Consider the following 72,089-nt stretch of genomic DNA (forward strand, 5'->3'; position numbering starts at 1 on the left):
AACAGAAATCCCTAAGAGGAAGTCAGAGAAAGCTACAAAGAGACGATTCGACAGCTGGCTGGCTTTGAAATTTGAACTTTTTGGTAAATCTTAAGTGGGGGTATTATCGGACCAGTATTGTAGAAGGGCAAGTAAAAGACAGGTTAGAGAAAGGAGTTGTAAAGAGTTGTTAGTTAATATTTTATTTTAGACTTTATTCTTTAAGTTCTTAAAATTTTTTGTACTTTAAATAGTGACTTTTGGAATAGTTCTTTGCCTCTCAAATTTTAACAGATTACAGCACGGGTTAAATCATTTCTGTGTTGCAGGTTTAAATTAGCAGAGGGGTGTTTTCCCTGTGTTGTAACATATGACATAAATTTTCGTTGCATGCGTGTTCTCGTTATATTAAATGAGCAAAGGTTTCAGTTTTTTGTTGCCTTTGTATTGCCACCTAGTGATTCAGTGAGATGGTCTTTCAAAGCCTTAAAGTCAGGGGCACTTCTCTCATTGACAGAGATGTAGGTTCTTGACAGCATTCGTTTCCAATGCAGACCTCTCATCTGGCAAAGGTAGTGGCCATCGTCTTCTACATCATGTACCATGAGTGTATCAGCATATTCCAATGTCAGCACTTACAGCCTCCCCTTACATTTGCATATTCTTAAAGCCATACCTTGCCAGGAAACAATAAAACCAGCCGTGGCACGTATCGAAAGATTTTTGTTTCTCGCTGGGACTTATAGTAGAGCTCTCTCTTGTGTTTTTTTTAAAACATTTTTATAAAAACTGATAGCCTTCTGTTGGACAAGGGCAAGGCTGATCGGCATGTTTTCCTCTTGAAGACCATCAAGCCAAGTTGGATTTGGATGCGAGCATAAGAGGTACAGTTAGTAAGTTTGCAGATGACACCAAAATTGGAAGTGTAGTGGATAGCGAAGAGGGTTACCTCAGATTACAACAGGATCTGGACCAGATGGGCCAATGGACTGAGAAGTGGTGGTGGAGTTTAATTCAGATAAATACGAGGTGCAGCATTTTGGTAAAGCAAATCTTAGCAGGACTTCTACACTTAATGGTAAGATCCTAGGGAGTGTTGCTGAACAAAAAGACCTTGGAGTGCAGGTTCATAGCTCCTTGAAATTGGAGTCGCAGGTAGATAAGATAGTGAAGAAGGCATTTGGTATGCTTTCCTTTATTGGTCAGAGTATTGAGTACAGGAGTTGGGAGGTCATGTTGTAGCTGTACAGGACATTGGTTAGGCCACTATTGGAATATTGCGTGCAATTCTGGTCTCCTTCCTATTGGAAAGATGTTTTTTTTACAATTGCAACATTTAAGAGGCATTTGGATGAGTATATCAATATGAAGAGTTTGGAGGGATATGGGGCGGGTGCTGGCAGGTGGGACTAGATTGGGTTGGGATATCTGGTCGGTGTGGACAGGTTGGAGCGAAGGGTCTGTTTCCATGCTGTACATCTGTATGACTCTAAGTTGCCAGCCTATATTCCATTGTGTCCATTGTTTCATTGCTATGTTACCTTTTGCATTCAGTGCCATGTCGCATGTTTGATTTTTCTCACTGTTCTTATCACTGTTTTGTCAGATAGAACAAGTGATCTGTGGCTACAATGCAAGATGGTGAGTGATGTGGACAGCAAGATCACCACTTTTACTTTGCATAATTATGTCTAATTTCACAGAGTCACATTTTTACATTGAAATCTCAACATAAGCAGCAATGTTTGCACTTGTCATGCATTTTCAATCATGGCTGCACAATTACATTACTCAACATGATAAAACTTAAGAGCAATCTCATGACACACTTTCACGGAGAACTACAAACACAGAACATCAACAGGGAACATGGTGCAGAGGCTGCTGGGCAAGAGTTACTGCGATGTTGCATCAGCACGTAAGATCTGCCGAAAGCATTCGGCAATATACCAAAATAACGATGCAGAAACAAAAAGCTGAAAGAATGTTAAAAATTGTTCCTTTGTAAAATAAGAATGTATGTGCAAAGAGAATATTGGTGCAATGAGTAGCGTGAATGCCCCTTTACATTTCATAATAAATTCATGATGGAGAAGTAAATAGTGGGTTACGTTGATAGATTTAGATGAGGAAAGTTAGGAAGATGCTCAAGTGGAACATAGACACTGGTATTGGCTGGTTTGCTTCTGTGCTGTATACCCAATGCAAGGCAAGAAAACAACCCCCATCCAGATTTTAGAGGGGGAATATCTACATTATCTTGTCTCAAATACATCAGTGAAGCAAGCATCAAAAACACCTCAATATGAGTCGACAGAATACATGTTCTAACCAATACTTTGAAAGTGAAGCTAGTAATTTAGTAAGCTGAAAGTTAAAAGAAAACATCCCAACAAAGTCCACTTGTCACCCTCCTGGTTATGATCTAATCATTCTGTGGAGCTTTAAGAAAGCCTTAATTCACAGCTGGGGGTGCTGGAAACAGCACTGCAATGAATTACTGCTGTCAACTTTAGTAAAGGCCTTCACAACTTAATCAGGAATGTTCATATGATTGCAAGGTTTACAAAATTCCAAAAAAAGTTTAAAAGATTCATCAAATGCTCTGTTTATCCACACATTTTTAAAATGAAAATCTTATGTTTAGAAATTATGGAAATCTATCAAGGTTATCACTATTAAAAAATACAAAGTTAAAACACAAAGAATTACAGTACATGTTTTTGAACACATATCGAGCTAGCATATGACTTTTGCAAAAAAAATGCCATGGATTTAAATGCAATTATAATGGCATAAAAGCAAATTATTTCAGATAATTTGCCAATGCATTTCAATTAAAATGCAAAAGTTTTTAAATCTGCACCTACATGTTTTGCAACTTACTTTCAGGGAAATCTCTATCTAAAATGTTCCATTTAAAAAGACCAAAATATTGGCTGAAGTGTTAGAGCAAATTGGTTCTGGGCAAGGCCAGCCAAACTCAGCAAATGTTTTGAGGAAATGACTTTCTCAGACATGACTCATTTTATCTAATCATGCTACATTTGAATTTTTGATTTAGGGATACGAGAAGCCTCAAAACTACAGAACAAAGCATATTTGAAGATTGTAATACTGTGACAATAACACCATGCAGGTAAAATGCACAGCAATTTAAACACCATTGGTGATTTTATTTTAAGTAGTCATTTGGTACTCTAGAATTTCAGTGTTGCTGAAAAATAGACATTTTTCTCTAAGTTTTTCATCTTGCACATGTCAGGACAAATCACAACAAATATTAAGAGGAAAACAATATTTAAACTGTATGAAGAGAGTGCCAGTTGGTTGGCAAGTGAACTGATTAGTAAGGCATTGCCATGGAGAATACATTCATTAATAATGATTAATAGTTAACTGCTAAGGTTTGTTTAATTTTTAAACCAGACAGGTTGTCTCTGATTTCACAGGACAATGCCTTGACTAACAAATCAGAGAATTGTGGTCACCTAGTTTGTTCTGTTGAAATAGGTACAGTTTATGTACATGTTCTTTCCATCTGCAAACAGCATGGTTTTAAGCATTAACATACACAGCTTCTGCCGGTGAGAGCCTACTTGATAATGCATCACCATTCCTCACAAACTGAAAATGTTAATTTCCATCAACTTTAGCATTTCTTGTGAATTGATCTGATGAATACATGACAAAAATGTTTAGAAATGTGTTCAGCAATTGTCACATTTTATTTCTGTTCACCCAATATATTCTTCTATGCTACCTTCCCCCAATCTTGTATCATGTTCATCCTTGATCACTTCTCTTATTTTTCCTGGTTATTTTGAATAAATTAATCCTATTTTCCACAAATTCCAACATACATGTTTAAAGTTCTACTTAACCACTTTGTGCTGCTCATTTGAACTCTATTTTGGTGGTGACACTTCAAAACTGAAACCTAACTTTTGGGTTTTTTTTAACCAATAGATTGAGAATCTAGAAGTCAATAGATCAGACATGCCGATAAGTTTACATTTGATACATTTCTGAATATTTAATCAGAAAGCAATTCCGTATGATGAGTCCTCAACCTTTCAGCCAAGAACATGATTGTACTCTGACAAGATGTCATTTGAGTTAATCTTGATGGTTAATGTAAAACTCTGTTAGAATCTAAACTGCATTTGAGAAACTAATTAGTTATCAGCAATCCTCTCATTATCATGGATCTGGAGGGAACAAGCTGTAAAAGATATAGATCATTGTTTTTAAGAGTCACCATGTTCAGCAGTTGATTGATATTAGAGCCAATCTATATAAAAAAAAAACCCTGCCAATTAGAAAGTGGAGTGGACAGGGAGATCTTGAGCAGATGTGATTGAAAACCTAATATCAGGTGTATGAATGGAAGAGGCAATATTGCATGGTGGTGAAAGCAAGGAATACATGTTTAAATAATTTAATACTGGTATTGATATTGTTATCAACACTGAAGTAATTAAAATTATCAATTCAATTATGTAAATTTGGATGGATGAACAGACGTGATACTCAAAACACTGTGGAATGCTTATTTTATGTGAAGGACTACAGGGAACCTTTGGGACAGAAACATTTTTTGGGTTCTTCCCTGGGAGTTTCCCTTAAACACAATTGTTAAAGTTTGCCAGCAACACAATATATTTAATCAGTTGCTATGCTGTCATCTTTGTGTCTAGCCAAATTAGAAATCAGCCCTTTTTAAAGATAAATGATTCATCATTTCAACATATTACACATTAAGTGTATGTCAGTCCAGCTAATTATTGGCCCAACAATCTACTCAAGTGTGGCTTCTCAGGCCCTATGAGCCCGCTCTGCCATTCAATAAGATCATAACTGATCTGATTTTAACTTAACTCTATACTCTTGCTTATCACCAATATTCCTTTATCCCCTTGGTAATCAAGAGTCTATTTACATTTACCTTAAACAAAAAAAATATTCTGCATTCACTGCCTTTTGAAGAAGGGAATTCCAAAGAGTCTCAACACTGAGAAACAGGCACCCCCTTGTAAAACTATGACCCCATTTATAGATAGTTCCACAAGAAACAGGCTTCCAATATCCACCCAGTTGGGTTTCTTCAAGATCTTACATGTTTCAATGAAGTCACCTTAAACTCTAAGCTCCAGAGGGTACAGACCTAGACTTTCCTCAAGGCAATCCGCTCATTACAAGTGTTAGTCTTGTAAACCTTCTCTGAACTACTTCCAATAGACTGACATTCTTCTGTAAGTAGAGTGATCAGTATTGTACAGCAGACATGGTCTGACCAATACCATGTTAACCTTGTGATTCATGCACAGGACACCCAGATCTCTCTGTATTTCAGAGCTTGACAATGATTCACCATTTAGATAGGTTTTCTTTATCCTTTCAGCAAAAATTGATAACTTCACATTTCCACATTGTACACCATTTGGGTTTTTTTGTAAGCTTTGTATCCCTTTGAAAGCTCCTTACACCCTCATCTCAACTCACTATCCTACCCATTTGTGTCATCAGTAAATTTATCTACCATATCTTCAATTCCATGGGCGGCATGGTGGCACAGTGGTTAGCACTGCTGCCTCACAGCGCCAAAGACCCGGGTTCAATTCCCGCCTCAGGCGACTGACTGTGTGGAGTTTGCACGTTCTCCCCGTGTCTGCGTGGGTTTCCTCCGGGTGCTCCGGTTTCTTCCTACAGTCCAAAGATGTGCAGGTCAGGTGAATTGGCCATGCTAAATTGCCCGTAGTGTTAGGTAAGGGGTGGGTGTAGGGGTATGGGTGGGTTACGCTTCGGCGGGTCGGTGTGGACTTGTTGGGCCGAAGGGCCTGTTTCCACACTGTAAGTAATCTAATCTAATCTAATCCTTCATCTAAATCGATTACATAAAATTGTAAAGAGTTGAGGCCTCAGCACTGAACCTTGTTGCACACCATTCATGACATCTTGCCAGGCTGAAAAAGACCTACATATTTCTACTGTGCATTTGGTTAGCAAGCCAATATGCTCTCTATTATCAAAAATGTTATCTCCTACATCATGAGCTTTTATTTTCCACAACAGCCTTATCAAATGCCTTCTAGGAATCTAAATACATTTCATGATTCTCCTTTATTAGAGTCTGATACTTGTTCAAAGACCTGCAATAAATTAGTTAATATTTGAGGGCAGTACAGTGGCTCAGTGGTCAGCACTGCTGCCTCACAGCGCTAAGGACCTGGGTTCGATTCTGGCCTCGGGCAGCTGTGTGGAGTTTGCACATTTTCCCGGTGTTTGCTCCGGTGTCCTCCCAGATTCCAAAAAGATGTGCAGATTAGGTGAATTGGCTATGCTAAATTGCCTATAATGTTGGGTGCTCTAGTCAGGGGGGAAGTGAGTCTGGGTGGGTTACTCTTCAGAGGATTGGTGTGGACCTGTTGGGCCGAAGGGCCTGTTTCCACACTGTAGGGAATCTAATTTAATCATGATTTCCTTTTGACAAGATCACATTGGCTCTGGTGGATTGCCTTGAACTTATCCAAATGCCTTGTAAAATGTCCTTAATAAAAGCTTCTAAAATTTTCTTTATGACAAATATTTAGCTAACTAGCCTGTAGTTCCTGCTTTTACCTCCCTCCCTTTTTTGAATAGAAGAGTTACATCAGCAATTTTCCAATTTAAAGAAACCTTCCATAAATCTTTTTGGGAAACTAGAACTATTTCACTGGCTACTTCTTTTAATACCCTGGGATGAAATCCATCAGTACCCAGAGACTTGGCAACTCATGGTTCCAATAAGTTACTCAGTACCACTTCCTTGGTAATTGTAATTTTCTTGAATTGCTCTGTCTCTCTTTCAATTCCCAATTAATAGCTATATCTGGAATCCTATTTCTATTCTCTTTCATGAAGACTAATGCAAAATATCCATTCAATTCATCTGCCATCTCTATCACGTATTACTAATTCCGCAGACTCATTTTCTACAAGATAAACATTTATTTTGTTAACTTTAATTTTTTAAATATCTGAAGAAACTTTTCATATCTTCTTATTGGTTGGTCAAAACCTTGATGATAGAAAAGGCTTCAACCAATTAATAGACACTCTTAATAAAACTTAAGAGTGCACATCAGCTCTTGTCCTGAAATTTGGTTTGACCCTGCTGCCTTCAAAAATTCTCTAATACTAGATGTTACTCACTTTTTCTTCCTCCAAAAAGAACTCTGCCCACTGTGCCCAGAAAAGTCTTACAAGGATGTTGGCAGGGTTGGAGGGTTTGAGCAATAGGTAAAGAATGGGCGGCACGGTGGCACAGTGGTTAGCACTGCTGCCTCACAGCACCAGAGACCCGGGTTCAATTCCCGCCTCAGGCGACTGACTGTGTGGAGTTTGCACGTTCTCCCCGTGTCTGCATAGGTTTCCTCCGGGTGCTCCGGTTTCTTCCCACAGTTCAAAGATGTGCAGGCCAGGTGAATTGGCCATGCTAAATTGCCCGTAGTGTTAGGTAAGGGGTAAATGTAGGGGTATGGGTGGGTTGCGCTTCGGCGGGGCGGTGTGGACTTGTTGGGTCGAAGGGCCTGTTTCCACACTAAGTAATCTACAAATGAATAGGCTGGGGTTGTTTTCCCTGGAGTGTTGGAAGCTGAGGTTTATAAAATCATGAGGGGCATGGATAAGATAAATAGACAAGGTCTTTTCTCTGGGGTGGGTGAGTCCAGATCTAGAGCGCAGTGGTTTAGGGTGAAGGGGGAAAATTTAATAGGGACCCAAGGGGCCACTCTTTCAGGCAGAGGATGGCACGGGTATGGAAGGAACTGCCAGAGGAAGTGATGAAGGCTGGGACAATTCCAACATTTAGAAGGCATCTGGATGGCTACACAAATAGGAAGGATTGAGAAGATTTGGGCCAAATGTTGGTAAATGCAACTCGGTCAGTTTAGGATATCTGGTCATCATGGATGAGTTGGACTGAAGGTCTGTTTCTGTGCTCTGACTCTAAGTGACTGCCTTTACTGATAAAGGCTGATTTGAGCGACACACAGCCCCTGGCATAAGAGTGCTCAATTCTAGATATGAAGCGAGTCTGCCTTTGACGTCAAGGCAGCACTTGTCAGAATGCGGTTTCAAGGAGCTCAGCATAAGGTCAATTGAAATCTCTTCACTGGAATCATATCAATCAATATTTGTAGTTGTCGGAGTCAATCATATCAGTACCAGCACACTGCTACACAAATTTCTCAGGAAGTGTCACACGTTCAACCATCTTCAGCTGCTTTATCATAAAACAGTTAGAAGTGGGATGTTAACTAGTGATTGAAAGTGGTTTAGTAACATTCACGATTTCTCCAATACTGAAATACTTCATTTGAATAGGAGAAACCCCAGGACATTTGTGCAATAGGTGCCAGGCAATTACCATTCTGGCCCTGCTGAACTTTCAATGGTTCTATCACCAAATTCATCATCAACATACTGGGGGGACCATGGACTAGAAATGAAACTGAACCAGCCATATAAATAATGTGGTTACAATAGGACAACAAAGGTTGAGGGTTCTGCAGCAACTCACCTCCTTACCAACCTGTCTATCATCTACAAGCCAGGAATGTAATACAATAGGTGGTGTCATCCTGGTGAAGCCACCAAACCAAGTGAATGATCCATCTCAACCCCCATCCGTGGTCCCCAACATCTCAGATACAATTATTCAGGTAATTTGATTCACTTCACATGATATCAAGAAATGGTTGGAAGCACTGGATACTGCAAAGTCTATGGGCCTTGACAGTATTGGCTAATAGTACTGAAGATTTGTGCTCCGGAACTTGCCACGCACCTAACCAAGCTCTTTCAGTACAATTATAGCATGTGCAGGTGTGGAAAGTTATCCTAGTATGTCCTGTACACAAAAAAGCATGACTAATCCAATGTGGCCAATTACTATCCCATCAGTCTAATCTTGATTATCAATACAAAAGATATCAACAGTGCTATAAAGCAGTACCTGCTCAGCAATAATCCTCTGATGTCTAATTAGGGTTCTGCCAAGGCACTCAGCTCTTGACCTCATTACAGCCTTGGTTCAAACACAGACAAAAGAGCGGAATTCGAGGGGACGTGAAAGTGACAGCCCTTGACATCAAGGAACCATAACAAGACTAAAATCAATAGGAATTGTAGGCAAACACTCCTCTGGTTGGAGTCATACCTGGCACATAGAAAGACGGTTGTGGCTGTTGGTCAGTCATCTCAGCTCCAGGACATCATGGCAGGGGTTCCTCAAGCCAAACCAGCTTCAGCTGCTTCATCAATGACCTTCCCTCCTTCAGAAAGTCAGCAGCAGGGATATTTGCCAATGACTGCACATTGATTCAGCACCATTCACAAGGACTCAAAAGATACTCAAACCGTCCTTGTTCAAATACATGATCTGGACAACAGCCAGTCTTGGGCTGATTAGTAACATGTAACATTTGCACTATACAAGTGGCAGGCAATGACCATCACCATAAGAGACAGCCTAACCACTGGCCTTTGACATTCAATGGTGTTAACCACTACTGAATCCCCCATCATCTTGGGGGCTACCACTGACCAGAAACTGGACTCACCATATGAACATAATGGTGATGAGAGGTCAGACATGAGGAACTGTATAAAAACAGAAAGAATTGCAGATGCTATAAATCAGAAACAAAAACAGAAGTTGCTAGAAAAGCTCAGCAGTTCTGGTAGCACCTGTGAGAAATCAAAGTTAACATTTCAGTGATTTGGAAGTGGCAGTGTTGGACTGGGGTGTATAGAGTAAAAAATCACAACACTAGGTGATAGTCCAACAGGTTTATTTGGAAGCACCAACGTTCGGAGCGCTGCTCCTTCATCAGATGGTTGTGAAGTATAAGATCGCAGGAAACAATTTATAGCAGAAGTTTAGTGTGATGTAACAAATTAGATATTGAAAAAGACTTGGGTTGTTTAAGTCTTTTATTTTTTAGAATGGGCATGTTGGTTTCAGTTTTTACATATGTAAATTCCAGAACTAACAAAGTTACATTCTCAAGTGAACTTTAACAATAGGTGCCATGTTGACCTAGATTATGCATTGAAGGTTGAGGTGCCCTGGATGAGGCTGTCTGTGCCCCAATGTTCAGACTGATTCTAACCTTAAAAAAGGGATTTACAGATTCTTACGTGGATTCATTCAGTTTTTGAGCAAAATAAAATGTAATTCTGCAAGTACAAATTCACCCCATAAACTTGCGTGCATGTGCACGTGAGTGTGCGCGGGCAGGGAGATATGAGTTTCTGCGAGTGTGTGTATGCTTGCTTGTGAGCGAGAGTGTAAAGGGGTATAAGTATGAGAAGGTGCGTGTCAGAGTGGGTGCGTATGTGTGAGCATATGAGAGACAGTCTGCATCTGTGTGGTGCAGTAGGGTCACCTGTAGTGTGACATGAACCAAAGGTGCCAGCTGAGGCCATCCCAATGGGTATCGAACTTGGCTGTCAGCCTCTGCTCGGCCACTTGGCGTTGTTGCCTGTCCCAAAGTCTGCCAGTCAGCATAGGGATCCATAAAGAGGCAACAAAAAGAGTCAACGTGGACCCCACTGGAGGGCCGCTGCCCAAGACTTGACATGTATGCTCAAACCATCAGGAAATATATAAATGCCAGATTCATCAGCTGCACCCACAAGGTAGAGCAGATCATCCGATCACAACGCAATGCCATCCATGCTCTCAAAACCAATCATAATGTTGTCATCAAACCAGCAGATAAAGGAGGAGCCATAGGTCATTCAGAATAGAAAAAAGGTTACCGCAAAGAAGTGTACCGACAACTGAACAACCAGGAACACTACAGGCAACTACCGGCCAATCTGACCAAAAAGCACACCCATAAACACGTTGATCAGGACTTTGGATCCAGTTCTTCAGAGTTCCCTATGCGCCCTCATCCCACATACCTCTCGCATTAGGCAACTTATACTGCCTTCCGAAGATGCACAAAGCCAACACAAAAGGACATTCCATCATTCATGTATTGGGACCCTGTGTGAGAACCTCTCTGGCTATGTCGAAGGCATCTTGAAACCCATTGTATGGGGGACTCCCAGCTTGTCACGACACTAAGATTTCTTACAGAAACTCAGCACCCATGGACCAGTCGAACCGGGAACATTCCTTGTCATAATGGACGTTTCAGCACCTTACACCAGCATCCCTCACAATGACAGCCACTACTCAATACCAACAACTGCCAATCTCAGAGCACCGTCCTACAACTCATCTGCTTTATCCTCGGCCACATTTTCACCTTTGACAACCAGTTCTTCATTCAGACACACGGAACAGCCATGGGGACCAAATTTGCACCCCAGTATGCCAACATCGTCATGCACATGCAACAAGACTTCTCTACACAGGACCTCTAATCAACACTATACACCGGATATATTGACATATACAGGATCTCTTCAGATGAGGAACGTGACAGGCACTCAGAAGTACTCAAGAATGCCTTCGTAAGAACAAGGTACAATGCTTAACTCATCGTCCGCCAGTTCAGACATGCCACAGCGAGAAACCGTAATGACCTTCTCAGGAGACAGACACGAGCTGCAACCAACAGGATACCCTTCGTTGCCCAGTACTTCCCAGGAGCCAAAAAACGCCATTTTCTTCACAGCCTGCAACACATTAGCAATGAGGATGAGCACCTTGCCTAGACCTTCCCCACTCCTCCATTTATCAACTTTAAACAATCACCAAACCTCAAACAGATCATTGCTCACAGCAAACTGCCTGACTTTCAGGACAACACCATATAACCTTGTCACGGCAGACAGAGTCCTCTATAGACCCCCTCATTCACAAGCTCTCTCTCATACTCCCACACACACCCTCTCAGACTTGTATGCCTTTACACTCTTACTCTCTCACACACACACACACAAGTCTGTGGCGTGAATTTGTGCTTGCAGAATTACATTTGATTTTGCTCAAAAACTGAATGAATCCATGTAAGATTCCTTAAATATCTTTTTTAGATTAAAAGGAATCTGAACATTGGGGCACAAACAGACTCACACTATCAATGCATTATCTGGGCCAACATGGCACATACTGTTGAAGTTACATTCTCAAGTGAACTTTAAGTTAGCTCTGGAATTTACATATGAACAAACAGAAACCAACACGTTCATTCTAAAAGATGAGAGACAAACAGTCCAGGTCTTTTTCAATATATAATTTCAGTTAGATCACATTGTAAACTTTTGTTATAAATTGTGTCCTACAATCTTACACTACACAATCACCCAAAGGAACAGCGCTCTGAAAGCTAGCACTTCCAAATAAACCTATTGGACTGTAACCTATTGTGATCTGTAATATTTCCGTGACCCTTCCCAGTTCCTCAAGCATCCATTGCCTCTACCATCAATGCTTAATTGCAGTAGTGTGTACTATCTACACGATGCACTGCAGAAATTCACCAAAGATCCTTAAACAGTTGGAAGGACAAGGGCAACAGGTACACCATCTCCTACAAGTTCCCCTTCAAAAGGCTTGCCATCCTGTTCTAGAAACATATCACCATTCCTTCACTGATGCTAGATCAAAATGCTGAAATTCACTCCTCTAGGGCATTCATTATTGGTCCCTACAGCACAGGGACGACAGCAGTTCAAGGCAACAGTTCACTTTCACCTTCTCAAAGGCAGCTAGACACAAGCAATAAATGTAGGCCAGCCAGCAACGCTTATATCCCATGAGTGAATTGAGAAAATACGTTCCATTTGCCTGAATGAGTGCAGCTCCAGCAGCATGCCAGATCAAAGAATTCACTTGACTGACACCCCATTACGCACTCATTCCCTCCACATCAACACGTACTATATACAAGATGCATTGCAGCAATACACACCCCCTCCTAAACCAATGCCTTCTACCACCAGGGCAAAAGCAGAACAACCCTCAATTTGTACATTTCTCCCCAACTAATCCCACATGAAAGACTCTGAACATTAAATCGCCATTTGTGCGATTTTGGAGCAAAATCTGGAAATTTTCTAGCAAAAGTATAAATACACCTACACCAAATGCTTCAACAGTTCAAGGCAATGGCTCACAGTCACCTTCAAGGCAAAGACCAGATGAACAATAAATGTTAACCATGACACCACTGCTCTCATCCCATTAAAGATTAGAAAGAAATCTTGATATTTTACATATTTTTCAATAAAGTAGCATATGATTATAGTATATATTTAAATGGGCTGCAGGAAAGATGGTTTATGAATACAACTTTTTATAGGGGTCAGAGGACAAATTGAGAAGGTTTTGTAAATGGAAAACTTAGTTTTATAAATAGATGCATACAACAAAAATATGAACATTATGGTAAACCTGTAAAAATGTTTTTATTTCAGATTTCCAGAAAAATATTAGAAATTCAGCTCATGTAGCCAGGCAGTAAACAGATGTAAAATAAAGTGTATAATTGTTACCTATACTGCACACAAGGTTTTAAAAATTACCATTAGTGGCTCTGACATACATCTCATCAATATCTCAAAATACAATCAATGTTCTAATGGTATCATGCCCTGGAAAGTCAAAGTCACCTTAAGGTCTCAAATAAAGTGGGGATATGACTGAAAATAAATTTCAAATATGTTAACAAATTATTTTGTCATGACCTGGTCTAAAACTAGACAATTTTTATGAAATCCTTTGAATTAAAATTGCAGTAAATAGAAAAAAGGACGAACTGATTTGGTTGCTGCAAAAAAAAAAAGCTTTGCAGTACCAAATAAGAAATTGGGAGATATGGTGCCCAGTATTGGTGAAAGAATTGGTTTAAATTATAGTGCAAGTATTTTGTAAATTTTCATTATAGATATGCACAAAGGAAAATTTAAATGGAAAATGTAGATAAAATAGGAACAATTTAAAAAAAAATTTGTGGATGTAGACAGATCTTTTGAAATACATTGAAGAAAACTGACGAGTTAGAATGCATACAATCTAGCTAACCTGGAAGAAAAATAAGGTATCAAAGTTGGAAACGTGGGTGACCACTGAATCACCACCTCCCCAAAAAACTCAATTAACTCCTTCCATTAATTTCAACCTTCATCACATCCAAAGAAATCCTGATGTGCGCTGAAGTAGAACCAAGCATCACTGTAGGTTTCCTAACTTTTCTGGCATTAACTGATCTATATTGTGGCCATGAAGGATCAACTCTGCATATGCAGTAGCCAGGAGGAAAAGATCACAATGGGGCATGGTTTCATATAGTAGGAATGTTTTAGCCTGGCTGTTAATGCACACTCTTGAAATTAAGTGTGATTACAGACAATTAAAAAAGCTCAAGCTCAAAGCTGAATTGGTCAACAGGAAGCAGCAAGCTTGTTGAGAAGAGGAACATTATATCTGGCAAAGTTTAAATCGGTAGAATGTCTCCCCGCCCCACCACGTCCTGATCAAATATATAAAGTTCATGCAAAGTTCAAAGTCGAGACCTTAGGAATGACATGCTATTATGAAAGACAACCATTTACATTTTACTTTGAATCAGCTAATGGTAAAATAAATCTTAACATTCCTGTTACAGGGTCAATGATTTGTGTATCTGCTTCGGTTCAAAAATCAATAAATAAGAGAAGAGTTTTCTTTTTAATAATTAACTTTTATTGCTTGACCTGTCGTCATTAGGACACTCTATAACAAAAGGATTATTTTAGCACATACATCTGATCTTATACAGTCATTGGGAACAATACAAAAAATGGTCCTTGGATAATCTACATATTATCACGCTGTATTCTCACTTTGCAACTTTTGTAGGTAAGCTAGTGAGGATCACTCTGATCCCCACATAAGATAGCTAAGGCAAACTACATCAAACCGTGGTCGTTTGTACATACAGTTCTGATTGCACACAATAGTTAAAGCTTCAACTGCATCAGATTATTCAAACTCATCAGCTGCTTTATAATAAAAGTTAGGTAAATAAAAACCTTAAGAATGTGCAGCAAGCCAAAGACAATCTGCTAGATGCTAGGGTTGTTGCAGTTGGACTCTGCGAAGAGTTTCAAAATTGCTGGAATATGGTGTCAATGTCACTCATACTGGTAATCAACAGTATTGGTAAGCTCAATCCTGGAATGACATTCATCTGCTTTGTTAAATTTTCCCAATTAATCAAGATAAAAAAATTAAATATAAAGCAACAGGTTTCAACTACGCAACATACCAATATATTTGGAAGGATACCTCCCATAAGCAGCTGATTTAAATTTTGCCTATGCTAGGAATATCAAACCAAATTAGGCTAATAAATTTCAGCCTTACTCTCAACTCAACTTCCAAGCAAGTTGAAATTGATGAAACAGGAATTAACTCATTAGAAAAGGAATTCCAATCAATAATCAAACATTAAAGGTTACTCATATAAGTTCAATTTATAGTTTTCTATTAAACAAAAAGGTCAATAGATGTAACTCACTGTCACAACAAGAATTGGGCATGACATTCATGACTGCCATACTATGATTACTCAAGAGACATTACTTAGATCCCAAAGGAAAATCCACCTCCTTCCCCCCTACAACAGAATGGAACTGGCCCATGCAAACTTCTACTCAAGTGAAAGTTATCATGCCCTCAACACACTAGTCTTTCTTTATTCATAGATTTTTACGCTACATCTTCACACTACACAGCGTCGTAAAGGTAACTGCATGGATAAACTGAAAAACATGCAAGTTACATCTAATCATTTCTACTGTGCACACTGCACAGATAGCTGAAATGACTTTGCAATTTTGCATCAGGTTATCTCACTTATAGCAATATTTGTGCCTAATAAAAACTTGGTTTAATAAGAAAACTCAATAACAAAGGAAAACCTACAAATAGCCTATGCCCAACCCAACTCTCCAAGCAATTTAGTTTTAGCTTGCTGTACAATTCAAACACTTATTCTAATCTAAAATCATTGTATATAGAATAATGGATATAATTTCATCTAATTACAGCTGTGTGGAATTTGTAAAATGTGCGAAATGAGCACACGTAATACAAAGCTGTGAAATACTGAAATGTCATTAAGACTCAGCAATGTTCAAAGTCTCAAAGTAAAATTGCATGTCATGCCATACTGAAAAGCTGTTGTAGTACATTTCAGAATGCCAGTGTTTCAGCTAGTTAGGGATAACACATCCAGTTTTTGGTTTCTGCATTTTACTAGTGTGTCTGGGTGTACACTTGTATAATTTCGGCTGAGCTCTGGTGTATGCCAATAATGGAACAACAGTGCCAGCTACTGTGAATAGCAAAGAAGTGCAACTATAATTAAACACAAAATAACATGGGTACTAAAGCACTGCACCAACTTAAATGTCAGCCATTAATCTTCATTTAAATAGAAACCACATTGCACCATCCCAGTCTAGCACAAGACAGCTACTTAATACCCAAACATGTCCAGAGCTATTAATAAGCTCCAAATAGCAGTGGATAGTTTATAGACTGGGTCAGGACTGCAGAAGAGTTAGGGATACCATCGCCCAACATTGCGCTGCCAGTGCTGGTCAAGTACAAATGCACACAGTACCTGCACCAGTACCTGTGAAGACAGTACTGGTTTGTTACTAAAAAGGAATGTTTACTCTTTTGTTCTTGGAATGAAATTACATTTGCTTAATACATAAAAGTTTAATTTTGTAACCCTTTCACTAGCTCTGTCTCAACAAGAAATTGAAAGCCAATTGTATATAAAATTAGAGTGTAAATCAATCTGCAAATATTGTAGTCCAAACTAACTAGCTATCATGGTCACTAGCAGGATCACTAACAAAATTACAGATTAAAAAGTTACTTGTTAAAATTTGATGGGGTATCAACATATTACATACATTTCCAAAAACAAGATTTCTAACTTTATCATTGTATGATTGAGATTGCTTGCAGTTGATGTTTTGAATTATTGCTCTGGCAATAGCAACAATTGAGTGCTTGCTGCCCTACTTAAGGAAAAGCAATACATTTAGTAATTTCAAAAACAACAGATCAGTAAAATCTGTACCACTTAGTTGCCAGTATGTGTAAAATCACCAGAAGCAAACAAAGCCTTTCAATTCAATTTTTTACCTGGTACAGAGCAGACCAATACATCTAGCTTTGTTAATCCATCCCTACAGAATTCAATGCTGTATCAATCTCAATTTAGGCTGCAGACGTTTCTACAGTTTATGCCAATAAAACTCCATCACTGTCCAGCAAGAAGCATGTTTCAAGTGTAGCACGACTGGTTTAATTTCCCTATTGGAGATGGAATGGCACAGTACGCTTCTGTGCAGTGTTCCAGCACTATTGGCAAAGCTCATACACTAGAAAAGCAAACAAGTCAAACAGAATTGGTGACTTTCTGGCTGCATATCAAATACACCCAAGACTAATAGAATTTAGCTTCTGTTGTCAGGAAGAGAGGCTAAAAAGAAAAGACTGTGGTAGTTCTTAGCTGTTGAAAGTGCACAATGATATGGGCTGAGAACCTGATATGCCTATTATTGCAAGATTTCTGCAATATGTATAAATCTCGACCATTACCACGGCCTGCATCCATAAGAATAAGATGTCAAAAGCATTTGATCGCCAAAACAAAAAGGTGATCCGATTAACCAAACCAACAGTGACTGAGTTATAATGATGTTGCGTTTTTAAAGAAAAATTGTATTGTATATAAAGTGATTATAAATGTACATTAATTTTTTTTGCAAGCAAAGATTTTGCTACAACTGCTGCACAAAGATAGGCAGGCACCATTAAATATTTGGGAGATTACTGGGAAAAAAATCAAGCTTTTTTTGTAAAAACGTCTGAATGAAACTTAATGTGCAACTGGGAGTGATGTAAATAGACTTGGCAAAAATCACACAGGCCTATAAGATCCTCATAATGCAAGACCTAAAGCTACACAAAAGAAAACAATGTTTTTAATTTGCTTCATAGCAAAAAAGTTAAAATGTATTTGTTTTTAAAAAGTAAGATGAAGAAAAAAATCTAATCTCAATTTAGATGCTTTTCCTCACGCATTGTTTTGCCAAGTGCAAATGCTACATAGAAATATATTTTGAGCATGTTTTTATTTAAGCGTTTTCTGCCTTGACCACACTAAAAAACAAACATGTTGTCTCAAGAAGTCCCAAAAATAATTGAAACTCTCCAGCCTAAAACCCAAGATTTTCCAGGAGTACAATTTTGAGATTCAAGGCTCATGAACACACTATAACGTACCTTGAAACAGAGCAAGTTAAAGGGCTCAAAATCCTCTGCTCATACTACCAAACAGAAGCTTAATTATCTGGGTATCAATCACACTGTTCAGTTAAAACAGCAAAGTTTTAATCTTCATAAATAAAAATCAATGGGAAGAGTTCCACACAAGCATCAAACAAAAAAAATCTTAAATGAAGCTATATTGACTGAAGAAAGCTGATGCAGTGTGAGAAAGACGCAAAGCAAATGTGACATTGAATGCTACAAAGGGAATGCCTTCTCTGACAATTAGGAAGCTGTGGGACTGGTGGTGGTCTTGCCACAGGAAACGGCATTTTAGACAAATGAGGCAGTTCGCTCTGGCAGATGCTGCAGCAGCAGAGAAGATTTCAGACAGACAGCGATACAAAGCTGTTGTACTGCTGGATGTTTCGTTTGAGTATGTCAGAGCAGGGACCCAGGACACGTTCAAATCGAGGTCTGTCCAGTTTCACGCACTTCAACGGACCACGCGCTACCACAGTGGCAGCACGAGGACGATTCATCAGAAGAGCAATCTCACCTAAGAGATAAAGAAAAAGATTTCAAATCCATCTGTAGTCTTGAGAAACTGATACCATGAAACAAAATGAAGCCCATGCTCTTGTTGACCTAGGTGAATTTACCATGCTTTATGATATCTGAGCTTTTTAGGCCAAATTTGATTTGAATTGTTAGTCATTAGACAATCTAAGCTGATGTCTAACTACAATTACTCAGTATCCTATTATTCAATCCTATCTAATAGCAATACTCTCATGTTCTATGTAGCTCAGCAGCTCTATGGTAGACAAAAATCCATCTAAAACTTGCATTTTTTTAAACTTCAAATATTAGAAACGCTTACAGTATTAAACTTTAAAATTTAAGCTTTGACAAACTCACCAAAATAGTCTGATGGCCCCAATCTTCCAACTTCAACAAACTCTTCATTTTCTGACCTGCGCTGTAAAACAGCTGCAGTACCCTAAAACACAAATTTCAAAGTATATTTGAAGCATTAATATTGGAGGACAGGGAAAAAAATCTGTGGCTGTAGGAGCTGCTTTTATTTTTGAATTCTATCTTTTTTTGAGGTATCTTCAATGTTGGAGCTAATTTCCTCAAATTCTAGAAGCAGTAATTATTGTTTTATAAGCTGTTGCAAAACTTTGGGTAAAAAAAATCAAAAACATCAGCACTTTAAAAGGAGGAAAAAGAGACAAAGACAGTAACCACATGGGAAGTGAATCAAATGGAGAAATAAACTTGGAGAGCAGTCTGACCCAGCAGTGAACCTATACAGCTGACTGCCTCTGCTGTTTGGTTTCTGAACATGACAGTTGGTCTAAGAAAATAAACAAGCAACAAAATTCACAGTTGACCTTGGAGAAACTTGTGTGGAGAAACTCACAGCAGGGGAGCAGCTACCTGCCCAGCTTTTAAAAATGTAACCTTCAAAGTTTGTGAAAAGATTTGTAGCTCTGGTGCTCGTTCTTGTGGCTCTGTTCGCTTCTGTGATCTTTCCTCCGGCATTTGTAGTGGTTTGAATCTGCCGCTTCCGGTTGTCAGTTCCAGCTGTCCATTGCAGTGGCCAGTATATTGGGTCCAGGTCGATGTGCTTATTGAATCGAATCTGTGGATGAGTGCCAATCAATAAGCACATCGACCTGGACCCAATATAACAGCCACTGCAACGGACAGCTGGAACTGACAACCGGAAGCGGCAGATTCAAACCACTACAAATGCCGGAGGAAAGATCACAGAAGCGCTTCACAGGAAGCTCCCAAGCACTGAGGATGTCACCTAGACAGGGGACAAAACGTCTGCAACACAAATTCCCAGCTCGGCGAACAGAACCACAACAAAAATGTAACCTTGGTGGGTTTTTTTTTGTAAAGCTCCAAGTGAGTAGAGTGGGTTCTTGTTTGATTAAATGTTTTTATTGAGATCTCTCCCTTGGTTGAACTTTAAAGTATAAGCATAGGCACTAAATTAGCTTGGAGCAGTGTTTTGACAGCAATAAGATGCCACAATTTTCTGGGTCTGTGGCTTGTTAAGACGCAAAGATGGCCTGTAACAGAGTGATGTGCTCTTCCTGTCAGATGCGGGAGATTAAGGATAATTTCAATGTTGCTGATTATGCTTGCAGAAAGTGTTTGGTTGAGAATCCTATTGGATCACATGGATCAGCAGGAGTCAATTTACAGGAACTGGGGTGTGATGGATGGCAGTTGCAGGAAGGGAGAAAAAGCACAGATAGGTAAATAGGCTACCTCCAGTAAAGGCAGAAGAGAAAGGCAGGTAGTGCAGGAGTTTCCTGTGGCCATCCCCATCTCAAATAAGTATGCTGTTTGGGAAAACATAGAGGTGATGGATTCTCTGGGGAATGTAGCACTGGCAGCCAGGTTTCTGGTACCGAGACTACTTCCAATGTAAAAAGGGGGATGTCGGGTTCCAAGTGATCAATTGTGACATGGAACAATCTAGTCAGAGGCACAAACAAGCATTCCTGCCATCAAAAGTGAGACATCAGAATAGTGTGTTGCCTCGCTGGTGCCAGAATCAAAGGATATCTCAGAGTGCAGAATATTCTCCAAGGGGAGAGGGACGAGGAAGTCATTGCACACATTGGAACTCACAACATAGGAAGAGAAAAGGTCAAAATTCTGCCGAGCTGATACAGAAAGTTAGGCAGGAATTTAAAAAGGAGGTCCTCAAGGGTAGTAATATTTGGATTACTCCCAGTGTCACAAGCTAGTGACGGTAGGAATAGAGGATAGAGCACATGAATGCTTGGCTGACAAGCTCATGGGAGGGGAGAAGGAATCACATTTTTGATTCACTGGAATCTCTTCTGGGGTATAAGTGACCTGTATTAAGAGGACGGATTGCTCCAGATTTGGAAGGGACTAATATACTGGTGGGGAGATTTGCTAGAGCTGCTCAGATGGATTTAAGATGGAGGAAGAATCCAGGAAGATGGTGAGACTGGTGCAGTTGGGAAAGTGAAGTCAAACAGTCAGCACAGACAGGATCAAAGCAGAGAATGGGGTAGAACTAATAAATTAAACTGCATTTATTTCAATGCAAGAGGCTGAACATAAAAGGCAGATCAACTCACGGAATGACTGGGAACGTGGGACTGGGAAATCAGTGATTAGAGAGGCATGGTTCAGGGATGACCAGAACTGGCAGCTTAATATTCCAGGATACAGATGCTGTACAAAAGGGGAGGAGGGGGCAGAACAGGAAGGGGAGCAGCGTTTTTGATGAGGGATAACATTTCAGCTGTACTTAGGAAGGATATTCCTGGGAATATGTTATTTGGGTGGAACTGAGAAATAAGAAAGGGAAGCAGTCAGAAGGCAGAGCAGAAGTGAGCGTAAGAGTACCATAGCTTGGGGATCGCAGCCTAGTCAGTGGGAAGCTGTCGGAAGGCAGAGCAGAAGTACAAGAGTACCAGAGTTTGAGGGTACTCTAGCTGTGAAAAAAACTGGAGTGACATCACAGGGAGGCAGTGACCTGACTGGCTGGTGGGAAATCTGCACTAAATTCAAAAAAGAACCAATAAATTTAATTAACTCAAAAATTCTGAATTAATAAAGTTATTAAGCATAAATGGCAGGACAGGTAAGATGCTGCAGCTGTATGATGTGGGAGCAGGCTGATCCCATTGCAAACTGCAGTGACCACATCTGCAGTAAGTGTCGATTTGCTGGAAGAACTCCGGCTCACAACTGATGAGCTTCAAACACTGCAACACATCCCGGAGGGGCACAGTTGCCTGGACACTTTGTTTCAGAAGGCAGTCACACCATGTAGATTAAGTACTTGAAATTTGGTCAGTGGCCAGGGACAACAGGGTGCGACTGCAAACAAGGCAGGTAGAGGGATTCTGCAGTCAGGATAAGGGAAAGGGCTGCAGGGAGGATGAGCCAACTAAACACTACACCATGGTACAGGAGGGGCCATTCAAGAGGAGGTAGCAAAAAGACAAATGGTTGTTGCAAAGGATTCTATATTTGGAGAATAGACAGTATCCTTTGTAAACAGGATTAAGAGTCTCTCGTGGTGCATTGCTTGCCTGGTGCCAGGGTAAGAGTTATCTCTGGCTTCAAAGGATATTGAAGAGGGAGGGGGAGGATCCAGTTTTTATTGTGGTCCACGCCAGAACAAACAACATAGGCAAGACTAAGAAAGAGGACCTGTTCAGGGATTATCAGGAGCTAGGAATAAGATTAAAGGAAAGGTCCTCAAGAGTTACAATCTCCAGATTACTGCCCGAGCCACATGCAAATGGGCATAGGGATAAGAAAATAAGGGAAGTAAACACATGGCTAATAGTGCTGTGGGAAAGAAGGGTTCCTTTTCATGGGGCACTGGCATCAGTATTGGAACAGGAGGGATTTGTACTGCTGGGACACAGTCTCCATCAGAACCAAGCTGGGACCAACGTTCCAGTGAAAAGGGTAAATAGGCTGGTGAACAGGACTTTTAACTAGAAAGTGGGGAAGGAGGGAAGGGTAAAACATTCCCCAATGTGAAACAAAGCAGCAGATTAACATCTGTCGGGGTGGATTCAACTGCATGGAAAAATATGAAAGAAAGGACAGGGAAGGAGAATTCAAAAGATTATTAAAACCTCCAGTACAGACACAACAGGAGTGTATGAAAAGTGTCAGCAATCGACTTCAAGCACACTGGACAAATGAAGGACAATGAGAAGAGGGATACTTAATACAGAAGCTGTTATGTCTGAATACATGCAGTAGAAGGTAAATGAGCTTGTGGTGCAGATCGAAATTGGCAGATATGACATGGTGGGCATCAGAGACATGGCTGCAAGGGCTTGGAAGCTGAATATCCAACTATATACATCCTATCGAAAAGATAAGCAGGTGGGCAGACAGGGTGGGGTTGCCTTACCAGTATGAAATTAAATCAGTAGTAAGAAAGGAAGTAGGATCAGATGGGCGTAGAATGTGTGGACAGAATTAAGGAACCACAAAGGTTTTAAAAACACCATAGCTAGTTATGTAAAGGCCTCCAAACAGTAGCCAGGGGTTGGGGTACAAGATACACCAGGAGATAGAAAGGGTGTGTAAGACAGGCAAAGTTATAGTGATCATGGGAGATTTAAATATGCAGGTGGACTGGTTAGTAGTGAATTGTAAGAAAAGGAATTTGTGGAATGTCTACGAGATGGCTTTTTGCAGCAGCTTGTGGTGGAGCCCACTAGGGAACTGGCAATACTGGATTTAGTGTCGTGCAATGAGGCAGACTTGATAAGGGAGCTTAAGGTGAAGGAATCCTTAGGAGACAGTGAACAACATGATTGAATTTACTCTGCAACTGGAGAGGGAGAAGATAGAATCAGAGGTAGTGTCATTACTGCTGAATAAAGGCAACGACAGGGTCGTGAGGGAGGAGCCAGGCAGAATTGACTGGGAGAGGAGCCTCGCAGAAAAGACTGTGGAACAGCAATGGCAGGTGTTTCTGGGAGGAATTCAGGAGACACAGCAAAAATTCATACCCAGGAAAAAGCAGCATGATACAGGGAGGACGAGGCAACCATGGCTGACTCGGGAAGTCAGGGATAGCATAAAAGCAAAAAGAAAGCATATAATGTGATGAAGGGCAGTGAGAAACCAGAGGATTCAGAAGCTTACAAAGACCAGTGGGCAATAGAAAGAGAAAGAAGGAGGGAGAAGACTAAATGAGGGTAAGCTAGCCAGTTTCGTTCAATATATAAAAGACAAGAGAGCCGAAAGTGGACATTGGGCCACTGGAAAGTGACGAAGGAGAGATAGTAATGAAAGAAGAAGAAAATGGCTTAGGAACTGAATAATTACTTTGCATCAGGAAGATGGTAATATCCCAAAATTCAAGACAGTAGGGGGGAAGAACAGAGTATGGTGGCCATCACCAACGAGAAGGTGCTAGAAAAACTGAAAGGTCTGAAAGTAGATAAATCACCTGGACCAGATGGACTACACCTCAGAGTCCTAAAGGAGATAGCTAAAGAGACTGGGAGGCATTAGAAGTGATCTTTCAGGAATCACTGGAGTCAGGGAGGGTCCCAGAGGACTGGAAAATTGCTAACGTGGCATCCCTGTTTAAAAAGGGAGTAAGACAAAAGATGGAAAATTACAGGCCAATTCGCCTAACCTCATTCATGGGTTAGATTTTGGAGTCCATTGTGAAAGATGAGATTTTTATATACTTGGAAGTGTCTAGTAAAATAGGGTAAAGTCTGCATGGTTTCATCAAGGAGGCCATGCCTGAAATCTGCTAGAATTCTTTGAGGTAATGAGCAGGTTTGACCAAGAGCCAATGGATGCTGTCTACACTGACTTCAAGAAGGCCTTTGACAAAATGCTGCACAGGAGGCTGCTTACTAAGATAAGGGCCCATGGTGTTAGAGACAAGGTGTTAGCATGGATAAAAGCTTGGCTGTCTGGCAGAAAGTAGTTAGGAAGGCAAATGCAAAGTGGGCATTTATTTTGAGGGGACTGGAATATAAAAGCAGGGATGTATTTCTGAGACTCCATAAGACTCTGATTGGACCACATCTGATCAGTTTTGGGCCACATGTCACAGGAAGGATGTACTGGCCCTGGAGCAGGTACAAAGGAGGTTCACTAGAATGGTCCCAGAAATGAAAAGATTAACATATGAGGAATGTTTGAGGACTCTGGGTCTATACTCTATGGAGGTTAGAAGGATGAGGGGTGATCTAACTGAAGCATACAGAATACTGAATAGGCTGGACGGAGTACATGTTGGGAAGATGTTTCTATTGGTAGGACAGACAAAGGCACAGCTTCAGAGTAATGGGAAGACCTTTTAGAATGGAGATAAGGAGAAACTTCATCCAGAGGGTGGCTAATCTATGGAATTCACTGCCACAGAAGGCTGTGAAGGCCAAGTCATTGAGTATATATAAGACAGAGATACATAGGTTCTTGATTGTAAAGAAAATCAAAGGTTACAGGGAGAAAATGGGAGAATGGGGTTGAGAAACTTATCAGCCATAACTGAATAGCGGAGCAGACTCTGGGCTGAATGGCATAATTTCTGCTCTTATGTCTTATGACATCTGGTTGGTATGGACAAGTTGGACCAAAAGGTCTGTTGCCATGCAGTACAGCTCTATGTCTCTATCACTCAAGGTTCTGAATATTCCAAATCTCTACCACTCAGCTTTGACTTTGGGAATTAGAACAACTCCTAAAATTATTGCTCAAAAAGTCTAACAATAGTGCACTGTATTCTCATTGACTGTGTGTTACTAACAAGTGACAATAATCATACTCAGTGGCTCAGTTGGTCACGTTTACCTTTTATTCTCAAGATCCTGGGTTCAAGTCCCATTCCAATTAATCTATTGAATTCTTTACAGCAGAGGGCCATTGAGGCTGGGTCATTAAGTATATTCAAGGCTGAGACAAACAGATTTTTCATCAAGGGAATCAAGTGTTATGAGGAAAGGACAGAAAAGGGAGTTGAGGATTATCAAAACAGCCGTGATCTCAATGAATGCTGAACAAACTACTTTTCTTCTGGTAATATTACCTGAAACCATCTTGCAGAACTTGCAATTCCAGTCACCATACTATATGAAGGCAGGATGTAAATGCATTGGAAGGGGTACAAAGGAAATTCAACAGGATTCAATGAAGACAGGCAGGATAAACTTGGGTTCTTTCTTTTGGAGCAGAGAAGGTTGAGGGGAACCTGACAGAGGTGCACAAAATTATGAGGGGCATTGACAGAAAGCAGCTGTTCACCTTAGTTGAAGGGTTAAATACAAGAAGCACATTAAACAACCAGTCATTCAATAGTTCATGCTCAAATTAGTTATTTTCTAAAATTTTAATTATCCCTACCTCCAAAATAATGAAAAATTCATCGCCTGGTTCTCCTTGCACAACAATCTTCTGTCCATCTTCAAACTGTACTGGTTCCAATGCATCAGCCACAGTCAAACGCTCCCATTTATCCAGAGATTCTAAAAGGGAAAATTTCCCTTTATATTCTGAACAGCATTAATTTAATAGCCTTTTTTCCCCCCTCAACAAGCACACAATTTTTCAACAAAATGATCTTTATGGACTTCAGTAAGGCGTTCGACAGGGTTCCCCATGGGAGACTGATTAGCAACGTTAGATCTCATGGAATACAGGGAGAACTAGCCATTTGGATACAGAACTGGTTCGAAGGTAGAAGACAGAGGGTGGTGGTGGAGGGTTGTTTTTCAGACTGGAGGCCTGTGACCAGTGGAGTGCCCCAAGGATTGGTGCTGGGCCCTCTACTTTTTGTAATTTACATAAATGATTTGGATGCGAGCATAAGAGGTACAGTTAGTAAGTTTGCAGATGACACCAAAATTGGAGGTGTAGTGGACAGCGAAGAGGGTTACCTCAGATTACAACAGGATCTGGACCACATGGGCCAATGGGCTGAGAAGTGACAGATGGAGTTTAATTCAGATAAATGCGAGGTGCTGCATTTTGGGAAAGCAAATCTTAGCAGAACTTATACACTTAATGGTTAGGTCCTAGGGAGCGTTGCTGAACAAAGAGACCTTGGAGTGCAGGTTCATAGCTCCTTGAAAGTGGAGTAATAGGTAGATAGGGTAGTGAAGGCGGTATTTGGTATGCTTTCCATTATTGGTCAGAGCATTGAGTACAGGAGTTGGGAGGTCATGTTGCAGCTATACAGGACATTGGTTAGACCACTGTTGGAATACTGCGTGCAGTTCTGGTCTCCTTCCTATCGGAAACATATTGTGAAACTTGAAAGGGTTCAGAAAAGACTTAAAAGGATGTTGCCAGGGTTGGAGGATCTGAGCTACAGGGAGAGGCTGAACAAGCTGAGGCTGTTTTCCCTGGAGTGTCGGAGGCTGAGGGGTGACCTTATAGAGGTTTACAAAATTATGAAGGGCATGGATGGGATAAATAGACAATCTTTTCCCTGGGGTCAGGGAGTCCAGAACTAGAGGGCATAGGTTTAGGGTGAGAGAGGGGAAAGATATAAAGACGACCTAAGGGGCAACTTTTTCACGCAGAAGGTGGTACGTGTATGGAATGAGCTGCCAGAGGATGTGGTGGAGGCTGGTACAATTGCAACATTTAAGAGGCATTTGGATGAGTATATCAATAGGAAGGAAGGATTTGGAGGGATATGGGCTGGGTGCTGGCAGGTGGGACTAGATTGGGTTGGGATATCTGGTCGACATGGACGGGTTGGACCGAAGGGTCTGTTTCCATGCTGTACATCTCTAGGACTATGAATACATTTTGCATTAAAAACTGACAAATTTGTGATATTATAATGTCCTCCACAGAATATTTAAAAGTATTTATGGAATTATTGCCTTGCCTAATATTAGAATATATTATATGCCCTGGCACATTTTGCTAATTTTCTGTCAAACAGTTACTAATGCAGTATGCTTCATTTTAGAGTCTGAATTGATCAAAGTGGGCATAAAACGGAAGTCTTAAATTGCACAATATAAGTAGCAGGATAAGTAATCCAGTTAGAAGAGAGTTTGTCTTAAAAGTGGTTGAAAAATAGTTTATGGCACCTTTTTGAACAGAAATATTTTCAGCGTGGAAGCGAAGAATTTAATCAAGTCTATAAATTGTATGTCTGTTCTAATTATGCGTTGTGTAAGCATACAACATATACACATTGTTTGCCACATTTATCCAGAACATACATGGCTACGCTAAAATGTTATTTATTGGTTGTGAAGTACTTTGGGACTTGAATATTACAAAGGGATTGTGTAAACAATTTATTTCTTCAAACTGCTTTAAAATTGCGTGTTGGTCAAGATTTTTGCAGAGGGAAAAAGAACATACTTACCTAAAATGGAGACCTTACTAAGGAACTCCTCATACATCTTTCTCTTTCTCAAGGTACTTCCCTATAAAAGGAAACATTTCAGTAATCTGGCATGTTAACAAAACTCAACTTTCCAGCAATTTTACTCAGTTAAATATTTTAAATTAAAATTTTTCAACAAGTTGATATACGAAAAATATTCTTAAAGACTATTTTCATTTTAAGAGGTAAACATGAACACTATATATTGCATTTCACCTCTGACACATGCATAAATAATGCTCAGTTATCAATAACACTATAAAAGCTTAGTGCTGAATATTCTTAATTTGTACATATTGTTGGGACAATTTTGTGACATGTTGCTAAAGACTCTTAACACTGGTATTTAAGTGCCAAATATTGTCACGTAGCTTGAAGAAACAGCAAGTGGAGTTATAGAAAGGGCACACATGGTCTTGACTCTAATGTTAAGGGTAAGCAAAAGTTGAGGCTTCAATGCTGGTTGGCTAGCAAAATGATCTCAGCACAGGATTTATGATTAAGCATGCAAATTAAAGGTTAGACTGTGGGAAAAGCTATTAACACTTTTCCCACTGATCGAAAGTTGCAAATATTTGGCTACAAGTTTTAGTTGTGGTAACACAAGTGCACACATTGGTTAAGTGTTGCAGAGATTACCTGCAAAGGAAATATAAAAATAGTGGTTCATCACTGAGGACTATGCACAAGCCGAGGAATAGCATGTCACAGAACACTAGCGATCAGTAAGTGTGCCTCAGCAAACGTTTATGAGCAAGTAGCAGAATACTTGCCAGGAGATTAGCATTTGTGTTGGACATCACCTATTGATGGGGATTTCTCCCTGTCTGAGGGGTTGCCATAAAAATTCAATAGTGACTAAATTAAATGTCACAGATCGACAATTAAGATAAAGTTCAAAAATAGAGATGAGTATTAGAATCCAATATTAGGACTAAAAAGTAATAAGAGTAAACAGTCTTTGCTTGACACTCAGTAGCAGGCTGTTGCAAAGTGTGCAGCTACTGTAGTCTAGCTAGTCTAGAAGTTGAGGGTTGGAAAGAAGTTTAAGATTCAGTACAGCTTAAGCTGCAAAAAAGGTTTGTATAGATTACGTTGACTTGACTAAAATCTCCAAAAGCATCATGAGTCAAGGACTATATTCATGAATTAATCTCAGGCCACATTTCAAAATGTGGCCTGAGATTAAAACAAGTTTATAAGTAACTTTTGTGCTCTTCAATTCCATTTCCCTAAAACTAAAACTTTGCAAATACCCCCTCCTCAATAATAGGAACTCAGCACAAGTGTGAAAGATAAAGCTTAAGCATTTGCAAAATTCAGCCAGAAGTCCCAAGTGAATGATCAACCTCCGCTCCCTCTAGACATCACCAGCATTACGGACGACAGTCTGCCACCAATCAATTCACTCCAAGTGACATCAAGAAATGAATAAATGGATACTGGATACCTCAAAGGCTATGGGTCCAGACAGTGGTACTGAAGAGCCTGCTAGCCATATGTTTTAGGACAGCTACAACACTGGCAATATCTGACAATGTGGAAAACTGCTCAGGTATGTCCAGAACATAAATTAAAAAAAAGGACAAATCCAATTTAGTCTATTACCACATATCTCAAATCATCAGTAAAGGAATGAAAGCAGTATTAACAGTGCTATCAAATAGCACAGCAACAATTGTCTCATTGTCAACCAGTTTGGGTTCTGTCAAGGCCAATCAACTCCAAGCCTCATGACAGCCTTGGTTCAAACATGCACAAAAGAGCCGAATTTCACAAGTGAGGTGAGTTGACTGTCCTTGACATCAAGGTTGCATTTTACAGTGCGATCTCAAAATGCCCTAGCAAAATTAGTGTCCATGAAAATTAAAGTGATATTCGCCACTGGTTGGAGACACATCTAACCCAAAAAATTACAATTATGATTGTTGGAGGGGAGTCATCTCAGTTTCAGGACATCTGAAGTTCATCATGGTACAATCCTAGGATCAACAATCTGCTATTAGCGTGGGAGTTCCAGGATTCTGACCAAGTGACAGTAAATGAATGGCAATGAAGTTCAATAAGTCAGAATGGTGTCTAGCTTAGAAAGGAACTTGCAGTTAGCAATTTTTCCACATTCTGCTGCCCTGGTTCTCCTGGATGGTACAGGTCACAGATTTGGAAACTGCTGTCCAAGGAGCCTGGCCAAGTTGCCAGAGTGTTTTGGTAGCTACACTTTGTATGGCTGGTCAGAGTTCAGTTTCTGGTCAATAATAACACCATAAGATTTTGAAGGGGGAGTCAATAATGGCAATGCTGTTCTATGTCAAGGGGAGATGACTGCATTCTCTCTCACATGAGATGGGACTTGCAGCAAATGTTACTTTCCACTTACAAGCTCAAGTCTGGACGTTCTCATGATGCCATGCTTGCAATAAAGAGCAGCTTGATGGCAAACATCGAATAAGAAAGAGGTGGCAAACATTTGAAGTAGAAAAAGTCAAGATCATGGAAAGACAGCATCATTAATTTTGGATTGCTCCAGATTTGTGGGGTGATGATGGTATAGTGACTTTGTTGCTGGACTTGTAAAGTTTTGGGGACCTGGGTTTGAACCATACCATAGCAAACAGTGGAATCTGAATTTAATAAAAACAATCTGGAAATAACAATTTACATGACAATCATGAAGCCATTACTGACTGTTTTAAAAACTCACCTGGTTCATTAACATTCTGTAAGAAAGGATAACTGCAGGCCTTACCTCATTTGGTTTACAATAAACTCTAGAACTATAACCGATGTAATGGGCTCGCAACTGCCCTGTGAACAGGAAGTAAACCATCCAGACATAAACTAGACTAGAAATGACATCAGAAACTCAGCCATATTGACTTTCAAAATCCTCCTGACTAACATCTGGGGGCTAGTACCAAAATTAGGAGAGCTACCTCATTGAATAGTCTAGCAACAGTCTGGCAGAGTCATATCATGGAATCATATCATGCACACAATGTCTCACCAGCAGGACAGGCCAAGAAGGGGTAATACAATAGTGGTACACAGTCAGGAGGGAGTTGCCCTGGGAATCCTCAACATTGACTTAACATTTCATGAAGTCTCACAGCATCTTCTGCAGATTACCAGCTACCATGGGGATATGCTACATGTGGTAGATTTTGAACAAATCTAGCAATTCAATCGCAAAAGGCTTTGGGCCACCAGTAGCAGAACTCTACTCCAAAACAATCTGGCTTATATGCCAGGAGGCTGTACTATACTACCCTGGTTCTATGAGGAACAGAAGAGGGCAAGCCAGAAGCAGCTCAAGGTATATCTAAACATGCGACACCAATCCTGGCAAAACTACAAATTAGCACCACGTGCATGGTAAATAGCATTATCAACAAGCGATAAAACAGGGCTAGGTGGTTTGACAACCTACAGCTCAGATCAAAACCCTGGAATCACATCCAGTCATAAACAGTAGTGGACAATTAAACAACTTACTGGATGTGGCAGCTTTACAAGTAACCAACCCTCAACGATGGGTGAGGCCATTCTATTAATGTAAAAGATAAGGCTGAAGTATTTGCAATAATCAGCCAGAGCTGTCTAGTGGATTATCAATCTTGGCTTCCCCCGGAGCTTCCCAGCATAACAGATTCTAGTCTTCAACCAAACATTCACTCCATGAAATATCAAGGCAGCATTGAATTCTGCAAAGGTATAGGGCCCTGACAACATTCTAGCAGCAGAACAGAAAAATTATACTCCGAACTGTTACACCTCTAGCCAAGCTGTTCCAGTACAGCAACAACATTGGCATCTACTCAATACTATGGAACACTGCCCAGATAGAGTCATAGAGACGTACAGCATGGAAAGAGACTCTTTGGTCCAACTTGTCCATCATGACTAGATATCCTAAACTAATCTAGTCCTGATTTAGAAATGCCGGTGTTGGACTGGGGTGTACAAAGTTAAAAATCACAATACCAGGCCACAAAGACCCACATGCACACATATACATATAAGTTTGTGGGGTGAATTTGTACTTGCAGAGTTACATTGTACTTTGCTCAAAAACTGCATGAATTCATGTAAAACTCTGTTAACTCACTTTAGATTAGAATCAGTCTAAACATTATGGCACAGAGAATACAGGGGCTAACACCTTCAACATATTGTCTGGCTAACACCAATTGTTACAGTTAACTTGAGAATGTAAACTTTTTTAAAAAAAGTTTTGTGATTTACTCATGAAAGAAGTGAAACTATCAGTATTCCAACAGATGAAAGACTCAACAAACAATCAAGGTATTTTTCAATGTATAATTTCAGTTACATCACACTGTAAACTTTTGCTATAAATTCTGTGTCTGACAATCGTGTCCTCTACAACCACTTGAAGGAGGAGCGGTGCTCCGAAAGCTAGTGCTTCCAATTAAACCTGTTGGACTATAACCTAGCATTGTGTGATTTTTAAACTTTGTACACCCCAGTCTAACACCGGCATCTCCAAAGCATGATGGATGGAGGTCATCAGTGCTATCAAACAGCATTTGCTTAGCAATAACTGGCTGGCTGACCGTAAATTTGGTTACACCAGGGTTACTGAGTTCCTGAGCTCATTACCACCTTAGTTCAAGCATTAACAAAAAAAAAAGGTGAACTCCATGTGGGGGGGGGGGGGGGGGTTGGGGGAAAGAGGAGAGAAGGGGGGAAACAGGGCATGACATCAAGGCCACATTTAACATCAAGTTGGTCTTACAAAACTAGAGTCAAGGGCATCAGAAGGAAGGCTCTTTGCAGGTTAAATGCATAATTAACACACAGAAATATGGTTTTGGTTGTTAGATGTCAGTCATCTCTGCATTACTTCCCCAGAGTAGTGCCCTAGGCCCAATTGCTTTTAGCTGCTTCAATGGCCTTCCCTCCAATGCAAGGTCAAAAGTGGGAAAGAGTTTGCTGATGATTGCAGAATGTTCAGCACAATTCATGAGACTGCTTTAGTATCTGCAGACTATGTCCAAATGCAGCAATAATATCCAGATTTGGACTGAAAGTGACCAGTAACATTCATACCACACAAGTGTTGGGCAAAGAATATCTCCAAAGACAGCCAACCTAAACATCACTATTTGACATTCAATGACAATAACATTATTGAATCACTAACATTATCCTGGACATTACTGTAGATCCAGTACAGTTCCTGGTCTGTCATATAAATACTTTGGCTTACAAGAGCAGGTCAGAAATTAGGAATCCAAGTGAATCACCTTCTGATCCCTCAGACTGATGTACAAGGCCCAGATCAGGTGTGTGATGGAATATACCAGACTTCTATCAGACCCATGACTTGTCTAGATGAGTGAAGGTCCAACAATCAGCTGGACACCATCCAGAACTAAACAGTCTGCTTGACTGGCATTAGTCACAAAAGATTCATTCCTTCCATCACCAACAGTTGCAGAAATAAGTACCATCTACAAGACGCACTGCAGAAATTCACTAAAGTTCCCTCGACTGCAACTTACAAATCCACAACTAATTTCATCTCCAGAGGTAATAGCTACATGGAAATACCAGCACCTTCCAGGCCCTCTTCAGGCAATTCACCATCCAGACTTGGAAATACATTGATGTTATTTCAAGGTCACTGGGCCAAAATCCTGGAATGCATTCCCAACATCAAATGCACGGCAGCCTCAAGAACATCTAGAGATTGTCAACTGGTGCTGGCCCAACAAGTGAAACCCACACTGAAGAATAATATAAAGCCTTTCTTCCAATTTGAGATAGATCCATACAAAAAAAAAAGCAGCTTCTAAAATATCTACAAATGCAGCTAGTAGTCACCAATTTTGTTGCAATTATCAAACCCCAATGATAAGCATATGTTGATTAGAAAATATTTTGGAAAATAATAATTAAATTCAAAAATGTTGATTTACAGTAAGCAAAGCAATATTGTATGCGCTGATCACTGTCTTACCATTAAAATTCTCCTATAACTATCCCGGTCAATACCCCACAATTTCACATTGGTCTTTGCTCTGACAGTTGCTGCTCTTGGGGTTCCATAAATCAGTGCAAGTTCTCCAAAACTGCCACCTTCCCCAATGCTGGTCACCCATTCATTGTTAACGTAAACCTAAAGCAAAAGGATTCAACAAATATTAAAAATTAGAATCCAACCAGTTTCAACTGTCACTCAACATTTGAAATTTATTTAATTATAGGGTATTATGAACACAGCAAATGATAGATGAAAATTAAGCTGTTTAGATCTATTCGGCATATAGAAATATTTTGAAGCATTATAATGGAAATAGCATTCAGATGTTCAACGCACTTTTCTCTCAACTTATTAAAATGACAAGTTTTATTAAAATCTGAGCATAGAACTTAGTTCGTTGAAAAATTTACACTGGGTTTGCATTCCTATAAAATTGGAGAGGCAGTAAATAATGTTGCCTTTACAGCTCGAAACCGATTTTCTTCGATATTAGCATGGTAACAAATTTGTGACATCCCAGAAGCAATAGGTTACTAAAGAAATAGAAACACTACCTTTAGTAAAAAGAAAATTCTCATTTGCAACATACACAGCCTTCCTACTAGTACCACACTTAGGATCAACTGACATAAGTGATTCAGCAATTATGGCAATTCCCCCAAGAATTAAGTACCAAATTTTCTAACTTTGGCAGGGTGCCACTGTGTCCATCAGTTCCTAATCTCTTAGATCTTACTCAGCCAGAAAAGTCTACTTACTAAACTATAGGAGAAAATTGCAAACTTTAATGTTAACCTGTCTGACAAACAGTGGACACTTCTGAGTACTGTGTTGCTATAAGCGTTGTAATGAAGTTGTACATGACTAAACGTCTCAAATCCTGTGGTATTGATACTATGAGAAAACTTCCAGATTTATATACCACAGCTTGATATAGATGTGCAGCCTGATGTTAGGCTTACCACACAAGGACTGTTATTACATGAGGGCATGTATAATACATTGCCATAAAACCTGTATCCAAAATTAAAAATTCCAGCTTGTACCAAGTTCCAAAAATTAACAGAAAGCAAGATGTGCCAGTCAAACAATGCAATGGATGAACCTCTGCACACCTAGTTTGAAATAGTAGGGCCAAACTAAAAGATTCCACTGTTTTATATTGATTCATTCAAAACTTACATCCATCTCTCCTTGATCAATGACATAGAAGTTGTCCCCTTCATCACCTAAGGGAACAAAAATATATAATCAAAATTTCTGCATAGTATAACAGTTCAATGAAAATGTAACGCTATACAAGTATTTTTAAAAGCACTTCCTCCTCACCCCAAAGAACATTACTTACCCTCAACACTGCTCCCATCTCACCACCCTCTCCCCAAGAACTGATCTAGTTTAAAGTCTCTCAATTTCCTTCATTAAATAGAAGTTTGATTGCAAACTCCAAAAGCTATCAATATACCAGTAGATTCCTGGCTCTGAACTCATTTCATTCACTAAGAATTTAAATCTCTAATATGCATCTTGTCTCTCAAGTAACTGTGGTTTCTACATGAACTAGTGTAAAACACTGGAGGCCATACAATCCATGCTTTTGTCAGCTCTTTGAAAGAACAGTCCTATACGTGCTTTTTTTTTCCAAAGACCTGAAAAATTTTCCCTCAGCAAGTACTTATACAATTTAAGCATGAAAGGTGTTATGGCATTTGCTGCTTCCAGCATTTCAGGCAGTGTATCCCAGAGCTTAACAATTAATCCTGTATTTTATTTTTGTCAAGGGTGTGGTCCTGGAAAAGCACAGGTCAAGCAGCATCCAAGGAGCAGGAGAATCAATGTTTTGGGCATAAGCCCTTCATCAGGAATGAGCCTTGTGAGCCCGGAGGCTGAGAGATAAGTGGAAGTGGGGTGCGGTTGGTGGGGACGTAGCTGTGAGTGCTATAGGTAGATGAAGGTGGGAGAGAAGTTGATGAGGTTGGAGAGGAGGGTGGAGCAGATAGACGGGAAAGGTGATGGACAGGTCAAGAGAGCAGTACTGAGTTGGAGACTTGAAACTGGGATAATGACAGAGGAAGGGGAGGAGGGGGGCGGGGAAGAGAGAGGAGGAGGAAAAAGGTGAAATCCACTGATCCTGCTTGGTTACAGGATCCCAAGGCAGAATATGAGGCATTCTTCCTCCAGGTGTCAGGTAGTAAGGGTTTGACGATGGCGACAGCCCAGGAAGTGCACGCCCTTGGTTGAGTGGATGGGGGAAGTTAAAGTTTTCAGCTACGGGCAGTGTGATTGGTTGGTACAGGTATCTCCAATGCTCTCAAACCATCCACAAGTTGGCGTCCTGTCTCCCTGACATAGAGGAGACCATATTAGGTGCAAACGATAAAGATGACATTGGTGGAGATACAGGTAAATTCCTGTCAGATGTGGAAGGATCCTTTGGGACCTTGGACGAAGGTGTGGGCACAGGTAGTGCGCTACCTGTGGTGGCAGGAGAAGGTGCGGCGTGGATCTGATGAGGGAATCGCAGAGGAAATGGTCTCTCTGAAACAATGACGGGGTGGGGAAGGAAATATCTCTCTGGTGGTGCCTGTTTCATACCAAAATAACCTTTTGCACATTAATCCAAATGCAGTTCCAATGCAGTCCTGCATAGTGCATTACTCGACCCCTTGGTGTTCATAGTACGTCAATAATTTGGATTTAAATGGGAGGTAGAATTGCATGTTAGACACCTATAAAAAGGAGAGGATTTTCAATGGTAAGTGACATACTTGAAGGGCTTTAGGTTGCTAAGGTAGTTGCAGAGGACACAAAAATTGGCCACATAGCCGATAATGAGGGAGAAAGCTGTAATCTACAGGAAGATATTAATGGACTAGTCAGGTGGGGAGAACACTGGTAAAGGAAGTTTTATAAAGGAAATTGAGAGATAGTGCATTTGAAAAAAGACTGAAAAGGTAAGTGAAAACACAGTAACCGGTGGATATTGAGACAGGTAGAGGAACAACGGGACCTTGTTCTGCATGTACACTGATGGTGAATGGACAGGTAGATAAGGCGGTCAAAAAAGGCATTTGAAATACTTTTTTTTGGTTGAGTTACACAATTTCACAATGGAAACATTATGCTGGAACTGTATAAAATTATACAGTTAGAGTACTGCATGCAATTCTGATCACTGCAACAAGAAAAACGTGACTGCATTAGAGAGGGTACAGCTGCTAAGACTGGAGAATTTTAGTTAGGAGAACAGGGTGGGGGTTGTTTTCTTTGAAGCAGAAGACAAAGAGGTATCGAACTGAAGTGCAGTCGAACTGACGTGCATTAAATGAGAAAGGGCTGAGATAGGGTAGACAGAATGGTGTTATTTTCCTTAGTTGGGGGGTCCTTAAAGCCATGTCACCTGATTAAGAGGTAGGAGATTTAGACAGAATGTGGTGAAGTTCTTTCACCAATGTAGCAGTCAGGATGTCAGATATTTGCCCGAAAAAGGTGGTAGGACAAACCCCCCAAAAAATCAAGTTGTTAGATATATACTTGAAAGTGCCATAATTCACAAGTGGAGTGACTATGAAGGCTACTTCACGGAGAGTCAAATGCCCTCCCTGTAAATCCCATGATTCAATCCGGTTCACTCTTGCTGGCTATGGTTACCAAGTAGAATAATGTTAATTTTCCAAGAAATGCATTTTTCCTACTTCCCATTATTATACAATTGCTACATTGCTCTTCATATCAAAAATGTTATTTTGAGCAAACATATACAAGATAATCAGTGTTACAGATAATCATGATGGCACCCAGTCAGGGAGAGACATGAAGCAAAACTGAGCTGTTGCATCAATCTACAGAACTTGGGAAAGAGAAAATTTGGAAACAAATAAGAAAAAAATCACCTTTAACATAATAGGTGTCTTTGGAGATAAATCTAAAAATCATAACATGTATTCTGATTCCATCCATCTCTGCATTCATGCTACTTGAAATTCATGCATTCATGCTACAAGCAAAGGATGTAGTTCATTCTGTTAAAAAACAATCTTAAATGCAGACACTAACTGTAAATGGTAAAGGAGGTAGATTTTTACCTTGTTGAATGACTGTTTCACCAGCAATGTAAGTGACTGGAAACATTGCATCAAAAATATCACTGTAAGAAATAAAAATTCCAAGTGAAAAGTTGCTTAACTGAATTATTTTAATAAACATAGAACAGGCAGAGGTAGCTGGCAGGCTAAGATCCTTGTACGAATTGATAGATTAAGCTCTGTCAAAATAAAACTCACCATGTTTTCATTCCATTGACATTAATTCCTACCAGAACAATATAGCATATTAAGCTTTGAAGCACTGTTTCCTCTAAGCTGTGTAGTCACACAACTGGCAGCTGCCCGTAAGTTCTCTCAGACCATTCAAAAGCCACCCTCTAAGGTGCTGTGCTCCGACAGCTATGACAAAATATTAAAGGCTAGTATGTATTTCAAGAATATACTGTGTGAAACAAAACAGATATTGCTTAGGAAGTTCCACATAAACCATATATCTGTACTTGCTCATGATTTTGAAGCAGTTCTTCTGTCCTAAGTACGAATACTAGGACAGATAGGAGAGAATTCTGTGAAGATTGAATATGCAATTTAAGTACTTAGATATCAACAAAATTATGTAGAAAGTGAGAAACCTCAGCCAACTAAACTAACCCATTGGAAAAGTAGGATTCAAAATCATGGGTCTTCAAAGATGAAGTGAAACAAATTAAAGTTGTGCTTGTCCAGCTATGTTTGATGCAGGCTTGGGCAGGAAATGGCTGAATGCATTCTTCACCACAAATAGTTTCCCCCACTGTTAAATTCAATAACTCCCAACCCCTGTTAGGCCCCTTGCATTGAAATAGCTCGTAGCACTGGGAATAATCCAGATATTACTACCCTTGAGGACCTCCTTTTTAAATTTTTGCCTAACTCTCTAATCTCCCTTCAGAATCTCAACCTTTTCCCTTCCAATGTCATTGGTTCCAATGTGGACAATGACCTCCTGCTGGCCCCTCTCCCCCATGAGAACATTCTGCACCCTCTCAGGCATCCTTGATCCTGGCACCAGGGAAACAACACACTATTCTGCTTTTTCTCTGTTGGCCACAGAAACGTCTGCCTGTACCTCTGACTACAGAATCCCCTAACACAAATGATCTCTTGGAAGATGACGTACCCCTCGTTGCATTAGAGCCAGTCTCAATACCAGAAACTTGGCTGTTCAGGCTACATTCCTCTGAGAATCCGTCACCCCCTACATTTTCCAAAACAGCATACCTGTTTGAAATGGGCATATCCACAAAAGATTCCTGCCCTCTCTCACCCTTCCTGGAGTTAACCCATCTGTGACTGTATCTGAGACTTTCCCCCCCTTCCTATAACTCCATCCATCACATTCTGTTGCAAATTCCTCATCGCTTCTATCTGTCTCTCCAACCGATCCACTCGCATCCAACAGCATTTATGGCAGATATAATCCGCAGTAACCCTTAAATTCTCTTTAAACTCCCACATCTGACAAGTAGTACATATCACTGCCAAGGCCATTTTTGCTCCTTTACAATCTACAGACCCAGAAAATAACACCGTCTTATTCCTCTACAAACACTGCCACAGGTTAAATTAGAGGTGATCAAACAAAAATCAGATGCACTGTTAAAAAACATTATTTTTTCTTCTGCAATTAGTTAGATCAAATCAGAACCACCTCACCTTCTTTCATTGTCATCCAAATGTGAAAACAGCACATTCTTTTCAATGGCCTTAGCCAGAGCAGCCATAGTCTTGTAATCCTTAGGAATTACCTATACAGTGATTCAAAAAAATGCTTTTAATAGATAATTGGTAGAGTTTCCATTCTGGAAAATTACACTTGGTCACATGATAGTTCTAGCTTCCAGTAAAATGCAGTGCCATAATAACAAAAGTAAAATCTTCAATTAATCCATGCAATCAAACACTAAGAAAGGACAACTGTTTGGCATTTCCTTGTCCATTCAAAAAATGCTTTATGTATTTAAGAGTGCTAAACATTATAAATAAGCGTCCATTTTTCTTATCTGAGTAAATAATTTAAAAACTACAGAATGATTTTGAAAAACTACACAGAACCATTTAATTACAAAACGAGTAAACACTCGTTTATTTCTTAGCAAACTGACCTTTCGATACAATTTTTTAAAATGTGTATTCTAATGCAAAGAAAATGATCACAATAATTCAAAGTTTTCTTGAATGAGTGAAATCTTGCAATTTCAAAAGCGTGCATGATCAACAAAAATAAAGAGACGCAGATAAGTTTTGTTGCAACTCACTTATATTACCTTTCTTTGATCTTTCATACCAGACGGGCAGTCTGTCCGGATTACATTAACATTAGTAATGGAAACTTGACCTTTGTCTTGCAACTAAATGTCACAGTTGAGAATAAGCTTCACTATGTGGCCTGTGAAACTTATGTATAACTATTAATTAGCTAGTATATGACCTGAAGTAACTATGCACTGAAGGAGTGACTACATAATAGAAGTGAATCTGTCCAAAAAAAACGAACATTCTTTTGCTGAAAAGTATGCATCTACCTTTCTCACATATGATGCAGCATCTTCTTCAGTGTAAACCTCAGCACTAATTGCCCCACGCCGCCGTCGTCCCTTCACCACTGGGTTCATGGGTGGAGGTGGAGAAATTTCATCCTCACGTGAGTCAGATCGTGAACCTGATTTCTGTTGATTGTGCATCTGTCTTGCCTCCTCCTATTTTTACCAAAAATACAAGAAATGTTACCCACTTTCATCAGAGGCATACAGACTGAATGGCTTTTCCAAGCATTGTCAGCATCATTCTATGATTAGGAAGAAAAAGTACAGTATTCTGAACAAAAATCACAGCCAATTCTTTTCCTTCTGCAGCATGAAAACAGTAAACTTGAATTTAAAAAAATCTTTGCAAACCAAAGCATTCACCTCGAGTTCTTTCAAGGAACTGTAAAGAATAGTTTGCATATGTCAACATAAATGCTTTCAAGATGCATAATACAGGATTCTTCCCAATATTGTCTCACGTACAGTGCAAAACAACAGTCAGTTAGAAAGGCAGACCAATGATTTCTGCAAACTAGGACTCAGCATTTTGCAAAGATACCTGGATAGCATATCATTCTTTTCCCATTACAACAAAAAAGACCATACTTTTTATCTGTAAATTGATCGCCTTTATCTCAGGTGTAAAAAAAACTACACATAAGATTTAGTAATTCCCACTTGTGCACTGTAGCCATACAAATGAACCATCTGATCTAAAACACTGGTAAGTATTTCAATGCAAGTTTAAGCAACTCCTGTTAACTGCTCTGATTTTAACTGACAATTCTAAGACAGGGCAAGCAAACCTACACCCTAAACCTCAACCTGAGCTACAAACCTTGCGAATTCTAAGACAAATTGCCATACCAAAAAGTATTGACACCTAGTTTCTATTGCCTGGTCATACCTAACCAACTGCACAAATCCAGAATCTTATCAATTTAACATCACGTCATGCAAATGGCAGAAAGCTCCTGAGCACATTAATCTTATTTCCCAAATCATTTACATCCAGGCATTATAGGGCAGCATCTGCAAATGTTAATTTATAATTCAAATTTTGTGTACATGTATCTTATATAATGGCTCAGTCTTTATACTTAAGAGCACAGGAATGGCATTTACTGCTGACCTCAAAACTATCCACAAGAACTTTATGGGAAAAATCAATGCCATACAGTCATGACAAATTTATCAATCACATTAAACAGACTGAGCAGCCAATTAAATTAAGAAAATACAAACAAATGAGTTAAAATCAAGTTATAATTGACTCAATTATTTTACAAAAAAGATTGGAACATGCACATGGCTTTAAGATAGAAGCTGAAATATCAAACTTAAGTTAAATTTTTTTTTGGAATCAGAATGGAGAGAACATCTACCCAGTCAGTTTTTCAGACTGGTTCCTGGAATAACAGGACTAGCATATGACAATAGACTAGATTAACTAAGACTATAATCACTGAAGTTATAAGGGGAAATCTCAGAAACCTGTAAAATTCTGAAAGATCTCGACAGACAGGAAGGATATTCCTGAAGACCAGGGAGTCAAGAACTGGGGTCACAGTCTAAGGATATGGGAAAGGCCATTTAGAATGAGGAGAATTTAGACTAGAATGAGGAGAAATGTCTTCTCCCAGCACATGGTGAGCTTGTGGAATTCTCTAGCACAATAAAATGGTCTAGGCAAATATATTTTCACAGAGTTAGATAAAGTTTTTCAGGCTAAAGTGACTGAAGGATATGGGAAGAAAAAGCAGGAACAGAATACTGAGCAGGATAATCAGGCATCATATTCAATGGCACAGCAGGCTAGAAGGACCAAATGGCCTACTCAGTTTCCTATTTAGGTTTATATGCTGGTTTTTAATTTCAGGGTTAAAGACCTGCAGTAAGTAGAACTTTGAAACGTAGAAGTTTGCCACACCTCAATCGACAACATTAATATTTTGATTAAAGCAAAGAACTGGGGATGCTGAAAACCTGAAACAAATTGTTGGAGAAGCTCCACAGATCTGACAGTATCCATGGAGAGACAGCAGAGTTAATGTTGAGTCCAACGACTCTTCAGAACAAAAGGGTATTTTAATTGCTTGCTTACAATAAAATTTGGCTGCATCTAAAATTTTAGGCACAAATTCACAGCCGACTCAAATCCAGTGTGTAAGTTCAGGAAATCTTGGGATCTGAACTTGAATGAGGCAAGGTGCTATACCAAAATAAATAAATATCGGAACAATAAACAAGAGTACATGCTCAGTTATTTGAGCCTGCTATGCCATTCAATAAGATCATGGCTGATTCGATTTTAACCTCAACTCTGCACTCTGGCATATCTCCAATAATCGTTCACCCCCTTGGTAATTAGGAATCTACCACTGCATTCAAAATATTTGAAAATTCTGTATCCACTGCCTTTCAAGGAAAGGAATTCCAAGGACTTAACCCTCAATTTTTTTCCCCTTATCTCTGTCTCTTATCTTTAAACCATGACCCATCTTTACAGATTCTCCAACAGGAGTAAACAACCTTTCCACATCCACCCGGTCAAGTCCTTCGGGATCTTATGTTTCAATTAAGTCACCTGTATCTTCTAAACTCCAGAGGGTAAAAGGTCGAGCCTATCTAGCCTTGTCTCAAGGCAAGCCACTCACTCCAGGTATTAGCCTCTTCAGCCTTCTCAGAACTACTTCCAATATATTAACATTCTTCTCCAAGAGTGACCAGTACTGTACACTGTACTCCAGACAGTCCCAACAATTAACTGAAGCATAACCTCCCTACTCTTTCATTCAATTTCCCTCTCATAACATTTGCTTTCCTGTTTACTTGCTGTACCTGCATACTAAGCTACTTCCATTCATGTATCTAAGACATTTGAATCTCTCTGTACCCACTTATTTCGATATTATCCTGCTTTTTATTCTATGCCAAAATGGGTAATTTCACACTTCCACACACTCTACTCCACTTTCCACATCTTTGCCCATTCACCTAACCAATCTATATCCCTTTCTAGGCTCCTTATATCCTCTTCAGAACTCACATTCCTACCTATTCTATCCACAAAATTAGCTACCATACTATCAATCCCTTCAACCAAATAATCTATATAAACTGTAAAGGACTGAAGCCCTAGCACTAAATGCTGTGGCATTCCACACACTATGTCCTGCCAGCCTGAAGATGACCCCATTTGTCCCTCTCTGCTTCCTGTTAGCCAACTTTGTTAGCCTATCCATTCCAATGCCAGGTGGTTTTACTTTCTGCAATAACTTTTGTTTTGATACCTTATGAAATGTCTTTGGGAACTTCAAGTACAAAACATACACTGGCTCCCCTTTATCAACAGTCCAAGTTTCTTCTTCAAAAGAACTCCAATAAATTAGTTAAAACATGATTTCCTTTTGACAAAGCCATGTTGGCTCTAGCTTATTACCTTGAGCACATCCAGTGCCCTGCCATAATATTTTTAATAAAAATGTAAGATCTTCTCTCGGATAGATGTTCAGTGAACTAGCCTGTGGTTGTGTGTTTTCTAACTCCCTCCCTTTTGAATAAAGGAGTTACAGGAGTTATTTTTCAATCTAAAGGCATCTTCCCTGAATCTTGACCGCTCTATAAAATTAAAACTAGCACAATGACCTCATTATTCCTTTTAACACCCGAAGATGAAAACTACCAGGACCCAGGGACTTGTCAACTCAGTTCCACCGATTTATTAGTAACACTTACTTAGCAATTTTAATTTTCTTGAGTTCCTTCTTTAATATCCAGAATGCTAGTGCCCTCTTGTCAAGACAGACGCAGATGAGGCAGAATCAGAGAAAATAAAAATATTAAAAAAAAGATCTCTGGCATGTCAACCTTTTTCTCTGAAAGTTAGCATCACATAATTGCAGGGCATATTTTTGGGAAATTTCAAGCCATCACTGCTTCAATTGCAGAGAATAAATGTTGAATAGTTTGAAATTCCCTGAAAATGAATGTCAATTTTTTAAGGTAATATTTGACAAAAAAAATCATTTCCCCCCATTTGGGATTGTTATGCAGCAAACGAGAAAAACACATTGAAATAGAATTCTCCATAGTTGGAAAAGACATTGGTTATACCACCTTTGCAAGCACACAACACGAACTCCACGTTAGACTGGATTCTAAGATTTCTTTCCCATTATATAAAAAGTTTCCCAAACTCACTCAGCAAGCATTAAGGGAGCTTTATTGATTTTTTTTTCATTTTCGCTTGTAATTGGCAAACCTGCTGCCTAATAAGAAACATCCAAACAGATGCTACAAGTTCACTCAAAGACTTTGCAAAACCTTGCCTTCTATGAACTAAAGGAACTCATTCCCAATAGTATCATTGAAAAGCCGCTAACAATTTGCAACATTGAACTGCTGGAACGGTCAGAAATGGATAGTAATTTTTCCACCTCACTCTAAAAGTCCAACTCAAGTTTTTGATCACCTATTTAATCTTAGGTGTGTCAATAGTATTGCCTAATTTCACTATGACACTGAAAGATCTGGCTTCAAACTTTAGACTACCCAACCAGCAGAAATAGTTTTCTCTGTCCATTGTCAGCTTACCTTTGCATCTTGAAACTTCCCCTAAATCACTCCACAAACTTAATTCCAGGAAATACAACCTGAGTTTGTAATCTTTCCTCAGAACTTACTCAGTTTTATCTCATGAAAAGTGAGATATTTACATTTCATAATTCTATGCATTAGAATCAGAGAGGATCACTGAACCCTTACAGTATGGAAGCAGGCCATTCAGCCCATCACGTCCACATCAAACCTCCGAAGAACATCCCGCCCACACCCACCCCCTGCACTTCCTTTTGCTAATCCACCGAGCCTGCATATCCTTTGGCACTTTGGGCAATTGAACATGCCCAATCCACCTAATCTGCACATCTTTGGACTATGGGAGGAAACCTGAACACCTGGATGAAACCCATGCAGACACAGGGAGGAGAGTGTGCGCAAACTTCACACAGACAGTTCCAGAGGGTGGAATCGAACCATGTCCCTAGCGTTGTGAGGTAGCAGTGCTAACTATAAAGTCACCATGCCATTCAAAACTATATAAACTAAATTAGATCACAAATTGTTGTGGTTCTGTTCGCCGAGCTGGAAGTTTTTGTTGCAAACGTTTCGTCCCCTGGCTAGGCGACATCATCAGTGCTTGGGAGCCTCCTGCGAAGCGCTTCTTTGATGTTTCCTCCGGTGTTTATAGTGGTCTGTCCCTGCCGCTTCTGGTTGTCAGTTTAAGCTGTCCACTGTAGTGGTGGGTATATTGGGTCCAGGTCGACACATCGGACAGCGGACAACTGAAACTGACAACCGGAAGCGGCAGGGACAGACCACTATAAACACCGGAGGAAACATCAAAGAAGCGCTTCGCAGGAGGCTCCCAAGCACTGATGATGTCGCCTAGCCAGGGGACGAAACGTTTGCAACAAAAACTTCCAGCTCGGCGAACAGAACCACAACGAGCACCCGAGCTACAAATCTTCGCACAAACTTAGATCACAAATTGCTTGTTAAGAAAGGAGAATGTTTTAGAATTTTTGGGAAGTAAATTAATGTCAAGCAACTTATACTTAATATAGTGACATTTCAGCTCATTATGTTGTACATTTGAAAAAACGTTTGCATTTCCTTAATAAAAGAAACCACCTTTTCAAAAAAAAATCACTTGCACCAAAAAGCAGAAATTTAAAACCTAATTACAAGAAATAAGTCAATAGAGGGTTGACATTTTTCCCAATTATTGATCATTATTTGGTGCTCAGATTTATTTCTGACCATTTCTGGCTTTCTTCCTGACCATACAGCTACAGTCAAATTCCTATATGATACTTGCAGCTATACAGCACTTTTTGCATGGAAGCACAAAAATACAGTAAACAATAAATTACTCTTAAAGACAAGTGTTACAAGGAACTCTTGTGCTCATATTGGTCTACAGCTATTAGATAAACCAACACAACTCGGTGACATTTGCTTACTTTGAATAGAGTCTTTCACACAAGACAAGAACTTTTACACATAGATGAGACAGATCCTCTAATTAATAGCTCATGCAAATTCAAATTACTTGTTATTGCACAAGTAATCCAGAGACAGAACTACTGATCCAAAGAAAATATTAAATTCTGATAGCAGTTGGGGAATTTAAATTCAGTCCACTAAATTAAACTGGAATGAAACTCTGGTTGGAATAGGCATGGTGAGTAAGTAATTGGCAGATTACTGCAAGAAACAACACTAGCACTCTTTAGCACATGTCCTACTCCTGTTTTGGCTTACTTGCAGCTCAAATCTACAGCAGTGTGTTTCATGCTTAAACTACCCTGTAATGCCCAAGCAATCATTATACAACATCAATATACAAGAATAATCCAGACAGACCAAGCAGGCATGAATGAACCCTATAAAATCCATTTCACTAATAGCAAAATTAGAAGATCTGTCATACGCCAGTCAAACTCAAAAATATTTTTTCAGCCAGAATCCATCTCTGAATGTATCTTGATCCAGCAGTGCATTACACCCAGCTAAAGTGATGGCACATTCAGAAGAGGGTAGAGTTGAAAGTATTGATTGACTTCAGACCCCATGAGGTACCATGCCATCAGGTCAGACATGGACAAGGAAATCTGCTGATAGGCACCTAATACCCAACCTCAGCTGATCAATTAACACTCCAAGTCGATCCCCACCTGGAGGAAGCATCAGGGTAACAAGAGGACAAAACATTCATTTGGCGGGGGGACTATAACATCCAGAATCTCAAGTGGTTCAGTAATTCTACCGACTGAGCAAGCTAACTGGGTTCTGAAGAATACAGCTACCAAAACAAACAGTTCTACAGCAGGTGTAGAGAACATAAGCAGGGAAAAAAACATTACCCTCACAATCTACTTGTCACAGATGCATCTATTGTAGTATTCATAACAGCCATTACTAACTTTTGTGGAGACAGTCATGTTTTACTCTGAGCAACCTGTATAGCACCAGCATGCTAAATGGGATAGGTTCAGAACAGATCTGGTAGCTCAAAATCAAGAATATATAGACACTTTGGTCCATCAGCAGCTGCAATGTAAACATTCATTAACCCTTCAATCACTGAATTGCAGCTGTAACAACATGCCAATCATCTCTCTAGCACCTAAAAGGATAACGACAAGAAATTGATGGGAAAACTAATCAACTCCAAGTCACAAACGGGCTTGACTTGAAAATGGCAATGGACCGACATCCTTTAACTCCAAACCCTCTCCCCCATCCACCACCACCAATTTGGGAATATCTTCATCTCACAGATTGTTGCAATTTATGGAGAGAATTTCCAAGAGTAAATAGCAATGGGGAATAAATGCTGACCTTACCAAAATAAGAAAGGACAAAGAAGGGCTTATGCCCGAAACGTCAATTCCCCTGTTCCTTTGAAGCTGCCTGACCTGCTGTGCTTTTCCAGCAACACATTTTTAAGCCATCATCTCTTGAGCACCTAAAAGGATAATATCAAAGAGCCCTTGGCAAGATTTTACAGCCCCCTTTGCCCACAAGCCTCGTTCCTGAAGAACAGCCTAAGCCTGTAACATCGATTCTCCTGCTCCTCAAATACTGCCTGGCCTGCTGTGCCTTTCCAACACCAGACTCTTCGAAAATAAGAAAAAAAAAGAGGCTGAAAGAACACAGCAAGCTAGACAGCATCAGGAGGTAGAGAGGTCGATGCTTCGGGTGTAACCCTTCAGGACTAGAAGTGGGTAGAGGGGAAGCTGCAGATAAATGGGGAGGTGGGGCAGGGTGGTGAAGTGTGAATAGGTGAAGACAGGTAGAGGACACGACCTGGTTGGTCAACGACTTTACTGGGCTAATGGTAAGATTCTTGGTAGCGTAGATGAGCAGAGAGATCTTGGTGTCCACGTATGTGGATCCCTACAGGTTGTCACCCAGATTGATGGGGTTGTTAAGAAGGCATATTATGTGTTAGCTTTTATTGGTAGAGGGATTGAGTTTTAGAGCCATGAGGTTATTGTGCAGCAATACAAAACTCTGGTGTGGCCGCACTTGGAGTATTGCGTACAGTTCTGGTCACTGCATTAAAGGAAGGATATGGAAGCTTTGGAAAAGGTTCAGAGGAAATTTACCAGGATGTTGCTTGGTATGGAGGAAAGGTGCTGGGTGGAAAGGCTAAGGGACTTAAGGCTGTTTTTGATAGAGAGGAAATTGAGAGATGACTTAATTGAGACACAAGATAATCAGACAGATAGGATGGACAGTGAGCCTTTTTCCTCAGATGGTGATAACTAGCACAAGGGGACATAGCTTTAAATTGTGGGGTAATAGATAAAGGGCAGATGTCAGAGATAGTGTACTCAGTGAATAGTAGAGGCATGGAATGCCTTTCCTACAAAGTAGTTAATTCACCAACTTTTAGGGTATTTAAATTGGATAAATATATGACACGGTAGCGCAGTGGTTAGCATCGCTGTCTACAGCGCCAGGAACCCGGGTTCAATTCCTGTCTCGGGTAACTGTCTGTGTGGAGTTTGCGCATTCACCCAGTGTCTGCGTGGGTTTCCTCCGAGTGGTCCGGTTTCCTCCCACAGTCTAAAGATGTGTAGGTTAGGTGAATTGGTCATGCTAAATTGCCCATAGTGTTAGGTGCATTAGTCAGGGGTAAATACAGGGTAGGAGAATGGGTGTGGGTGGGTTACTCTGAGGAGGGTCGATGTGAACTTGTTGGGCCGAAGGGCCTGTTTCCATACTATAGGGAACCTAATCATGAAAATGGAATAGTGTAAATTTGGGATAGTTCAGATTGGTTCCACAGGTTGGCACAACACTGATAGCTAAAGGGCCTGTTATGTTCTATGTTTACTTAAAAGCCGGAATTTTCTTATGTAGGAAAAGTTCATTTTGAGTTTTTCTTTCAAGTTTAAAAAAGAGCAAGGCACACAAGACTAAAAGGTTGTCACTAGCTTCTTCCCATAAATAATAATGATTCAATCAAAAAGGAGTCAGATCATAGAAATTCACAGCAGAGAAGATTTTTATTTCAAAGTGGCTGTGCTGACTGAGAAAGTGCTATCCAGCCAAATCTAACTTTTGTGCTCTTGGTTCATAGCTGAATTGATTATGGCACATCAAATGCATGCCCAAAGACTTTTTTTTTAAATGCTAAATGAGAGATTCCGCTTCTCCCACCACAGAGTGTTCAGGCCTATCAACCTATGGGCAGGAATTCAATGCCCCTTCAAGCCTATCAATTGTTTTTAACATCGTGACATCACTGTTAAGAGAACCACACCATTGCTAACCAGTCTACGTAGACCCTTTAAACTTGTAAGCATATTAATTTGCCCCTCAGCTTCTCAGTCCAAAGAAAACATCAGCATACACAATCTTTAAATCTTAACCAAAACTCAAAGCAACATCCTCAGCTCTTCTTTGTGTTCTACTGAGGGCAAGCACATTCCACCACGTAATGTGTGACCAGGCTGTACACAATTGATGTCTAGTATTCAGGCATTACGAGGAACAACTTGTTTGCTCTTGTATCCTATCACTCACCTAATAAAGGTGAAACAACCAGCTTATGCATCTGGCGAACTGCCTTAAAAAACATTTGTGGAGAGGTAGTCTAAAATTCCTCTCTCTGCACTTTAGGATGTTCTACCACTTAATATGATCTCCCCTACCTCGTTTACCTTAGCAAAATACATTGCCTTATACTTAAGGAATTATATTTAACATTTTTCTGCCTATGTAGTTAATTGATATTTTCCTACCAGCTTTCTCCCTGCCTATCAATTAGAGTTATAGAGATATATAGATCAGAAACAGATCCTTTGATCCAACTCACTCATGCCAACCAAACATCCTCACCTAGTCCCATTTGCCAGCACTTGGCCCATAACCCCCATGGTAGGCTTATGCGGAAAGTCAGGAGGCATGGGATAGAGGGAAATTTGGCCAATTGGATAGAAAACTGGCTAACCGGTCGAAGTCAGAGAGTGGTGGTAGATAGTAAATATTCAGCCTGGAGCCCAGTTACAAGTGGTGTTCCGCAGGGATCAGATCTGGGTCCTCTGCTGTTTGTAATTTTTATTAATGACTTGGATGAGGGAGTCGAAGGGTGGGTCAGTAAATTTGCAGATAATACGAAGATTGGTGGAGTTGTGCATAGTGAGGAGGGCTGTTGTTGGCTGCAAAGGGACTTCGATATGATGCAGAGCTGGGCTGAGGAGTGGCAGAGTTCAACCCTGCCAAGTGTAAGGTTGTCCATTTTGGAAAGACAAATAAGAATGCGAAATACAGGGTTAACGGTAGGGTTCTTAGTGAGGTGGAGGAACAGAGGGATCTTGGGGTCTATGTACATAGATCTTTGAAGGTTGCCACTCAGGTGGATAGAGTTTGTAAGAAGGCCTATGGAGTATTATCGTTCATTAGCAGAGGGATTGAATTCAAGAGTCGTGAAGTGATGTAGCAGCTGTACAGGACTTTGGTTAGGCCACAGTTGGAATACTGTGTGCAGTTCTGGTCGCCTCACTTTAGGAAAGATGTGGAAGCTCTGGAGAGGGTGCAGAGAAGATTTGTTCTGTGTCAGACTACTTTCCTGCGAGCCTGGTCCTTGACCTTGAGAATTTTTTAAAACACCCGGGTACAACAGAGTGTTACAAGGGGACATAAATTTAAGGTGAAGGGTGGAAGGTATAGGGGAGATGTCAGGGGTGGGTTCTTTACCCAGAGAGTGGTGAGGGCATGGAATGCGCTGCCTGTGGGAGTGGTAGAGTCAGAACCTTTGGGGACCTTTAAGCGGCAATTGGATAGGTGCATGGATGGGTGCTTAAGCTAGGACAAATGTTCGGCACAACATCGTGGGCCGAAGGGCCTGTTCTGTGCTGTATTGTTCTATGTTCTATCTATAACCCTCTAAATCCTTCCTATTCATATACCCTTCAGATGCCTTTTAAATGCTGTAATTGTACCAGCCTCGACCACTTCCTCTGGCAGTTCATTCCATACGTCCACCATCCTCTACATGAAAAACGATGCCCCTTTAGGTCCCTTTTATAGTTTTCCTCTCACCCTAAACCTATGCCCTCTAGTTCCGGACTCCCCGACCACAAGGAAAAGACCGTGTCTAATTATCCTATCCATGCCCCTCATGATTTTATAAACCTCTAAGGTCACCCCTCAGCCCCTAATGCTTCAGGGAAAACAGCCTTAGCCTATTTAGCCTCTCCCTATAGCTCAAACCCTCCAATGCTGGCAAAATCCTTCTAAATCCTGACTGAAGTTTCACAGCATCCTTCCCATAGGAAGGAGACCAGAACTGCACGTAATATTCCAAAACTGGCCTAACCAATGTCCTGTGCAGCTGCAACATGACCTCCCAACTTCTATACTAATTGCTACCAAAGGAAAGCATACTAAACACCTTCTCCACTACCCTGTCTACCTACAACTCTACTTTCAAGGAACTATGAACCTGCACTCCAGGACTTTACCATTAAGTGTATAAGCCCTGTTCTGATTTGCTTTTCCAAAATGCACTTCGCATTTATCTAAATTAAACTCTATCTGCATACTCCTCAGCCCATTGGCCCATCTGATCAAGATCCTGTTGTACTCAGAGCTAACGTTCTTCGCTGTCCACTGCACCTCCAATTTTGGTGTCATCTACAAACTTATTAACCATACCTCCTATGCTCACAACCAAATCATTTATATAAATGGTGAAAAGCAGTGGACACAGCACCGATCCTTGTGGCACACCACTGGTCACAGGCCTCTAGTCTCAAAAGCAACAATCCACCATCACCCTCGGTCTTCTACCTTCAAGCCAGTTCTATAACTTTTTTTCTGTCTGTATATTTAATCACATCTCCTGTACACTTTGCTAAATTATTGCAATATATCACAAGAAGCAAAGAACCCAACACTGAGCCCTGTAGAATACCTTCCAATCCAATCACGTTGTGCCTTGCCATTGCATCAATTTTAGATCTAACTTGCAACTTTCCTTCAATCCCAAGGCTTTTACTTTTGGATCAGTTTGGCACTTACAACTTGATAAAATCCAGGTAGGCTGTATCAATTTCACCACTCTCATCAATCCCCCTAATGATACTGTCAAAGTCAAATCAAGTTAGACAACCTCCCTTGAATAATTCCACATTGACCATTGCTTGATTAATCTGTACCAGTTTAAGCACAGATTTTAATAAACCCACAGACCTTTTCCCAATATATTTCTTATCAGAAATGTTACACTGACTGGTCTGTAGTTTGTGTTATCCCTTTCAATAACACCGCATTACTAGTACTACATCTACAGCCAGCAATATAAATAGCATGTATTAAACAGGACTAAACAATTCCACATTTGACAGGTCAGATCTGTGCTCTGCAGTGCTGCATATCCAGTTAAAAATGGCAGAGAACAATTAAATAATTAACAGGTGGAGAGGAGGGAGGTTGTACAAATAACACCATCCTCTTCAAATGAGCAGCCCCATCACATCAGTGCAAAATACAAAGCTGAAGAATTTACATCCACCTTCAGTGCACATGATAATCTATTTCAGTTTCATTGAGATCCCAAAAATCAGATACCAGCCTTTAACTAGATTCACTCCATGTGATATGATGAAATGGCTGAAGACATCAGATAGATAAAAAGCCCTACCATCATTCTAACATCAGTACTGCTACATGCTCCAGAACCAACTACATCCCTAACCAACTGCTGCAGTACAATTACAATGATGGCATCAGCCCAGCAGCATGGAAAGCTAACTAGATGCGTGCTGTGCACATAAAACAGGACAAGACAAACCCAGTCAATCACCACTCCAGTCTACTTTCAGTGAAGTGATTGGAGTTGGCAACAGTGCTTTGAACCAATACTTGCAACGGAATTATTTGCTAATTAGCCCTGGCAGAACGCAAACTCAGGGTTAATCAGCATTTGACCTCACTAGAGCCTTGGTCTAAACATGGACAAAAACTGAACTTGAGCAGGAGTGTAACAAGGCAGCATTTGACTAACGACAGCAATATGAAGTCTTGCAAAATGGGAGTCACACCTAGCGTAACGGAATGTGGTCACGTTTGTTGAAGATCAATCACCTCAGCCCATCATTACTGCAGCAGCATCTCAGTGTAGTAACCTAGCCTCAATCATCTTCAGCTACTTCAGTGATCTTCTTGTAATGTTAAAGATTAAATTGGAATATCTCTCTGGACATTAATGTAATATTAAAGGGTTAAACCGCACTGACTGAACATTCTGGAGTGGGTAGAGATGCCATTCATGCAGGAATGCGGACTCTAACTCCAATTAGACAGTCATTTGCTACTACTCCCCCTACTATTAACAAATTAAACTATCAGTTAATCTCTTCCATTCAGAAATACTTTCACAGCCATCCACCAGCCAATTTGGTTCACGTGCGTGATCATCCCTGATGCTGAAGCCTTTCGCACCTACATTGTCTGAGGAAACAGAGCCAGAATTAATTTGCAGGGCCACTCTGAAACTCGGACACATCACACCTACGTTGTCTTGGGGAATCACTGAGTCAGGAAATCGTCTGCATAACGATTCCCCAGGGTTAGGGCATTTGCATATGTATTACCAGATCATCTTACCATTATACTTGGGGTAACAGGGGTTTTGGGGGGGGGGGGGGGGGGGGGGGAGGAATGTGTTTTCTTTGTTCAGAGTCTCTCTTCGGACTCAACTTTGCATGCCTGCAAGGAGTATCAGAAGGGTCACCGAGCTTGTACAAGCTTTAATAAACTTTAACTGTTTGCAGAAGTCGGTGTGTGTGAATTGCATCTCTTGTGTGAAACCTCAAGAAAAGAACCTAACATTCTCTCTGTAAGTTGATGAAGGTGGTGCTTTCTCATAAACGTTCAGCACCATTCATAAAGTGAAGCAGTCCGTGTCCGGAAGCAGCAGGTCATGGACAACATTAAGGCTTTGGCTGATATGCAGTAACTAACGTTTGGGTCACACAAGCATCAGGCAATTACCATCTCAAACAGGATGTCTCTTCATGTTCAGAATCCCCCACTTTCAACATTCTCAAACAGCCTTTATAAAGAACGCAGCTACAAGAACCAGAGACTCAGAACTCCACAATAACTCAATCTGTCTCCCTGAAGTCTGACCACTGTTGATAAGGAGTTTGATGGAATAAAGAAGCCCAATTGATTGGTACCAAAATTCATTCATGACAGAAGCAGCAGTGTACAATTGAGTGGCTTGCTAGACCATTTCAGAAGGCAGTTAAGAGTTCACCACATTGCTATTGGCCTTGAGTTACACGTAGGCCAAATTCGGTGAGGATGGCAATTTGACTTTCCTGAAGGAAGTTAGAAAGACAATTAATTTCATGGTCATCATTAGATTCTTAATTCCAGACTTTATCTTTTAATGAATTCAAACTCCATTATCTGCCATGGCAGAATTCGAACTGAGAGCCCTAGATCATCGGGTGAGTTTCTGGCTTAATACCACTACACCATAGCCTCTCCCTTATTAATTATAATATGTAACGCAGTAACTCACCAAGTCTCCTCCACAGCAGAATCCAAACCAATGACCTCCACCACCTTGGAGGACTGGGGCAGCAGATTAATGCAAGTTCCCTTCCGAGGCACTCACCATATGGACCTGAAACTGTATCACCATTCATTCCTTCATTCTCACTAGGTCAAAATACAATTCCCTTACAGCATCGTGGGTGTCTCTGCAGGGAATGGACTAGAAGTCAGCTTATCATGATTTTCTCAAGGGCAATTTGAGATGGTTAATAAACGCATGAGTAGCTAATGACACCCACATTCTATGAACACATTTTTTTTTAAAAAAAAAGCACCTACACTTAGGATTTGTCTTCTAACTAGCAACAGATGCCCAGTTCAACAGTCACTCCTCTGCAACAATTTATTTTACAAACTTCCAGTTGTGTAATTCTGAAGTAATTCAGTTTTTAAATCATCACCTTGACTTATCTTCACTGGTCCTTCAAATCGTCAACTGCTGTCAAAATGCTGTTATCAAAAAATAATCAGAGTATGCCAAAAAAAATATTCTTTTGCTGATACAAATAAACAATACACAAGGCTTTCCGTCATGACTCAGTTCAAATCTTCAGAAAACAACCTCATTGCTCGTTTTGCTACAATCGTGTCCTTTGGAGCTATAATGTTCAAAGTTGGTCAGGCTAGGTTGGTAAGCCAACCTCTGTAATTGCTTATGGTGCCCATTCCACTGAACTGGACTTAGTTGGTGCTGCTAGTTACATACTCAAAATGGAAGTTTCTGAAGATTCCCCAGTGATTTTGTTTAATTATTGAATAAAGAGCTTATTCCTTTAAAATGCCCCAAATTTGACTGAATTTTAAATAATTGAGGTTTTGTAATGCTAACTTTCTGCAAATAATTCTAATAATTCCCAGGTTTTTTTGACAAATTTGACCAACTCTGTAATCAGGTATGTAAAAACAAGGACTGCAGATGCTGGAAACCAGAGTCTAGATTAGAGTGGTGCTGGAAAAGCACAGCAGGTCAGGCAGCATCCGAGGAGCAGGAAAATCAACATTTCGGGGAAAAGCCCTTCATCAGCAATGAAGGGCTTTTGCCTGAAGCGTCGAGTTTCCTGCTCCTCGACTTTGTAATCAGCCAACTTATTTGCAAACAATATATTCATTAAAAAGACAGTCAGAATTGGTATTAATTTTGTTAAATAGATCAATAAGCAAATCATTGCCAATTTAGTCAAATCCCCATCCGTGGAGATTTGTATGGCATCTCATACAAATGTAAAACAGGTAAATGACTAAGCAATGTTAGAACTGATGTAATCTGAACTTTTAGTAAAATCAGCTCAATACTGTATACACGACAATCACACTATTACAGTTTACAAGTCATGTATAAATTTTGTCATTGTTTGATTTTGATGGTGCTCGTCTAGAACTCCAAAGTAAAACAAAATATAAATCTAAACCTAATGAAATATAAATATTTCCCTGTTAATTGAAAAAAAGATGATATTTTAAACAGCAAACAAGTTTTATTGACCAGCAATATTTTACAGAATTTTCTACATGTAATTGAAATTTTACTGGGATGTTGTACAAGCAAACTTTAAGAGACTTCAGAATTTCATTCCCTTCACTCTAAGCTTTAATTCTTGCAAAACATTGCCAATATTGTGCACGATGTAAACAAAGAAGCCCACTGTTTTTTAAAATAAAAGTTTAGACTCCCTACAGTACAGAAGCAGGCCATTTGGCCCAACAAGTCCACAATGACACTCCAAAGAGTAACCCACCCAGACCCATTCCCCTACCCCTTACCTACCCGACTAATGTACCTAACACTATGGACAATTTAGTACGGCCAATTCACCTGACTTGTACATCTCTGGATTGTGGAAGGAAACCAGAGCATCTGGAAGACACCCACGCAGACACAGGAAGAACGGCCACTGTCTGTGTGGAGTTTGCACATAGGCTGGAACCGAACCTGGGACCTGGCGCTGTGAGGCAACTTATTTGATGAGTTCTTCCTTACTTTTGAAGAAAAACTACTTTCACAAATTATGCAAAGCTTCTGCCATCCATAGCCAACTAAATGACTGTTTGTGCCATCTTTAAGAAACAACATACCATTATAGTCCATATAACAACAATATTACCACATGTACCAAGTTTTAAGATTTTGACCCAGTGACGAAGAAGAAAGACTGGTAAACTTCCAAGTCAGAATGAAGCACGATTTAGAGTAGAACTTGCAGGTTGCCATGCATCTGAAGGTACAGATCACAAAGGCTGTAAAGAAGGGGTGAATGTTTACAATGGCAATGGGTTGTTTCATATAGCATTGAGGTTCAAGTGTTTTGGAGGTGCATTCATCTAAACATGTGCAGAGTACTTAATAGAACACCTGGTAAGTGGCATAGATGGTGGAAAGGTTTCAGAGAAACCTTTGGTGAATAACTAATTGAACATCAAGACTGGTTTACATATTTTGCATCACTATCTTGTCATTGAAGAATCATGAATCAAGTACAATCCAGTCATAATCAGATGACAAGGAGGCAATATATAAATGTGAAATTAAATTGAAAGCTCAGAGGTACATTGCGTTAGTGGACAGAGGAGAAGAGGGAACAGAAGAAAACGTAAAGGAAGAAATTCACTGGATAGACAAGATTATACATGCTCAATTACTTCATTCAAATCTGGTAAATCACAAGATGATGCAAAGCGATTTAACGTTACTACTAACTCACGAGTTAAAAAAGTTCTGACGTCAATGTTGCAGTCACCAATGTCTCTCGACTAGGTGCCACTAATATTTGGAGCAAAGCTGTAGCCATGAAGATAGATCATACGAAACTGATTACCCAGAATGTCCCAATACTTTTGTGCCTAGGTAAACAGGTGATTTCTGTCCGGAAAAAAACAAAGGACTTTTAATATTAATCTTTTTAAACGTGCGGTTACTCACCTTCGTGATTTTTTTCACCATGCCTACAACGCTGTTAACAATCAAACAGCTCACTAACAAACACCTTAACGATTGCTTTGCCTTTGTCTCTGGTCCGTTAACTGCTTAGTAATGTATGTAAGAACATGACCCAGAGGTTTTTTTTTGTCGCCAACCACTCTCTTTAGGTCGGCATTAAAGCGTCGGCCTGCCACGTTCGCCATCAAGCACCCCACGACAGAAGCTTGATGTTACACGAAGCAAAATTCAAAGTTCAACTGCCTTTTAATCCTCAACACCCCCCTCCACCAAAAAATAAACAAGGCCACTCGCCCCATTTTTGTTTTAAAGAAAATGAAACCTACTGCCGTCTCAACTCACTTTCTCGAGTTTCTCGAAGTATTCCCTGAGGTAGGTGATGGGTTTCTCGGGCCTGGCGATGCAGAGCTGAACGATGCAGTCCTTAAGGACCTGCTGGATGTTGTGTTTGTGGACATACTGCTCACACTCTCGCAGGCTGCGCTCTTCTTCCCCGCTCCCCACGGCCGCCATCTTAACCACCCAGTTAACGCTTCAAAAGCCTGAGGAACGATCGACAGCGAGTGAACTCGGCGCCGAGCAACCACTCGCCACCTTCTCCTCCAATCCACACCACCCACCCTCCCCACAACTCCCCGTTCCCCTTAAATAAAACAACAGCAGGCGGGGTGGCGGTGGGTTTGTCTTTGCCACCGATCCCAGGGGTGATGGGCTGAGCCGAGGGCGAAGCTGTCCGTAGGAGCGGGGGCCCTGTTGGAAGTGGCCGCAACAGGACGAGTTTCCTCAGTCACTGTCACCTCCACCGGAAGGCAGCCGCGCCGCTGACGTCAATCCGCCTCGCTCTCATCCGCGGGTGTGGGGGAGGGGTGTGCGGGTGTGGGGGAGGGGTGTGAGGGGTGAGAGCGAGCAAGCACAAGCCTGGAAATAATGTGTGAGCTGCATTGAATGCGCTCGGAACACTACGCTTGCAACGTGCACATTGCATATTTACATGCTACACCTAAATATTCACTCTTCACATTACAAAACCATCATGCAAATGCTTGCATGCCTCCATCACACAGGTAAACTGATACATACACAGTGTACGTTTGCAAGCAAGCCGAGGCCATTGAGCCACTTTTTGCACTATTCAAGGACATTGCCACTAGAATCTTCCAATGTCCACCTTTAACCCGCATAATCTGTTAACAAAAATATGTCAGCCTCAGATTTTAAACTAACAATTGGCGGAGCAACAATTGTCATTTGCGAGGGAGAGATTTCTACCACCTCCTGCACTCCTGAAAGATCAGATTCGTTTCAGGTGAACCCCTTGATCCTATACTCTCTAACAGGTAGAAATAGATTATATCGTCACTGTAATATTTTGAAAATTTCAATCAATCATAAAACAATAAGATGCAAGAGCGCATGTAAACCATTCAGCCTATCAAACCAATTCTGCCAATTATATCGTGATTGATTTCATTATCCTGAAGTCCATTCTCCTGCCTTTTCCCCATAACCCTTGACTCCCTTACTAATTAAAAATCTCGAATATGCTTAATGACCCAGCCTCAATGGCCTCCACAGTAAAGAATTACAATTCACTACACACTGAGAGAATAAATTCTTCCTGTTCTCTGTTTTAAATGTGTATCATCTTTTTCTAAGATTATGCACTCCTGTCCTAGACTCTCTTATAAGAGCAAACAACCCTTCCTCATCTACACTGTAAAGTCCCCTAAGAATCTTATAAACTCAATAAGGTTGCCATTCATTCTTCTACATTCCAACAAGTACAGGCCCACCCTACTCAATCTCTCCTCATAAAACAATCGCTCCATACCTGGTATCAGTCCAGAGAGCCTTCCCTGAATTGCCTCCAATGCCACTATATCTTTATGTAGATAACTGTTGACTATTCCAGCTGTGGTGTAACAAATGCCTTATATAGTTTTAGCAAACATTCCCTACTTCAATGCTCCATCCCCTTTAGAATAAAGGCCGACATTCTATTTTCCTTCCCTATTAACCATTGAATTTAGATGTTAGCGTTTTGTGATTCATGGATGAAGACTCCCAAATCCCTCAGTTCCATAACTTTTGGCAGTCTGTCTCCATTCAAATAATATTCAGCTCCACAACATTTCCTGCCAAAGTGCATAACCTCACCTACTAACACATTCTGTCTGCCCAAGTTTTTGCCCACTTGCTTCACCTGTCTTCATCCCAGTGCATCCTCATCACTTGCCTTCCTACCTATTTTAATGTCATCCACAATCTTGGCTATAGTACATTCAGTTTCCTCATTACTATATATTGTAAATAATTGTGGCTCCATGACTGATGCCTGTGGTACACCTCTAGTTAGAGGTTTCCATCCTGAAAATGCTCCCCTTGTCCCACTCACTTTTCAATCCTATATCCATACCAATATGCTACTGCCAACACCATGGGCTCTAATCCTCTTGAGCAGCCTAATATATAGTGCATTATGAAACACTTCTGAAAATCTAAATATATTACATCCATTGTTTCTCCTTTATCTATCTTGCTTGTTGTCTCCTCGAAGAATTCTAATGGATTTCTCAGACACAATTTCACCTTAGTCTTAATTTCTTGAATTTGAGGGAATACAATATTAACTTGTGTAGTCTCTCCTCATAAATTAACCCTTGAAGTGTGGATATCATTCTAGTAGACCTATAGTCCTGTTCCTACAAGACCAATTTAACCTTTGAAAGCTATGTTGTCCTGATCTGCTCACAGTACTCCAGGTATGATATAAGCAGGACTTGCATCATATAACAACTTCAACTGTCTTGTATTCTATATGTGCCAACATTCCATCAACCTTTATGAGTTTTTTTCCCCTGTTTATTAATGCACAAATCTCTTTATACCTCCAACGGTCAATTTTGCATGGTGGCTCAGTAGTTAGCACTGCTGCCTCACAGCGCCAAGGACCCAGGTTCGATTCCAGCCTCTGTGTGGAGTTTGCACATTCTCCCTGTGTCTGCGTGGGTTTCATCTGGGTGCTCCGGTTTCTTCCCACAATCCAAAGATGTGCAGGTTAGGTGAATTGGCCACACTGAATTGCCCATAACATTCAGGGATGTGTAGTTTCGGTGCATTAGTCAGGGATAACTATAGAGTAAGGGAATGGGTCTGGGTGGGTTACTCTTTGGAGGGTTAGTGTGGTCTTGTTGAGCCGAAGGGCCTGTTTCCACACTGTAGAGATTCTAATCTAATTATGTTCAGAAAAACAATAGATGGTTTCTGATTGCCTACTTGAAATCCACTTGCCATATTTTTGCCTATTCACTTAATGTATTAGTCTACTTTAGTAATTTGGAACTTTCATCTACACTACCTACTATACCATCTATTTTTATATTGAATTTTCTGATGAAGGGCTTACTTCCGAAACATCAATTCTCCTGCTCCTTGGATACTGCCGGACTTGCTGTGCTTTTCCAGTGCCACACATTCAACTCTGATCTCCAGCATCTGCAGTCCTTGCTTTCACCTATTTTGTATCAACTGTAAACTTGGGATTGTGGCATTCTATACCACCAAACAAGTTTTTGATGACTATGGTGAACAGCTGACAGCCCAATACAGATCGTTGTGGATACCACCAGTTAACTTCAGTTTATTAGATTTCCTGGCCATTATTCCTTCTATCAAGCTTCTCAGCCAATTTTCTACCAGGTCAATTCCATAAGCTTCACCTTTCACTAACGGTCCTTTGTGAAATGCTTTCTTGATATCCATATCAACAAAATAACAAAATAATATTTTCTTTCAATAGATATTTCTTATCCACTATATTAGTCACCCCTTCGAAAATTAATGGTTCATCAGGCATAACATATCCTTTATAAATCCATTCTGACTCTGCTCAATCAGCTGAAAAGTTTCAAGGTGTTCAGTCACTTTATCTTAAACAGCTTACTCTAATAATTGTAAGGCAACATATTTACGCTAATTGATCTGTAGTTCTCTGTTTCTCTCTCTCACACATCTAATTTTGCAATCTAACACAGGACTTCCCAAAATGGGGTTACAAGCTGAAATACTGGGATCATGAGCTCCAATGCAGATTAGCAGCTGTGGAGTTCTGACCAAGTTATGACAACTGTACATCTATCCTCCAACACCAACAGTTATTACTGAATAGTCACAAAAAATTCAGGCCTTAAATTGAGCTCACGGAGGTAAAGAAATATTGGTAAGTATTGATCTAAAGGATTAGAAATTGAATTGAGAGAAGTTTAGAAATCTATTGTGGGCCATTTACAATATTCTCACCTATTTCACAGAATCAGAGAATTGTTAAAGCACTGAAAGCAGACATTCAGTCCATCATGTCAGACCTACTCTTCAAAATATTATGCGAGAAATATTTTTGTGAAACCCTGGGATGAAAACTATCTGGTGTAGTGATTGCAATGAGATCAACCAGGTGATCCTCATAGAATATGAGTTCCCTGATTGGACCAGATTAGCAGGAGTGTCACACATCCTGTTCATTCTGACAGCTGGCTCTGAGGGAGCTGGATCAGTGTCGAGGGCTGTCCATGTGCAAGTGCAGAGTGACTAGGTGATGGGATATTGGCCTCTGTGGAGTTATTTCATTTTTTGTTTATTATTTTCTTCATTCCTGCTATTTTACTTACACACTCTTTTACATAACACAAGTGATTTTAAAAAGTAATGGTTTTAGTAGAAGCAAATTACTGCAGATGCATGAATCTGTACTGAAAACAAAAATTGCTGGAGATCACAGTGGGTCAGGCAGCATTCATGGAGGGACAGCAAACTAAAGTTTCAAGTCTAGATGATTCTTCATCAGAGTTGAAGTGAAATGTGGAGGGAGCAGCATTTAGGCAATAGTGGAAGGAGGGATGCAGTGCTGGGGAAAAAAGGGTGTTAATAGTGTAGATTAAGTGATCGGAATGTGAGAATGGCCAAACCCTGGTGTTTCTAACTGCCAAACTGAATTTTACAATCTTGTGTACTTAATGTTCAACAGCTGCAGATTCTGAACCCTCTTCCATTCCATCCCTTTCTGTTAGCTTTAGTTGTTACATTATCTGTCACCATGTCCTCTCCCTGCGCCCCACTCTTTAGGTGTGGACTGTCTGTTCTTTCCATTCTGGTAGGCAACATACCTTTATTCTGACATTCTCACATTCCGATTACTCAACCCCATTTCTGCCTTAGCAACCCACCCCCTCCCTTCCAACTATTGCATAAATGTTGTCCCCTCTACACTTCACATCAGCTCTGATGAAGAGTCATATAGACTCAAAATGTTACCTTGCTTTCTCTCTTGGATGCTGCCAGACCTGTGATCTCCAGCATTTTTTTTTTGTTTTCAGTACTGGTGTTGATATCCCTCACAAATTTCTTTTCATACTTATATTTTGTAAATCTTACAAATTGGTTTTGCCACTCTTTGCTGTTCCCACAAACTCTTCCACTCAATGTGTTTTTTTTTTGCATGTCTGTATTTTATTTCTTTCAGATTTATGTTGTCTTTTGCCTCTTTAGCTTTGTCCCTTAGGTATATAAACTGTTCTATACGACATTAAGTTCTGTTTTTTTTAATAGTTAACAAACTTGCCCAGTTTACAGGACCCTTGGGACATGCTGATTCAGATCCTGAGACTGCACCTATCACTCCTAGCCTGGCAAGCTCCGATGCAGAGTTGGCATGAAACATTCCTCCATTGATTCTTAAACCCAAAAAAAAAGTACAGTTAAAAAAGGTAATACTTGGAAATTAATATACTGATCATGCTGGAGCGCTGTTCTGAGGTATAGAAAACAAGTCGGATCAGTATGCGTCATTCACAAAATTAAAACAAGGATTTCTGATGCTGAACAGCCAAAACAAGAACAGAAATTGCTGGAGAAACTCCGTAGTTCTGACAGCATCTGTGACAAAAAAGCAGAGTTAATGTTTCAATTCCTGCAATGACTTCAGCTTTCTCTTCACAGATGCTGCCAGAACTTCTGAGTTTCTCCAATAGTTTCTGTTTTGGCATCAAGTCTTACTGCAGTTTTTCCTTTTGGGCATGACCAGATTTTTAAAGAGTGTGGTTGACAGCAAATCATAGGTGGCATGAACAATAGAGATAGTCCCTCTGCATAAGGGAAACTTCTGAAAGATAAGTCCTCCTCATGCCACCTTGCAGGGTAATAATCACTAAACATCCTGCATGGTTACTCATGCTTCCCTATACTAAGTTAAATCACCAAACTCTCCACTTAGCCCCTCATGCCTCTATGCCAAGGTAGAGCACTTCCAAGCCCAATAACACACTGTACCAAAATATCTCACACTAAGTGCTGCTCATTCATACTTGTCCATTACGAACAGCCTACAACTTTACATTCAGATCTTCGTGTTTAAATGAAGATTTTGCCCTTCCTATATCTGAAATATCTAAAAATCTCATATCCTTACTTCATCAAATACTCTGTTTCTGGAATTTGCATTTTGTGGTTAATTGAATATTGCATATCTCTTTGAGTTCTTGATCATTGGACATTTCTCTCCAATTTGTGTTAAGACTGGGTGCTTTTATCCTCAACCTGTTACCACATTTCCATCTTTATCTGTCCGATGTGAACTTTAGTTGCCTTCAACTCTCAGTTTTAGGGTCATCTTATCAGTTTAACTTCTCCTGTAAAATCCCCTTTTCAAGTACATTCAAAATCCATTTATTTCTGACCACACCACCATGAAGTACATTACGATTTGCTCAATGTAAAAGCATGGGGAGAAGGTGAATGGGGGTGGGGATGGAGGTGATAGGTCAGAGAGAAGGGTGGGGGAAGGTAGCATTGCAGGAATTGCAAAACCTGCACCCACACTTCCACCCTCACCACTATCCAAGGCCCCAAAGGAGCCTTCCACATCCACCAAAGTTTCACCTGCACATCCACCAATGTCATTTATTGTATCCGCTGTTCCCGATGCGGTCTCTTTTACATTGGGGAGACTGGATGCCTCCTCGCAGCACTTGAGGGAACATCTCTGGGACACCCGCACCAATCAACCCCACCGCCCCGTGGCGCGACATTTCAACTCCCCCTCCCATTCTGCTGAGGACATGCAGGTCCTGGGCCTCCTCCACCATCGCTCCCTCACCACCCGATGCCTGGAGGAAGAACGCCTCATCTTCCGCCTTGGAACACTTCAACCCCAGGGCATCAATGTGGACTTCACCAGTTTCCTCATTTCCCCTCCTCCTACCTTACTCTAGTTCCAACCTTTCAGCTCAGCACTGTTCTCGTGACCTGTCCTACCTGCCAATCTCCCTCCCCACCTCTTCGCTCCACCCTCCCCTCTGACCTATCACCTTCATCCCCACCCCATTCATCCAATGTACTCTTTGCTACCTTCCCCCACCCTCCCCTCTGACCTATTACCTCCATCCCCACCCCCATTCACTACTGTACTCTTTGCTACTTGCCCCTCCCTCATTCCTGATGAAGGGCTTTTGCCCGAAACGCGATTTTCCTGCTCCTCGGATGCTGCCTGACCTGCTATGCTTTTCCAGCACCAGTCTGGTTTCCAGCATCTGCAGTCCTCACTTTTGCCTCAATGTAAAAGCATGTCATGATATTGATAACATATGAATCAATTTTCTAATTACATCACCTATTTTAATACCGACAACCTTCATGGATTGAAATGGTTTCAAATAGGAAAATCATAATTTAATAATGGCCACAGTGATGACTATCTGACCACATAGAACATAGAACATACAGCACTGTACAGGCCCTTTGGCCCTCGATATTGCGCCGACCAGTGAAACCAATCTGAAGCCCATCCAACCTACACAATTCCATTTTTGTCCATATGACTATCCAATGACAAATTAAATGCCCTTAAAGTTGACAAGTCTACTACTATTGCAGGCAGTGCTTTCCACGCCCTTTATTCCGCTCTGAGTAAAGAAACTACCTCTGACATCTATCGTTTATCTATCAATTTAAAGCTATGCCCCCGGCACATGCTGGGACAATTACATGAAATCAACAATAAACCACAAGCAGTATGAACTGCAGTAAACATGTTTCTAAAGGAAGAGAAACCAATCAACTATGTCTTGGAGATAAAATAAATCACCTGCAATTAAGCACCTGAAAACATGGAGCTCTGACATTAGAGTACATAAACCAGTTCTATTTTTAAAGTTTTGATTCTGGCAGAACTGTTAGATAATTTACAACAACATTCTTTCCGTGTCTCTGTCCCTGCTTTCTCTCAGTTTCTCAAAAAACAAAGCACCTGATGATAATGCAAATTGGACAGAAATATCTGCTCACTGAGATCTTAAAGAGAATTACAATATGCATGGTTGCCATTAATCTAGGATATCCGCAGCGAAGTGTGATCTCAGGTTAAAACCTATTACCTTAAGAATACCCTAAACTGGACTTTGCAAAGCATATTCTTTTATTTTCCCTTTTTGTACTTCACATTATCCCCTATTAAACTTAATACCCATGTTTTTGCTTGTGTTTTATGTTGCAGTTTTGTTGTTTTTCTTGGGATTAGCAAGTAATAAAATTGCTTTTCCTTTTATTTAGGAAAATCTTGTAATTGATTTCTTAATTGTTTCTGGTAAACAAGTTAACCATACTTTTATCGAAGTGAGATATAGTCATCTGCTAAAAATTTCATTAGATTTTTGTTGCAGCCAACCAAAAAGAGGGGAGCCAATTCACTTCTCCCTACCTAGTCATAACAAATGCTATGCTGATGCATGCGGTTACCTTCATGAATAGTCTGTAGAGTTGCTCTGTGAGTTAATTATTTTAATGGTATACAGTGTCTGACAATGAAGTTGGGAGAAGACTTCAAAAACTTATTTCACGGAGGCACCTACTAGCAAGAATCTGCAACTACATTGTTACAAATACCATGAATTAGATTCACATGGATGATTATTTCATAACACAGGGAGATATTTTAAATAAATTATCATTAAAAATCAATCTAAGTATACATACATAAATGCATGGTGGTAAACAGAGTACACAAATTACAAATTTAGAAATTCAGTGACCTGTGAAATTATTGTGGAATAATGCAACATCATGCATACTTACTACACATATTTACATACACACACATAGGGTGATTTGATGCGAGTAACACAGTGTACTATGCCATGTAACTATATATCGAAGTAGTAACTGATCCAATAAAAAGAAAAGATAATGCATTCAGTTCAGCAATTGGAGTACAGATTTGTGTAATTATGTATTAATTTGCAGTCAATATCAGAGAAGTAGACACTTGGTAAAAACACCATCCCATATTCCCAATTCCTTCGAATGCCCCCTGTAAAAACACCATCCCATATTCCCAATTCCTTCGAATGACCCCTGTAAAAATGCCATCCCATATTCCCAATTCTTTCGAATGCCCCCTGTAAAAACGCCATCCCATATTCCCAATTCCTTCGAAGACTCCCACAGCTACCTAGACTACACCTCCTCCCACCCTGCCCCCTGTAAAAATGCCATCCCATATTCCCAATTCCTTCAAAAACTCCCACAGCTACCTAGACTACACCTCCTCCCACCCTGCCCCCTGTAAAAACGCCATTCCATATTCCCAATTCCTTCAAAATGTGAATCCACTTGGATTAAACACAAAGAGATAAAGATACAAGAGCAGAAATGTTGCATAAAACAGACTTTTAATTTAGAAGTGGACAGGGATCTTATCAATTGCAAATTGAATGTAGAAAAAAAACTAACATGCAGACAAATAAACAAATGATCAATATCCTAAGTGCATTAATCTTACCCAAAAGTTAGCACCTGTTGAGTTGCCAAGCTTCTCCCTGTGGATTCAACCAATGAATTTTAATCTTTCTATAGGCTATTATGTTACTAGTACCTTACTTGAGCCAACAATGTCTGTGTTGACCTGATGGTTTCAGAAGTGCTATTCTTAAAGGTTAATGATAGTTGTCTTTTCCCTAGGATGGCGGATTTCAAGGCTGGGGGCATATTTTTAGAGTGAGAGGAGAGAGATTTAAAAAGATATGTGGGGTAAATTTTTTACATAGAGGATGGTTCACATCTGGAATGAACTTCCTGAGGAAGTGCTGGATATGAGTACAATTACAACGTTTAAATGACATTTGGATAAGTATATGAATAGGAAAGGTTTGGAGGGATATGGGCCAGAAGCAGGCCTTGTGGGACTAGTTTAGTTTGGGATTATGTTCAGCATGACTGTTTGGACCAAAGGATCTGTTTCCGACTCTGTGATTCTATGACTCTATATGATCAGCCATACAATACTCAATTATTTAAAATTCCTTTTTAATCCAAATCAAGCAACAACATTTTTCTTCAGTGGATCTACTTTTCAATAATAATCATCACTTGACATGATAATCACTAGGTTTAAGTCAGTGCAATATATTAGAAGATGTGGTTGAACCCTAAATATACAGGACCCAGAATTTATTAAAGTTGATGTTTGGTGAAAAATGAAATCTGCTTGTTTCCCCTCAATCCTTTCTAATGCCTCTTCAGCCTCTGGTCTAAGTGTGTCTACAGCAATGAATGCTTTAGGATTTAGCAGGCCTATGGTTTTCATTGCTCCAACTTGGATTATTTACCACTTGAGTTCCGAGAATCTGCCAAACAATTAGACCATCCTGAAGAAAACTATATTTAAAGATTATCTTTATCTCACAATTTATATTATTTTGCACAATGTGTTGTAGGGAATATGTCATTGTTCCTGGAGATGAATAATTCAAATAGTGGACCTTTTTGAGTTATGATTTAAGGCTTCAGTACTGTATAGAACAGTACAAACTTCGGGAGAGCACTGGGTAAAAAGAAATCAACTCAAAAAAGCTTATACAGAGGAACTTGATTATCCGAACGAGATGGACGGGCACTATTTCATTCAGATAATTGATTATTCGGTTAATTGATTAAATGCCTTTCCTTTGGGGCTCGGAGTTTTTAAAGTCTGTTCCCCATTCAGGAGATGAGGCAGCAGCACACCCCTTGTGAGCCCCCACCCCTGTTCAACTCCGTCTCCCCATCCAACACTGCCCCCCATCCGCCCCCTGTCCCACACCGCCGGGGGGGGTTTAGGATACACTCCTGTGTAGAACTCCAGGGAAAGTATGTGAAGAAAGAAAGAGGGTGGGCAGTCAGTCATTTGGAGACGATGCCTGTTTAATCACTGTAAACAAAAGACGCGATCAGTGTTGGAAACACGTCTTTGATGTAATGTTTCTATCGGGACCTCGAGATCTCCTTCGGATAATCCGATATTCGGATAATTGATATTTGGATAATCGAGGTTCCTTTGTAATGGGAAAGGTTTAAACACAATAATTGAGAAGTAGGAGCACAATTTTATTCATTCAGTTAGGGTCAGGTTAAAGCAAATAAAGACCAAAGTTACCAGTTGCGAATCAACCTGGAATTGACAGAGAAAGAAAACAATAAATAAAACAACTGGCTCCAAGAAAGAAAAGAAAATTAACACGAAGTACATTAGATGAAAGCTTAGTTCCAAAACCCAAGAGCAGTTTGGGTGATTATTCAAAAAATATAAATGAAAGAAAACTAGGATGAAATCTGAGAAGTGATTCTTAAATCTAGAAATTGATGAGATTGAAGGGAAAATAATTTGAATGAATTTAGCAGGCCAGATTAGATGATCAAAAAATAAATTATACTTGAATTTTATAAACATAATCACAGCAATCATATCCCAGGAGATGACTGTTCAGTCAGATGCATCTTGTATTACAAGCTCAAGTGGTACTATTTATTATTTTCCCACATATGGGGGCTCTTATGGCTCAGTGATAGAATCCCTGCCTCTGGATCATGAGGCCCAGGTTTAAATCCTACCTGTTTCAGAGGTGTGTCATAACATGTCTGAACAGGTTGATGAGAAAAACTATTTACTCACATATGGGTATTAAGCAATATGGAAATTCACCTTGCATGATGAAGAGTCAAGAATAGCTTTATTTGTCATTTCTACCACATCCAGAACTGATACAGTTAAAAATGAGACAGCGTTCCTCCAGGACAAAGGTGCTACATGGACAGCCTAAAAGACACAATCATACACAGGGCGGCGTAAAGTGCATAAGGAGTGCAAAACACGCAAGATAGGACATGTTATAATACTCATCCACTTGGTAGCAAAATTATAGAGCCCTAATTCAGTAGGCCGGTGACCTCTTTCATTTTGTTTATTAATTCATCTCATAATTGTCGCTTTGCTTGCTTAATACTGTTTTCAATGTTCAGAATTGTTTCTGAATTTCCCTAATTGACCTGTACCATGAACTCACCTAGATTTTCTGATCAAAACCAATGTGTGTTCGAAACACCTTATCAAAACTGTAGACCTGACAAAACATGATAGAATAGACGAAGGTGAGGACTGCAGATGCTGGAGATTAGAGTCGAGAGTAATGTGCTGAAAAAGCAGAGCAGCTCAGGCAGCATCCAAGGAGCAGGGGAATCGACTTTTTGGGCAAAAGCCTGTCATCAGAAATGAGGCTGTGAGCCAAGGGGAGGGGGTAGGGCTGGGGGAAGGGAGCTGAGAGTGTGATAGGTAGATGGAGGTGGGGGTAATGGTAATAGGTTGGAGAGGAGAGTGGAGAGGATAGGTGGGAAGGAAGATGGACGCGTCATCAGCATGGAAGGTTGGAAATGGGATATGGTTTTGGGAGAGGAAATGAGGAAACTGGTGAAATCCACTTTGATACCGTGGGGATGGAAGGTTCCGAGCCGGAAGATGACATGTTCTTTCTCCAGGTGTCAGGTGGGTAGGGAGTGGTGATGGAGGAAGCCCAGGACCTGCATGTCCTGGCACCGTCTCCAAATGACTGACTGCCTGCCTTCTCTCTCTCCCCACACTTTCCCTAGAGTTCTACACAGGGGTGTATCCTAAACGCTCCTTCCCCAGATAATCTGTCCAACATTGTCCTGTTCAGGGCAAAGGTGGAACCTGTCGAAAGGTTGCAGTAAAAAGTTTTGTGAGTTTGTGTGCATGCTATTTGGAGACGCACCCTCCAAAGACAGCAGCAGCAGCAGCAGCAGTCTTGTTGTTGATGTCCAGTCCGGCTGCCCCGGAAGAACAAGTTTCTATCTTTATTATAATACACAGTTGTTCATTACATACATTTCCATTGCCAATCAATGTCCACTAAGTAATAAAATCACAAACCTGTCCAAATGGATTGGTTTATATTTCTGGACCTTTTTTCAAATCATCCAAATGATGAAGACAGCCTTGGCCTTGTCTGCTGATTTGTTGCCCTTGTCCAAATTGTGAATGAGCCAGATTTTACTGAAAAAAGGTGTTTAAATGATGAAGACCCTTATTAATATGCAAATAATCCAATCAATTGTAGCAAGGAGCAGTTAACCTGTAAATTCTGAATAACCACAAATTCTGTACTTCCAGAAGAAGGAATATCATGCTTAATATCCCAATGTTTTCATTAAATTGCTACAGTTGCAAATTAATTATCCATTACACTTATTATAGGTAGTCAAGTGTACTAACTAAAAATGTAAGGACCCTTTTAACAACGTAGCAATTGTTAATAAATTACAACCACCTTTAAACAGGTCTTGCGGTGCAGTAGTAGTGAAGGAGGACAATAGAGTGGGGAACCACAC

The 72,089-nt window shown here is 40.2% G+C and overlaps 1 protein-coding gene across 1 annotated transcript; it reads right to left on the reverse strand.

Annotated features, from left to right (window-relative positions):
• Nucleotides 1-14,645: 14,645 nt before the first annotated feature.
• On the reverse strand, nt 14,646-59,200 carry LOC122562176 (cAMP-dependent protein kinase type I-alpha regulatory subunit). Its single transcript, XM_043714796.1, has 10 exons — nt 58,725-59,200; nt 40,796-40,969; nt 39,927-40,018; nt 38,271-38,332; nt 35,368-35,414; nt 34,162-34,320; nt 28,158-28,218; nt 26,171-26,292; nt 19,184-19,265; nt 14,646-18,821 (listed from the first exon to the last, which is right to left on the reverse strand). The coding sequence occupies exons 1-10, from the start codon at nt 58,893-58,895 to the stop codon at nt 18,649-18,651; spliced, it is 1,143 nt and encodes a 380-aa protein (XP_043570731.1). The 5' UTR covers nt 58,896-59,200; the 3' UTR covers nt 14,646-18,648.
• Between the last annotated feature and the right edge of the window lie 12,889 nt (nt 59,201-72,089).

Source organism: Chiloscyllium plagiosum, chromosome 24 (genome assembly GCF_004010195.1).
Source record: "Chiloscyllium plagiosum isolate BGI_BamShark_2017 chromosome 24, ASM401019v2, whole genome shotgun sequence".
Classification (NCBI taxonomy): Eukaryota; Metazoa; Chordata; class Chondrichthyes; order Orectolobiformes; family Hemiscylliidae; genus Chiloscyllium; species Chiloscyllium plagiosum.

Coding starts and splice junctions, on each gene's coding strand:
- LOC122562176 (XM_043714796.1), bottom strand. CDS start 58,895: ATGGCGGCCGTGGGGAGCGGGGAAGAAGAGCGCAGCCTGCGAGAGTGT. Junction 38,333..39,926: donor TTGGATGACAATGAAAGAAG/GTGAGGTGGTTC, acceptor TATTTCTTACAG/TGATATTTTTGATGCAATGT. Junction 34,321..35,367: donor TTGATCAAGGAGAGATGGAT/GTAAGTTTTGAA, acceptor CTTTTGCTTTAG/GTTTACGTTAACAATGAATG.